Genomic DNA, 72,089 nt, shown 5'->3' on the forward strand with positions numbered 1-72,089 from the left:
AATGCTTCATTCAATAAATAGCTATTCTAAAATCTAATTCTACCAAACAAAACACAAACAGCTTTGCACAGGGTTGGACACTTGCAGGGGAATGCGTGTATGTATGTATGTATGTATATATGTATGTGTGTGTGTGTGTGTGTGTGTGTGTGTGTGTGTGTTAGTAGCAAGAGAGGAAGGAGGGAAAGCGATCGTGAGAGGGAGAGAAGCGGCTCTTTTTCCACAGAGAGCGCACGTATGGACGGCAGTCTGTAACGCACGTTGTCTGGTTTCAGATCGACAAATCAGTTTACTTTCTCACTCACGGCAGCACAAACACAGTAGTCCCGAGCGGGACAAACACAAAATAGTCTAGCGTGGTGAACACAACTAACAGGCAGCAAACAGGCAGCAGCGGAGCGTTAACTGCAGCATGACCGAAAGAAGCACAAACAGTTAGCCTCTGCTAGCCTCTCAGCTAACCCCGGCTCTCTGTTTAGATCCAAACGGAGCACCGAGTCCCGATTTGTTATTTAGGTTAAAGCGGAGAACAGGCAGCAAACAGGCAGCAGCGGAGCGTTAACTGCAGCATGACCGAAAGAAGCACAACCAGTTCGCCTCTGCTAGCCTCTCAGCTAACCCCGGCTCTCTGTTTAGATCCAAACGGAGCACCGAGTCCCGATTTGTTATTTAGGTTAAAGCGGAGAACAGGCAGCAAACAGGCAGCAGCGGAGCGTTAATTGCAGCATGACCGAAAGAAGCACAACCAGTTAGCCTCTGCTAGCCTCTCAGCTAACCCCGGCTCTCTGTTTAGATCCAAACGGAGCACCGAGTCCCGAATTGCTATTTAGGTTAAAGCGGAGAGAATCAGCGGGTCTGTCGGCCAGCTGAGTGAAGTGAAACCTGCGGAAAAAACACCGTGACCATCAAGGTAAAACAGGTCGGCGAAAACACGGCAGCTGGCTCTGAGTGGAGTGGCGGAGAGAACAGCAGAGATGACTCGGCGAAGACGCGCAGGGCAGAGCCGGTCCACGTTATCCCGAAGTAACTTCATTTCCTCTTTCTCGGGGGGAATTTGAGGACGCTGGTTGCAGCAGCGGTCTCTCTCGGGTCCAGGAATGTGTTCGGGTGAACACGGGCAAAGTCTCGTCTCGTCCGACGAGGGGAGTCTTCGATGAGGGGAAAACATGTTCGTGGGGTAGTCAAGCTAACTCACAGGGAAACAGGAGTTACCCCTAGCTCAGTGACATGGGAAAGACGTATATTTCGGGCGTGCTCGCTTATAAAGGGGTGGTGATGTCATGGCTGCGTCCTCAGGACGCTCCGCTGTGCAGGAGCGTCTCCGCCAATGAGGGACCGATGTTGACTGCTCCCTGCTGAAGTGTGAAAATCGCAAAGCATCCTTGGAAATGGAGTTTGCTCCACCCTCATGGCAGGTCCATTACAGTTTTAATACGGAGCTCCGGAACTCCAGCCTTCCTGAGTTTTTCCCTCATATAGGCTATAGTTTTTCTTAATCATTACTACAATATATGATTACATATGTAATAGTCTCCTCAGCCAAGTTAGAAAAAATATGTGCATGTATGAACAACAGCAATTGGAGAAGATGACAGTCAAAAAGTGATCATGTTAAATAATCATGATCTCAATATTGAACAAAAATGATTGTGATTATAATTTTTACCATAATCAAGCACCCCTAAAAACAGCAAATTGTGATTTACATACACACACACACACACACACACACAGAGTTTAAATATGTATGTGATAAATTGTAAATATGTATGAAATGAATTGTTTTCTGTAAGAAACTCTTACTTGAACATTTTTCAGTGTGCTCCTAAAGTTATATGTATGCTCCTAATTTCTTTCATTTAGGAGCACATGCGCTCCTTGAAAAGAAGTAAGGATTGAACACTGCTGTCACATGTGTGAAAGCACTAAGTAAGTGGAGTGTGGTGCAGTCCAAGGGCTTCTGTCACAGGCAGTAGATGTTTACTTTACCCATCCCCCCCCTCCCATTCTCTCTCTCTCCCTCACAGTTGGAAGGAAAGATTTCAAAGTGATCTTCTTGTGAAAAATCCTCATAAATCCCATAACTTTGGCCAAATCCTACATAAAAATATCATTTTTTTGTAGGAATTTTCGTCGCGAATCCATTGATACAGGTTTGGAAGTGGTCGGACTTACAGTTTAGACGCCAGATGCCCCAGTTTGGCACAAAGTCCATGCCCAGAATTTGCCTCCCCATTGGTTTACATTGTAAGGTGTAATGTCGCACTCCAACTTTCAGGGCTTACTAAATCTAAACCGTTCGAGTTATTACAAAGTTTTTAATAACTTTTGCTCAACACAGTGTGATAAGTCATGTATTAAAGTTTGAAGCCGATACCATTAACGCCCTAGGAGGAGATAGCGTTTATTCAAGGTCCAAAATTGGCAAAAAATCGTACTTTGAAATGGACATTGCAGATTTCCTGTTGGATTTAGGTCAGGGGTGTCAGCGTATGATTTGTAGGTCTTGATGAGACGAATAATTGAGTTTTGGTTCGATCTCTCTACGACATTCCTACGGGCCGTGGTGGCCGTTTTAGATACATAGGTGGCGCTAGAGAGCACATTTTGGCACTTTGGGGTTTAATTTTTACATTTTATCAAATTTTTCACCATTCCTGATGTGCGTGCCAAATTTGGTGAGTTTTTGAGCATGTTTAGGGGGTCAAATTTAGAGTTAAAGTGGCGTAATAATAAAGAATAATAATAATTAAAGCTGCAAGCAGCGTTGGACGGGCCTTCGCGCCCTTGCGCACAGCGGGCCGCGGCGCAGTCAGTTGAGCTTGTGGGAACCAAGAAAACGTTTGGAGATGATCAGTGTGAGAGTCTTTTTACACACAATACTAACCAGTGTCTCTCTGTGAGCCCACCCCTCTGTTCACAGACAATTATGAATTATGAAATCAAAATATTGTTAACCTTAATCAATAATTCAGGTACCAACTGTAGGATCTGCGAAAAACACAGTTAATTATTTGCTATAATTATCAATGATCAATAATAATTAATTATAACAATTAACAGAATTATTAATATGAACTAACAGATACGAAGCACCACCCCGAAACCGGGACCAATAACCGAGCAAAATAGTCTCATAAATGGGAGTTCACCTAGAATGTTAATATCTGAGAGATAATCATTCAAGGGTGAACAAAGAAGGGTTGAATTCGAGCTCTGACTCCTTCAATCAGCCACTTTTCACAATATGTTACCAATAATGACTAAAGAACTTCTCTTTGAAGATATAACAGTGTTTATTAAACTTAGCAAAATTAACAAAGTTAACAAATGCTTCATTCAATAAATAGCTATTCAAAAATCTAATTCTACCAAACAAAACACAAACAGCTTTGCACAGGGTTGGACACTTGCAAGTTGGACACTTTTGTCCGACGTTATCTGACCATCAGATGTGCAAAACGATGTCAGCAGGCAGCAGCGGAGCGTTAACTGCAGCATGACCGAAAGAAGCACAACCAGTTAGCCTCTGCTAGCCTCTCAGCTAACCCCGGCTATCTGTTTAGATCCAAACGGAGCACCGAGTCCCGATTTGTTATTTAGGTTAAAGCGGAGAACAGGCAGCAAACAGGCAGCAGCGGAGCGTTAACTGCAGCATGACCGAAAGAAGCACAACCAGTTCGCCTCTGCTAGCCTCTCAGCTAACCCTGGCTCTCTGTTTAGATCCAAACGGAGCACTGAGTCCCGATTTGTTATTTAGGTTAAAGCGGAGAACAGGCAGCAGCGGAGCGTTAACTGCAGCATGACCGAAAGAAGCACAACCAGTTCGCCTCTGCTAGCCTCTCAGCTAACCCCGACTCTCTGTTTAGATCCAAACGAAGCACCAACTCCCGATTTGTTATTTAAGTTAAAGCGCAGAGAATCAGCGGATCTGTCGGCCAGCTGAGTGAAGTGAAACCTGCGGAAAAAACACCGTGACCATCACGGTAAAACAGTCCGTAGAGAACTACCGTGTTCAGCTGCACAGATAGGAAATCCCTCGGCTGACAGGATGTACCACTCGATGAGGAAAAATATTTTACCCTCGCCTTTTTGGTTGGCAACAACGGTTGGCAACCAGCATATTGGGTGCATTACTGCCACCCTCTCCCTGAGTTTTTCCCTCATATCAGCTATAGTCTTTCTTGATCATTAGTACAATATATGATCACATATGTAATAGTCCCCTCAGCCAAGTTAGAAAAAATATGTGCATGTATGAACAACAGCAATTGGAGAAGATGACAGTCAAAAAGTAATCATGTTAAATAATCATGATCTTAATATTGAAAAAAAATGATCGTGATTATATTTTTTGCCATAATCAAGCACCCCTAAAAACAGCAAATTGTGATTTACATACACACGCACACACACACACACACACACACATACACACACACAGAGTTTAAATATGTATGTGATCAATTGTAAATATGTTATAATGAATTGTTTTCTTTAAGAAACTCTTACTTGCACATTTTTCAGTGTGCTCCTAAAGTTATATATATGCTCCTAATTTCTTTCATTTAGGAGCACATGTACTCCTTGAAAAGAAGTAGGGATTGAACACTGCTGTCAGATATGTGGAAACACTAAGTGGAGTGTGGCCAGTCCAAGGGCTTCTGTCACAGGCAGTAGATGTTTACTTTACCCATCCCCCCCTCCCATTCTCTCTCTCTCCCTCACAGCTGCAGAGAAGGATATTAGTGTACTCTACTTGTGAAAAATCCTCATAAATCCCATAACTTTGGCCAAATTCTACATAAAAATCACATTTTTTTGTAGGAATTTTCGTCGCGAATCCATTGATACAGGTTTGAAAGTGGTGGGACTTATAGTTTAGACGCCAGATGCCCCAGTTTGGCACAAAGTCCATGCCCAGAATTTGCCTCCCCATTGGTTTACATTGTAAGGTGTAATGTCGCACTCCAACTTTCAGGGCTTACTAAATCTAAACCGTTCGAGTTATTACAAAGTTTTTAATAACTTTTGCTCAACACAGTGTGATAAGTCATGTATTAAAGTTTGAAGCCGATACCATTAACGCCCTAGGAGGAGATAGCGTTTATTCAAGGTCCAAAATTGGCAAAAAATCGTACTTTGAAATGGACATTGCAGATTTCCTGTTGGATTTAGGTCAGGGGTGTCAGCGTATGATTTGTAGGTCTTGATGAGACGAATAATTGGGTTTTGGTTCGATCTCTCTACGACATTCCTACGGGCCGTGGTGGCCGTTTTAGATACATAGGTGGCGCTAGAGAGCACATTTTGGCACTTTGGGGTTTAATTTTTACATTTTATCAAATTTTTCACCATTCCTGATGTGCGTGCCAAATTTGGTGAGTTTTTGAGCATGTTTAGGGGGTCAAATTTAGAGTTAAAGTCGCGTAACAAGAAAGAAAGAATAATAATAATAATAATAAAGAAACAAACGCACGAAAAACAATAGGGTCTTCGCCCTTTGGGCTCAGGCCCTAATTAAAGCTGCAAGCAGCGTTGGACGGGCCTTCGCGCCCTTGCGCACGTCAAGCCGCGGCGCAGTCAGTTGAGCTTGTGGGAACCAAGAAAACGTTTGGAGATGATCAGTGTGAGAGTCTTTTTACACACAATACTAACCAGTGTCTCTCTGTGAGCCCACCCCTCCGTTCACAGACAATTATGAATTATGAAATCAAAATATTGTTAACCTTAATCAATAATTCAGGTACCAACTGTAGGATCTGCGAAGAACACAGTTAATTATTTGCTATAATTATCAATTATCAATAATAATTAATTATAACAATTAACAGAGTTATTAATATGAACTAACAGATACGAAGCACCACCCCGAAACCGGGACCAATAACCGAGCAAGGTAGTCTCATAAATGGGAGTTCACCTAGAATGTTCATATCTGAGAGATAATCATTCAAGGGTGAACAAAGAAGGGTTGAATTCGAGCTCTGACTCCTTCAATCAGCCACTTTTCACAATATGTTACCAATAATGACTAAATAACTTCTCTTTAAAGATATAACAGTGTTTATTAAACTTAGCAAAATTAACAAAGTTAACAAATGCTTCACTCAATAAATAGCTATTCTAAAATCTAATTCTACCAAACAAAACACAAACAGCTTTGCACGGGGTTGGACACCTGCAGGTTGGACACTTTTGTCCGACGTTATCTGACCATCAGATGTGCAAAACGATGTCGGTGCGTGTATCTGTGCGCGCGTGAGTGTGGTGTTAGTCACAAGAGACGGAGGAGGGAAAGCGATCGTGAGAGAGAGAGAGAAGCGGTTCTTTTTCCACAGAGAGCGCACGTACGGACGGCAGTCTGTAACGCACGTTGTCTGGTTTCAGATCGACAAATCAGTTTACTTTTTCACTCACGGCAGCACAAACACAGTAGTCCCGAGCGGGACAAACACAAAATAGTCTAGCGTGGTGAACACAACTAACAGGCAGCAAACAGGCAGCAGCGGAGCGTTAACTGCAGCATGACCGAAAGAAGCACAACCAGTTCGCCTCTGATAGCCTCTCAGCTAACCCTGGCTCTCTGTTTAGATCCAAACGGAGCACTGAGTCCCGATTTGTTATTTAGGTTAAAGCGGAGAACAGGCAGCAAACAGGCAGCAGCGGAGCGTTAACTGCAGCATGACCGAAAGAAGCACAACCAGTTCGCCTCTGCTAGCCTCTCAGCTAACCCTGGCTCTCTGTTTAGATCCAAACGGAGCACTGAGTCCCGATTTGTTATTTAGGTTAAAGCGGAGAACAGGCAGCAGCGGAGCGTTAATTGCAGCATGACCGAAAGAAGCACAACCAGTTCGCCTCTGCTAGCCTCTCAGCACCGAGTCCCGATTTGTTATTTAGGTTAAAGCGGACAGAATCAGCGGGTCTGTCGGCCAGCTGAGTGAAGTGAAACCTGCGGAAAAAACACCGTGACCATCACGGTAAAACAGTCCGTAGAGAACTACCGTGTTCAGCTGTACAGATAGGAGGGAGAGCGATCGTGAGAGAGAGAGAAGCGGTTCTTTTTCCACAGAGAGCGCACGTATGGACGGCAGTCTGTAACGCACGTTGTCTGGTTTAAGATCGACAAATCAGTTTACTTTCTCACTCACGGCAGCACAAACACAGTAGTCCCGAGCGGGACAAACACAAAATAGTCAAGCGTGGTGAACACAACTAACAGGCAGCAAACAGGCAGCAGCGGAGCGTTAACTGCAGCATGACCGAAAGAAGCACAACCAGTTAGCCTCTGCTAGCCTCTCAGCTAACCCCGGCTCTCTGTTTAGATCCAAACGGAGCACCGAGTCCCGAATTGCTATTTAGGTTAAAGCGGAGAGAATCAGCGGGTCTGTCGGCCAGCTCAGTGAAGTGTAACCTGCGGAAAAAACACCGTGACCATCAAGGTAAAACAGGTCGGCGAAAACACGGCAGCTGGCTCTGAGTGGAGTGGCGGAGAGAACAGCAGAGATGACTCGGCGAAGACGCGCAGGGCAGAGCCGGTCCACGTTATCCCGAAGTAACTTCATTTCCTCTTTCTCCGGGGGAATTTGAGGACGCTGGTTGCAGCAGCGGTCTCTCTCGGGTCCAGGAATGTGTTCGGGTGAACACGGGCAAAGTCTCGTCTCGTCCGACGAGGGGAGTCTTCGATGAGGGGAAAACATGTTCGTGGGGTAGTCAAGCTAACTCACAGGGGAACAGGAGTTGACCCTAGCTCAGTGACATGGGAAAGACGTATATTTCGGGCGTGCTCGCTTATAAAGGGGTGGTGATGTCATGGCTGCGTCCTCAGGACGCTCCGCTGTGCAGGAGCGTCTCCGCCAATGAGGGACCGATATTGACTGCTCCCTGCTGAGGTGTGAAAATCGCAAAGCATTCTTGGAAATGGAGTTTGCTCCACCCTCATGGCAGGTCCATTACAGTTTTAATACGGAGCTCCGGAGCTCCAGCCTTCCTGAGTTTTTCCCTCATATAGGCTATACTTTTTCTTAATCATTACTACAATATATGATTAGATGTGTAATAGTCTCCTCAGCCAAGTTAGAAAAAATATGTGCATGTATGAACAACAGCAATTGCAGAAGATGACAGGCAAAAAGTAATCATGTTAAATAATCATGATCTCAATATTGAACAAAAATGATTGTGATTATAATTTTTGCCATAAACAAGCACCCCTAAAAACAGCTAATTGTGATTTACATACACACACACACACGCACACACACACACACACACACACAGAGTTTAAATATGTATGTGATCAATTGTAAATATGTTACAATGAATTGTTTTCTGTAAGAAACTCTTACTTGCACATTTTTCAGTGTGCTCCTAAAGTTATATATATGCTCCTAATTTCTTTCATTTAGGAGCACATGTACTCCTTGAAAAGAAGTAAGGATTGAACACTGCTGTCACATGTGTGAAAGCACTAAGTAACTGGAGTGTGGTGCAGTCCAAGGGCTTCTGTCACAGGCAGTAGATGTTTACTTTACCCATCCCCCCCCCTCCCATTCTCTCTCTCTCCCTCACAGTTGGAAGGAAAGATTTCAAAGTGATCTTCTTGTGAAAAATCCTCATAAATCCCATAACTTTGGCCAAATCCTACATAAAAATATCCTTTTTTTTGTAGGAATTTTCGTCGCGAATCCATTGATACAGGTTTGAAAGTGGTGGGACTTATAGTTTAGACGCCAGATGCCCCAGTTTGGCACAAAGTCCATGCCCAGAATTTGCCTCCCCATTGGTTTACATTGTAAGGTGTAATGTCGCACTCCAACTTTCAGGGCTTACTAAATCTAAACCGTTCGAGTTATTACAAAGTTTTTAATAACTTTTGCTCAACACAGTGTGATAAGTCATGTATTCAAGTTTGAAGCCGATACCATTAACGCCCTAGAAGGAGATAGCGTTTATTCAAGGTCCAAAATTGGCAAAAAATCGTACTTTGAAATGGACATTGCGGATTTCCTGTTGGATTTAGGTCAGGGGTGTCAGCGTATGATTTGTAGGTCTTGCTGAGACGAATAATTGAGTTTTGGTTCGATCTCTCTACGACATTCCTACGGGCCGTGGTGGCCGTTTCAGATACATAGGTGGCGCTAGAGAGCACATTTTGGCACTTTGGGGTTTAATTTTTACATTTTATCAAATTTTTCACCATTCCTGATGTGCGTGCCAAATTTGGTGAGTTTTTGAGCATGTTTAGGGGGTCAAATTTAGAGTTAAAGTGGCGTAATAATAAAGAATAATAATAATAAGAAAGAAACAAACGGACGAAAAACAATAGGGTCTTCGCCCTTTGGGCTCAGGCCCTAATAAAGAAACAAACGCACGAAAAACAAGAGGGTCTTCGCCCTTTGGGCTCAGGCCCTAATTAAAGCTGCAAGCAGCGTTGGACGGGCCTTCGCACCGTCCTAACGTCAGAGCGCGATGCAGATGAGGGGGTTATGACAGGCATGTAGATGTTTTCAGACCTGGGCTGACAGGTCTGACTTCACCAACCCCCCCAGCCTTTTTTTTTTTTTTTTGTGATTCAATGTTGAACACCTTAATTGTTGACAGTAAATGACAGACAACATTTTGTTGGAACATGGCAATTTATTTTTATTATAAAGTGGTTTAAACAATAGTTCATCAAGAAAAATATTTAGCCAACTTTTCCATGTACAACTGATGTATTGAAGATAACACATTTGCAGCCCTGAATTTTGTCATGAAATAACAATCAAACAGTCAAAAACATAATAAAGTGGGGACACAAAGAGGAAGTGAGAGCATGGATAATAACAGTAACAATGACAATATGTGTGTTCTATATTTTTATAACTGTCCTGTTTGGCAGCTGAGGCGTGCAGAATGAAGAATCTGTGCCTTGGGGTGCCAGAACTGATTTGCTAATAGGTCATGCACAAAAAACATGAAAATTCATATTTAAAGTACTAAAGTTGAAATTCATGTTGTACATCATAATGACAAAAATACAAGTGTCTGAAATGAGTACAGCTCAGTTATTAAATATAAGTATAGCCTTTCCTGTTATGTTTATAGCAACATGTAGTTATTGGATCTGTGTATCTTATCGATGATGATGATGATGATGATGATGATGATGATGATGATGATGATGATGATGATGATTAGTAACACAGGAAAGATACAACCAACATGCAACATGAAGTTTGCCAGTTCCTTGTAAGATACATTTGTTCAATTGTTATTGACCAGTTCATTTTCAAATCACATAATAAAACTGTTGCATATTAACACACTAGGAATAAAGGTATCATGAATTGAAACATGCAAAAATATATATATTAACAGTTGTAAGACAGACCAACAGTTATCATGTGGCAAACAGAGACTAAGACATCTTCACAAACACCAGCTACAAAGTGCTTCATAGTCAAAGACATAAGTACAAAGTGCTTCACAGGCAAAATAAATTAATAATAAATAAATCTAAAATCTCCATTTCATGATTATTTTAACATAATACTCACAATACATAGTAATCCAAAATCTATCCACAATACTACACAATCTATAATGTGTACACACGATTGACCAGTAGGAGTAAGACAGACTCTACAGTAAATAAGACAGCAACCATAATGACAGCCAGTCACGCACCATGAACAACACACAAGTCAGTGTGTTCCTAAAACCCTACAGATAAGCACAACTACAACATGAATACGATAACACTTATGCTGGGACACTGCGATGTAGCACATTACCTCAGACAAAGTAACTTATTCCTGCTCTAAATTGAAATCTACGTCAAAATTGGCTACACACCCTCAAACTCATCAAACATAATCAAACTGTCTATGTCATCTAACTGCCCCTGATCATCTTTAACACCAAAACTACACAGAATACCTTCATGATCACTGAAGTACGCTGGCATCACTGCACATTCCACATTATACTGTGTTGTTTTAACATATACATGATCAATCAATGTCCCCTTCTCTGTAGTTTCTTGTGTTACATGCTGCTTAAATCCTTTTAAACTCAGGAATGTACAAATTGATGAGTCTTGTAAAATGTTTTCATTAAAGTCTCCCATTAGCACAATTGTTTTACTGATTGGATTTAACCAGTCAAGTAACTTCTCCACATTGTGTTTAAATAGAGATCTTGGATAAGATGGTGGACGATAAAGTACTGCCATCAATATGTTTAAATTGATACACAGGCATACCAAACACTCCAGATTTAAGTCTGGTACCTGCAGAATATGACAGTCCAAATTGTCTAAACAGTACAAACCAACTCCACCATGTTGTAGATTTTGCAGCTCTGACAATTTGGGGTTATTGCTGCTGTAACACAAACTTCGAGGACGACTGTGGAAAGTGTACCCACACATTTGCACACTGTTTAATGAGGTTTGTGCAGTGAGCCACGTTTCTGTGACAGCAATACAGTGAGGCTGCAAATGCTGCGTGCAGGACACCAAATCTGAAAGGTGGCGATTTAAACTCTGAACGTTCATTAAATACACAGAGAAACTTTGTGCATTTATTGAAGGCTTAGGTTGTTCAATTAAAAATGGAGGCATGCTATCCATGGCCTCCTTTATGGTGTCCTTGCAGTAAATGGCCTTCTCTGTAAAATCCCTGATGATCAGTCCAGACAAAGCCCTAACACGACTCAGAGCTACATACGCCTGCCCAGGTGCAAACACCTTCTTCAAAGATACAACAGCTTCATCTACAGTTAAGCCCTGAACTTTGTGTACAGTACACGCCCACGCTAATTTCAGAGGAAACTGTAAACGCACACAACCCCGTTTAGTGGCCTTCTCCTTCTCTGGTTCAATAGCAGTAGAATTCCTGCATTCTACTGCTGAATGGGCATGTGTCTTCCTCCTCTGTAAGCCAATTTTATCATCATCAAAGGTAACATAAATTTTTAGAGGAAATGTTTTATCTTTACCAAAATCCATGTCAGTGACAGTGCCACATGCTCCATTCACCAGACCGTCTTCAACATCCACGTTCTTACATAACATAACACGCGCATTCTTGGCCAAATACAACGTTTGTTCTAAACATGTGTCCAAAGCATTATTTTGGGTACCACGTTCCAATTTCCCTGTTTTCTTGTTTGTTATGAAATCTTTAGCCTCAATTTTGATGTAATCGGGACACATGGCAAACAACTTATTGAAATTGTGTTCATTTACTTGCATATTTGTGGGGAAAATATGCAAGGCCGAGCTGTCTTCCCCTGTCTCACGTGATTTCAGCATCTCAACGTCGCTCTCTAACATGGGGGTTTTTTTGGAACGCACTCGCAACCTGTTCAATAACTCTGCAAATGAGCTATCCTTCTGCCTAACTATAGTTTTCAGCTCCACTACACTGAAATGGCACCACAAGCCCACACCAACCTGACTGTTATGCAGGGGCTTCCCTTTAACAGGAGGCAACTGATAAAAATCACCAACAGCTATCACACTAACATTACCAAATGGGGAAAAGTCACCAGTGTGCTTAAGCTGCCTCAACCTGCCATGAACATATGTCAACAGATTGTGATCAACCATACTTATTTCATCAATGATTAAAATTTGGAGTTGACTAAATTTTGCTCTTAAAGAGTTTAGTTTATCTTCACCCAAAGGGGTATAAGGTAAACTAGAGTGTGTGCCAATACTGAGTGTGTGATGGATTGTAGCTGCGTTTAAAGAGTATGCAGCTATGCCTGTTGAAGCAGTTAACAAAACACAAATATCGTCTGGTTGATGACAAAGTGTTGACAACAGCCTCCCTGCCTCATACTGAATAGCTCTAATTAAGTGACTTTTCCCCGTTCCTGCGCCACCTGTCACAAAGACATGCATAGGCTCTGGGTTTTTATTCATCACCTTCTGCAAACACCACTGTCTGACCTTATTAAAAACAGCCATCTGTGTCTCATTCAGAGACCTAACCAAAGCTAACCCCTCACTTCTAGGCATAATTTTCCTGGGTCTCTCTAAATGTGCTAATTGTTTGTTATTAACGGCCAAGTCTGGAACATTTTCCATTGCTTCCATTAACTGTTCATCCTTTTTTTCACCTCTCTGTTGCTGTCTCATTTCGTCTACACATTCAAGGCGTTCCACTTCCTGTTCAGGACACAGCTCCCCCCAAACATCTTCATCAACTCCGTTTTGCTCGACAATTTCCTGAGCTCTTTCCAAATCAGGACAATCTACTTCAAACTTTGCCCTGTTCTCGTCAACCACAGTCTTAACCGAATGCACAGAACCATCACTAAATGTCACATCGCCACCGTTATAGAACTGACTAAACATTTCAAAGCCTTCAGGTTTTAAGTCTGAGTCAGCTCTATAAGGAAGGAACAATTGCATCAGACTCTGAAAATGGTCCTCCTCTCGTTTCTCTAAATCAAAACGCATATAACGAACAACTGCGAACTGAGAGCGTGTTCTCCTCAAGATGAAGCCTAAACCACTTTTCAGTTCAATCATGTCTTTAGACTTCTCGTTTTTGGAGAGAACACGATACTCAGACGCAAATGTAGCCATGCACATGTTATCAAAGACATCATTGTCAGGCCTGTTCCTATACCTGTCCACTATGCCAGGCATCCACATGTCCTCTGTCTTAAGCTCAGTACAAACTGTTTTCTGTTTCAAAACACTGAGGGGTAAACTCATCTTCACTATGTTGTTCCCAGTTGGCACAAACACAACCTTTCTGGAACACTCCTTCAGATGCATGTTGGTTAGCCTATACACCGCCTCCTGAGCACAGACGTCCCTATTGTGTAAATATACACTGCCCAGCTTTTTTAATGCTTCTTTAGCAGAGAGATTTCCTTGTTTTGTTGCTTCTTTTTGGGCGTTACTCAATAATAGGCCAATTTCTCTCTCTGCTTTAGTAATATAAGATATGATATAGATGACGACTGCATAGGCGTCGGTGACAAAGCTAATGTCCAAATTTGCATTCCAGCACTTCAACAACTGCTTACTATACTGGTTTACCCAAACTTCGTTCACCCCTCTCCTATAAACCACCGTGCTCTTTTTTTCCAATCTTCGATAAGCTTCTTCAAAGATGCCCTGATTGATGCCTAGAGTCTGAAACAAATGCTCTACACTGACAAAACTCACTTCTTCTTCCTGAGCTTTCTTAACAGCTGTCTTAACATTTTGCAAAATATACTGTGCCCTCTCTTTTGGCATCAAATCATCATCAAAACACTTACAGACAGGATGGTTCTTTGAACCAGGATCATTCATGGTCTCCTTCACCTTATGATCACATTTGCAGTCTTTTGTCTCCATTTTACAAACAAACGTCCTAGATGAAACAGGTTTTGGGAAATTAAACCGACATGTTGTTTTCTTTTTCCTGCATGATTTAGAATGTCGTTTCGAGTGTGATTGAACTGATGACACAATGTCCAATAATGTATCATCATCTGAGGGTAACTCGCATGTAACATATTTATCTATGAACTCAACGACCTCCTCATCTGTGTTTTTATCAATTTGGGGAGCACCCTCAATCCAAAACAGACAGTGTACATGAGGAGAACCACGCTGCTGAAATTCTACCCTATAAAAGTGATCAATGATTTTGCCAATTGGTTGGGAAGGAGACATGAGAACCTCGTTCAAAAAACAATGCCATCTGTAGTCAAACATCCTCGCAGCTGTGACCGGGTTACGACGCAACAACTCACACCTGTCTGCCCACTCCAAATCCTCTACAGTCTGTGTCCTACCTTCCTGTTTTAGAATAGTGGTCAAAAGATTCTGCCAGCGCAGATCCGCAGAGGAAAACGAGCAAAACCATGTCGGGATCCCCAACTGACGTACGCATGCTAAGATGTCTTTCTGAACTGACTGCCAAAAAGCTGGAGTTCCTCTAATTGGCTTAAGAAACCTATAACCCTCATCGCACTTTAACAACTTCTTCAGAGACTCCTCGTCCATCAACATTTCTGGACTAATCCTTTGCGACTTCTGTCCACCTTTACCCTTGCACAACGCAACAGAAACACTCGATGACACACGATCTATCTCTGACATGTATTGGGCAAAGAAAATGTATTCTACATTACGTGCAAAACGACCATCCGCATGCATAATCCTGTTATTAAAGTAACGAGACAGAGTTAGGCGATATGAGCGGCTGTCATGGAAAGTCTTACTACCAAGAGGAAACAACACAGGGAAACATTTAGCCTCATTCGTGTGGTCAGAAAGCACCCTAACCGGACTATTCCCCTCTGCAGGCGCAATGTTTACAATGTCATCAAAATACTGGTCTAATGCTTCCTGACCAATATCTATAGGCATAAGACAAGTGTCCTGAAACATGCAGTGCTGCTGTCTGTCATGTAACAATTCATCCTGTATTATCTCTGATGTTTCCTCCACACCATCAACTACAACCTGTTCTGTGACCTCACCACCTGCCTGAGCTGTCACCTCACCACTTCTAACAACCAGATCTTCCTGACATGATGCTACCTTTTCTACAACAGCTTCATCCTCACTACCTGGCTGATCCTCCTCATTCTCCCCATCTTTTTGCCTACAAAACTCGTTTACCCACTCTTCGTTAAACTCAATATCATTGTAATAAATATTAGTTCTCTTTAAATACTCTAGGGCCTGTCTTACACGTGAAGTATCTACAAACTGATACTCGTAATGTCCTTTAAACGTCAATTTGCGCTTTAATTTCACCTGTAGCAGAGACCCTTCCATGCTACAACGTGGCAACACATTAGTCGTCTGCACTATGTTGGCTGGAACACATGTAACCGGACCATGTACTCCATTCTGTCCTCCTTTAGGCAATGCCAACATTTTCATAAACGGAATGTGCAGAGCTATCAGGTGTTGTTCTAAACTATTCAAACATGCCAGTTCAGGTGGAATTGGATCAAGAATCAAAGTATTAACCCAACATTCAGCTGGTATCTGACCTTTACTTATCTTATTGTGACAGGTATAACAAATCCAAAGCTGACCTCTGGATGAAACTAACTGACATGGCACAACACAGTCATCTGAACATCTATGCAGAAACTTCTCACTAATGCACATTTCTGCAATGCCAGCTGTTGCTGAACTTCTAGTATACACTTCCCTATCACAACTCAGCAATTGAGATCTAAACATCAAGCGATGACAAACACAACACACAAAATGTGGCCCATCTCTGACTTTCTCTAAAAACTGATGCATAACAAAACCAAAATCTTCTGACTTCTCTGTCTTCTGCTTCCTACTAAACACAACACTGGCAATAACTTGCTGCTTAAACGTAGAATTGTCATGATACCTTCTTCTCCTCACTTCTTTACTCCTTACTTTAACCTTCTCCCTATGCTTGATATTGTCTCTATAGTTCACCATACTGTATACTTTACTCTGAGCTTTAACAGTCTCTTTATGCTGGAAGTTGTCTCTATATTTCAAAATACTCCTGGCTTTAACACTCTCCTTATGCTGGAGGTTGTCTCTATATTTCAGAATACTCCTGGCTTTAACACTGTCCTTATGTTGGAAGTTGTCTCTATATTTCAAAATACTCCTGGCTTTGACATTCTCTCTATGCTGGAGGCTGTCTCTATATTTCACCATACTGTTTAATTTCCTCCTCGCTTTAACACTCTCCCTATGTGGTATATTTTCATGATACTTTGTTACACTCCATAATTTTGCCCTTTCCCTAAACAACACATTTTCGTGATACATCTTTCTACTCCTTAACTGACGTTTCTCCCTTATCACCATGTTCAATTTCTCCTGTGTCTTTTTCTTCTGACTCATATACTTTGACCTCAAAGACTTACTACTTGAGTTTCCCTCAGTAGCATCACTCACAACATCAGCACTATCTATACCTTTATCAGAAACTACACATTCTAACTTACATCCTACTGCTGCCTTGTCACAGTCAACAATATCCTTCATTCTAGACCTAATGCTGTAACCTGTCACTTCATTAAGTTTACAGTAACCGTAACAAGTCTGTAGTCCTGGCTTACAAACACAAACAACATTCTCAAAATGCTTGCCCATAATGTTCTCTAAATAAATGCACTCTGCAGACAAAAAGTCATTGTTGCTGCTGTACTTAAGCCAACGCCCACCATAAAAAGTACACACACTAACTCCTAACCAATCTGCTGTAACCTGTATTTCCACCTCTGTGGCCCAAGTGTTAACGGTTCTCATCCTGGACTGCTTAATGTACTCTAACACAGAGGAATACTCACTCCTCAAAATACTCTGGTATTGAACTGCATTCCTCTCCAGCTCTTTACATACTGCAAGTCTAATCTTACGATGGTACTTCTGAGAACCACTCACAGCCTGAGAGATGGCTCTAAAGAAGCAGTTACCATCAGCCACAACCTTTTCATTCCTACATGGGATACCTGTCAACCCAACTTCTTTGGACACTGGACCAGTGACCTTCACATAGTCAACATTTAATTTTGTACACAAAACCTGACAAACATCTACACTAAGAGGACAGAAGACCAGCTCCTCATTCCTCACAGCACTAATAAATTCAACATCTGAGTTAATTTCACTAACATCAAACCTCTTTGATTTCTTTTCCATGCAGTTGTGAGAAGAAATCTTGCGTTTTCTGCCATAAATACTTGTTGGTTCTTCCTCTGAATTGCTGCTAACCTCAACGGCTAAAGTCTGGACAGAAATGTTAGACACTGATACACTTGCAGTTACGCTAGGCTCTGGTGTTGGCACTGTACTCATATCAATGCTACAACTCTCCACAGAAAAAACAGACGGAACTGTACTTACACCACCACTAACACTAACACCACACAACTCGTACAGCTTCTGACTTGTGCTGACACTGTCTGCCAAACAACAGATGTAGAGATGCAATTCATCAAGACATCCAAAATGCAAAACCACACTTGTACCATTGCAGTGTAACAAGCCTAAGTTACTGCGTGAGTGACTGTCGACCACAGCGAAGTGACCATTCTCACAGATGATGGCAGAAGTGTTACCACACAGTGTCAAAAGACATGTTGTGTACTGACTGAAGATCCTCTCCAGTCCATTACGTAGACTGACAAACACACCAAAGTCAACTAATTCACCTTCAGTCACACCTACTTCACCCATCACCACATCGCCAAAAGTAAAACTACACACCTGTCCATCAATTTCTAACTGCTGTGGCAAATCTGGAACAGATAAAAGACCTGACTGATGCATAAAGATGCCATGGTCACGCAAACTGCTGTACAACTCATCACCTACAACCAATGCACTATCCAGATCATTCCTCTCCCACATAAACACACTGCTCACCATGTGTTTGGCTAAGCTGACCAAAGCTATAGCCATACACTGCAATCCTCTGTATTTAAACTGCTCATCTCCTTGGTGAAATGAGCCCCTTACAACCTTTACTAGCTTAATTCCTCTGCTATTCTTAGCCACCATTGCCACAACATTGCTTTTGGAACCACACTGAGCTGCTTTAACATCAGAAACAGAAAAACAAGGAGAAAAACTAGACTTAGCTTTGCTGATCTTCTGTGGCATTCTTGCTCCCTCCTCGATGGTGAACGTCATCGGCATGGCAGGGCAAGTTGCAGCAACCTCCTCCTCCCCCACCACCTCTGGCAACGCACCAGCACACAATGGCACCGCAGACCCCCTCAAGAACTCCTGGGCTACTGCCTCTACCTGAGAAATGTAAAGACCAGGTTTTACTAAGAAACAGAATAGGTGAAGAAAAGTTGATGACGTTTGTCATTAATAACAAGTCTCACATTTAAACAAAGACAAACCTGCTGCACTGCTGGGCTGGGCATGGAGGCAGACTCAATCACACGTGCAGGTGAAGGTGTTGCCAAGACCTGTAAAGAAAAGCAAAGGACAAAATGTCAATAACACAATGCACTCATTAAACTTGCATATATACAAGGATACACCAAAAACAGTATTAAAGAAAAAACAAAACAAAAAACACCACACCAACCTGTCGCTTTCCTCCTCTGCTCCTCGTGGCAACACTTCTCAGCTGACGCTTCACAGGGGAAGCCTACAGGAAAAAAAAACAGGACTTTAAAACAGCTGACTCCATGTTTAGCTCTTGGCAGTATATACACATATAATTTGTAGAGCAGTTACCTGGCCAGCTGCAGGAGCAGCAATGCAGTCAGAGGCAGAAGAAGGCGAAACCTTCTCCATGGCATCCAACATGGCACCGCTGAACCACACAGGGTTGGACGGGATGACAGACTGTCGCACCGTAGGTGTTCCAGCCTTTAAAATACAAAGAGAAAAAGAAGAATTGCTTAGATGTTTCTCAACCAAACAGAACTGTGAAAAAATGTCCAGCCACACAATGAGTTAGCACAGCAAACTACCTTGCACTCCCGTCCAACAACTGTCCACTCCCAGGGGTCGCTGTGACGAGGCACGGGGACGTGTCCCGTCACAACCAGCCTGGGGGAAACCCTGGTACGCGGTGACGTCCGGGGAGACACCGTTGGCTCAGGTGGAGGGGGTACCAGCTGGCGGACCGCAGCGTCCCACAGCAGCTCCACCATGACCGGCATGCCATCGGTGTCGCTGAGGTGCACCTGAAAAACAGTCAAACAGCAGACTTTAATCACATGTGTTTATCTGACATGTGGGAAAACAAAACTCTTCCATGTTACATTTCACAACAACAAAGCATGCTGTACTTACACCGTCGTGGCACCACAGCTCCAACCGATGCAGAGGGAGGTGCTCTGCCACAGACACATATGGGAGACCTGACAGAGAAGTGAAACATGATTACTTCTTCTAATCTTTACAATTGTATTAACCATTTGTGTTAAATTTTACAGTATATTAATTACAACTGCAGATGACCAAAACTTAACATACCCATGCGTGCTGTGACACGGTGGTACTCCTGACGCAGCAGGTCCTGCAGGCCCGGATCAGTGTTGATGCGTGGAGGGAAGTCCAGCACAAACACCTACAGAGAAAGTAAATTACAATTATGCGCTTAACAGATGTGCCACTTAAGGTCCAAGAAATAATGACAGTAACTTTTCACAAAACTATACACACCTTGGGCCAGAGGTTGCAGACAGTGGTCAGGAGAGCACCAAAGTCCAACGCTGCCTCACCAATGGTCCTGCTGGCAGTGAGGTTGTTGCTCGGGGCACACACACAGACCGCGTCCGGGGTCCACGGGAGGGAAGCATGCATCACCTCTGTCCTCAGGTCAGCTGCCGCTCCACCTGGAACAGAGAGAAAAGAAAAAGACAGAGATCCCTGTGGCATACTTACAAATCCGTCCACGATGGCCCGCAGGTGAGAGTCTCCAACGACGAACACCATCTGCAACAGAGACAGTGCGTTAGAACAAATACACCAACCATGACTCCATGCACTCATCACTGTCTTCTAAATAACAAAGACAAATACCTGCTGGTCCGAACGCTGTGCTGGAGTGACAAACTTGATGGGACGGTGGGTCAGCTCCGAAGTTCGCCATCTCCGCACACGATGACGGTAACCAGTACCGCGCCCTGTTAGAATGTTGATCATGGTAAAGAATGTCAACCCATGCCTAACAATTTGATACATTTCATTGAAACACTTCAAAAATACATTATACATACGAGCAACAAACTCGGGGATGGGTGGCCCAGGGGTCCAGGACTGCCGCTCCGCAATCCTCCGCTTGGCTGCCTGAGCACGACGGTGGGACTTCGCACGAGGCATCTGCAATGACAAATTACTTTTTCTTAAACCTTAACACAGAAAGCATTGCAGCCTGTGCCAATGGTACTCACCAGGCAGAGGACACCAAACAGTTTTACTTTAGAATTTACACACAAAATTGATTCAACTTACCTTGGCAGTGAGATGGGCAACTTTTATTTAAAAAAAAACTGTTAGTGTGAGTGTGCGCGTGTGAGTGTATGTAGTTCTGTGTGTGTGTAATCTGTAAATGTGTGACAAATATCAATAGGTTATGTGTGTCTTTATAAATTAAATAACTATATGTATAAATGTTGTAGATCAGAGAATCACAGATAAAGTGCAAATATCGCTTGTGACAGCTGACAAACCAGCAGAGCACCAGATCACACAGGCAAGAGTTGGATATCTGTAAATATAAGAATAAACATCGTTTTATTTAAGCCATGCTGGTATGTAGAAAAATTATGAAATAATGTGTTAAAAAAAGATAAAATATTGAATATCCACATATAAACTCCATATCATTATACAATGTTTTAATAATGAATTTATTCCCAAAAACATGATCAACAAATTTTGCAAAGCAGTCTTTCAGTCACAACCTAACACAGAAGCTAGTTGGCAGCAGGCTACCAAAACCAACCTTTAGCCTCTATAATGCTACTATAAGATTTAGAATAACATGTTCATGCTATATCAATGCGTTCAGTTCACTAAAATGAACCACACCTGTGATCTCTTATGAACAGTCTTATTAAGAATTAGTTGTAATTAAATATCCATCAAACAGTCAGATTACGGTTTTAGGCCTGTTTATGCCAGCCAACATTGGCATTCTCACTAATAACAACAGGGTGTAAATGCACCGTGCTAAACAAGCTACCGCCATGGTCTGCCCCACCCCCTCGTCCAAATACGGTCACTTCCGACTCCAACAATCCAAAGTGGCAACGGCCAAACCAAGATGGCGACTGCCAAAGCGCAACTCGAAGCTTCACAATGGCACTTCCAACGGCCTACATGGCCGCAGCCAAGCCGTACTACTGGCGGTTTGTCTGTACACGACTTTACAAATAATTCGAATGACCACAAATTATGATAATCCATAAAAAACCATAAATCACTGCTTTTTGTATTTCATCGAATTATTTTAGCATCAGCCACGTGTCTAAAGACTACATTTTATCAGAGGAAACTAAGCCGTGTGTGAAATTTTGCCCGCGCCTGCATCCACCCTCACCACACAGAGTCACAAACATGGCAACGGCCAAATCCAAGATGACGATTGCCAAAACGCTACACTCGAGGCTTCACAAAAGCAGTTCCAACGGCCACAATGGCCGCAGCCGCGCCGTAATACTAACGTTTGGTCTGTATACGATTTTAGCATACAATTCACATGGTCACAGATTATGTAATCCATGAAATCCATCAATGACTCTTTTTAACATCACATTATCTACACTGCTTTCTGTTTATTTATGGAATAATTTAAGAGAATTATTCCATAAAGACTACATTTTATTAGAGGAAACGAAGCTGTGTGTAAAGTTGTGCCCGCGCCTGCATCCACCCTCACCACAGAGTCACAAACGTGGCAACGGCCAAATCCAAGATGGCGATCGCCAAAACGCTACACTCGAGGCTTCACAAAAGCAGTTCCAACATCCACAATGGCGGCAGCCACGCCGTACTACTAACGTTTGTTCTTATACGACTTTAGCATACAATTCACATGGTCACAGATTACGTAATCCATGAAAATCCGTCAATAACTCTTTTTAACATCTCACATTAGTACACTGCTTTTGTTTTTTAAGAAAATTTAAGCAAATTAACCACGTGTCTAAACACTGCATTTTTCCAGAGAAAAGTACGCTGTGTGTAAAATTTCGCCCGCGCCTCAACCAACCACACCACACCACACAAGGTCAACAAACAATAGTCACATTACAAATTTACTGTAGAGTAGTGAATACCACAGAGAAGACAACAGTTCTTACCTCGACAACGTGACCAAGTGTGGCCTGTACCACTCAAGCCGGCTGTTTTATGAGCTTGTGCGACACGTCATCAAACCATCACCACGCCCACACACATTACTAGCGCAAACAGTGCAAAAACCACGTACATAAAATGGCGTCTTCTCGAACTTCCTAAAGGTTGACTCACATTTGTACCTAAAATTAGATGTGTGCAACGTTAAAAAAATTACTCGTAGACTATGCGACTCCTAATTGCAAACAAATCAGTATATGAATTCTAAACGGATTTAAGTTAAAACACAGGCACAAAAAGTGGCGACGCTTGTAAGGTCAGCGGAGCGTTAACTGCAGCATGACCGAAAGAAGCACAAAGAGTTAGCCTCTGCTAGCCTCTCAGCTAACCCCGACTCTCTGTTTAGATCCAAACGGAGCACCGACTCCCGATTTGTTGTTTAGGTTAAAGCGGAGAGAATCAGCGGGTCTGTCGGCCAGCTGAGTGAAGTGAAACCTGCGGAAAAAACACCGTGACCATCACGGTAAAACAGTCCGTAGAGAACTACCTTGTTCAGCTGCACAGATAGGAAATCCCTCGGCTGACAGGATGTACCACTCGGTGAGGAAAAATATTTTACCCACGCCTTTTTGGTTGGCAACAACGGTTGGAAACCAGCATATTGGGTGCATTACTGCCACCCTCTTCCTGAGTTTTTCCCTCATATCAGCTATAGTCTTTCTTGATCATTAGTACAATATATGATCACATATGTAATAGTCCCCTCAGCCAAGTCAGAAAAAATATGTGCATGTATGAACAACAGCAATTGGAGAAGATGACAGTCAATAAGTAATCATGTTAAATAATCATGATCTCAATATTGAAAAAAAATGATCGTGATTATATTTTTTGCCATAATCAAGCACCCCTAAAAACAGCAAATTGTGATTTACATACACACGCACACACACACACACACACACATACACACACACACAGTTTAAATATGTATGTGATCAATTTTAAATATGTTATAATGAATTGTTTTCTTTAAGAAACTCTTACTTGCACATTTTTCAGTGTGCTCCTAAAGTTATATATATGCTCCTAATTTCTTTCATTTAGGAGCACATGTACTCCTTGAAAAGAAGTAGGGATTGAACACTGCTGTCAGATATGTGGAAACACTAAGTAAGTGGAGTGTGGCCAGTCCAAGGGCTTCTGTCACAGGCAGTAGATGTTTACTTTACCCATCCCCCCCCTCCCATTCTCTCTCTCTCCCTCACAGTTGGAAGGAAAGATTTCAAAGTGATCTTCTTGTGAAAAATCCTCATAAATCCCATAACTTTGGCCAAATCCTACATAAAAATATCATTTTTTTGTAGGAATTTTCGTCGCGAATCCATTGATACAGGTTTGAAAGTGGTGGGACTTATAGTTTAGACGCCAGATGCCCCAGTTTGGCACAAAGTCCATGCCCAGAATTTGCCTCCCCATTGGTTTACATTGTAAGGTGTAATGTCGCACTCCAACTTTCAGGGCTTACTAAATCTAAACCGTTCGAGTTATTACAAAGTTTTTAATAACTTTTGCTCAACACAGTGTGATAAGTCATGTATTAAAGTTTGAAGCCGATACCATTAACGCCCTAGGAGGAGATAGCGTTTATTCAAGGTCCAAAATTGGCAAAAATTCATATTTTGAAATGGACATTGCGGACTTCCTGTTGGATTTAGGTCAGGGGTGTCAGCGTATGATTTGTAGGTCTTGATGAGACGAATAATTGAGTTTTGGTTCGATCTCTCTACGACATTCCTACGGGCCGTGGCGGCCGTTTTAGATACATAGGTGGCGCTAGAGAGCACATTTTGGCACTTTGGGGTTTAATTTTTACATTTTATCAAATTTTTCACCATTCCTGATGTGCGTGCCAAATTTGGTGAGTTTTTGAGCATGTTTAGGGGGTCAAATTTAGAGTTAAAGTGGCGTAACAAGAAAGAATAATAATAATTAAAGCTGCAAGCAGCGTTGGACGGGCCTTCGCGCCCTTGCGCACAGCGAGCCGCGGCGCAGTCAGTTGAGCTTGTGGGAACCAAGAAAACGTTTGGAGATGATTAGTGTGAGAGTCTTTTGACACACAATACTAACCAGTGTCTCTCTGTGAGCCCACCCCTCTGTTCACAGACAATTATGAATTATGAAATCAAAATATTGTTAACCTTAATCAATAATTCAGGTACCAACTGTAGGGTCTGCGAAGAACACAGTTAATTATTTGCTATAATTATCAATCATCAATAATAATTAATTATAACAATTAACAGAATTATTAATATGAACTAACAGATACGAAGCACCACCCCGAAACCGGGACCAGTAACCGAGCAAGGTAGTCTCATAAATGGGAGTTCTCCTAGAATGTTAATATCTGAGAGATAATCATTCAAGGGTGAACAAAGAAGGGTTGAATTCGAGCTCTGACTCCTTCAATCAGCCACTTTTCACAATATGTTACCAATAATGACTAAAGAACTTCTCTTTACAGATATAACAGTGTTTATGAAACTTAGCAAAATTAACAAAGTTAACAAATGCTTCACTCAATAAATAGCTATTCTAAAATCTAATTCTACCAAACAAAACACAAACAGCTTTGCACAGGGTTGGACACTTGCAGGGGAATGCGTGTATGTATGTATGTATATATATGTGTGTGTGTGTGTGTGTGTTAATAGCAAGAGAGGAAGGAGGGAAAGCGATCGTGAGAGAGAGAGAAGCGGTTCTTTTTCCACAGAGAGCGCACGTATGGACGGCAGTCTGTAACGCACGTTGTCTGGTTTAAGATCGACAAATCAGTTTACTTTCTCACTCACGGCAGCACAAACACAGTAGTCCCGAGCGGGACAAACACAAAATAGTCTAGCGTGGTGAACACAACTAACAGGCAGCAGCGGAGCGTTAACTGCAGCATGACCGAAAGAAGCACAACCAGTTCGCCTCTGCTAGCCTCTCAGCTAACCCCGGCTCTCTGTTTAGATCCAAACGGAGCACCGAGTCCCGAATTGCTATTTAGGTTAAAGCGGAGAGAATCAGCGGGTCTGTCGGCCAGCTGAGTGAAGTGAAACCTGCGGAAAAAACACCGTGACCATCACGGTAAAACAGGTCGGCGAAAACATGGCAGCTGGCTCTGAGTGGAGTGGCGGAGAGAACAGCAGACACGACTCGGCGAAGACGCGCGGGGCAGAGCCGGTCCACGTTATCCCGAAGTAACTTCATTTCCTCTTTCTCGGGGGAATTTGAGGACGCTGGTTGCAGCAGCGGTCTCTCTCGGGTCCAGGAATGTGTTCGGGTGAACACGGGCAAAGTCTCGTCTCGTCCGACGAGGGGAGTCTTCGATGAGGGGAAAACATGTTCGTGGGGTAGTCAAGCTAACTCACAGGGGAACAGAAGTTACCCCTAGCTCAGTGACATGGGAAAGACGTGTAGTTTGGGCGTGCTCGCTTATAAAGGGGTGGTGATGTCATGGCTGCGTCCTCAGGACGCTCCGCTGTGCAGGAGCGTCTCCGCCAATGAGGGACCGATGTTGACTGCTCCCTGCTGAAGTGTGAAAATCGCAAAGCATTCTTGGAAATGGAGTTTGCTCCACCCTCATGGCAGGTCCATTACAGTTTTAATACGGAGCTCCGGAACTCCAGCCTTCCTGAGTTTTTCCCTCATATAGGCTATAGTTTTTCTTAATCATTACTACAATATATGATTACATATGTAATAGTCTCCTCAGCCAAGTTAGAAAAAGTATGTGCATGTATGAACAACAGCAATTGGAGAAGATGACAGTCAAAAAGTAATCATGTTAAATAATCATGATCTCAATATTGAACAAAAATGATTGTGATTATAATTTTTGCCATAATCAAGCACCCCTAAAAACAGCAAATTGTGAATTACATACACATACACACACACACACACACACACACACACACACACACAGTTTAAATATGTATGTGATAAATTGTAAATATGTATGTAATGAATTGTTTTCTTTAAGAAACTCTTACTTGAACATTTTTCAGTGTGCTCCTAAAGTTATATGTATGCTCCTAATTTCTGTCATTTAGGAGCACATGTACTCCTTGAAAAGAAGTAAGGATTGAACACTGCTGTCACTGCTGCAGTCCAAGGGCTTCTGTCACAGGCAGTAGATGTTTACTTTACCCATCCCCCCCCTCCCATTCTCTCTCTCTCCCTCACAGCTGCAGAGAAGATTTTAGTGTACTCTACTTGTGAAATATGCTCATAAATCCCATAACTTTGGCCAAATCCTACATAAAAATATCATTTTTTTGTAGGAATTTTCGTCGCGAATCCATTGATACAGGTTTGAAAGTGGTCGGACTTATAGTTTAGACGCCAGATGCCCCAGTTTGGCACAAAGGCCATGCCCAGAATTTGCCTCCCCATTGGTTTACATTGTAAAGTGTAATGTCGCACTCCAACTTTCAGGGCTTACTAAATCTAAACCGTTCGAGTTATTACAAAGTTTTTAATAACTTTTGCTCAACACAGTGTGATAAGTCATGTATTCAAGTTTGAAGCCGATACCATTAACGCCCTAGGAGGAGATAGCGTTTATTCAAGGTCCAAAATTGGCAAAAAAATCATACTTTGAAATGGACATTGCAGATTTCCTGTTGGATTTAGGTCAGGGGTGTCAGCGTATGATTTGTAGGTCTTGATGAGACGAATAATTGGGTTTTGGTTCGATCTCTCTACGACATTCCTACGGGCCGTGGCGGCCGTTTTAGATACATAGGTGGCGCTAGAGAGCACATTTTGGCACTTTGGGGTTTAATTTTTACATTTTATCAAATTTTTCACCATTCCTGATGTGCGTGCCAAATTTGGTGAGTTTTTGAGCATGTTTAGGGGGTCAAATTTAGAGTTAAAGTGGCGTAATAATAAAGAATAATAATAATAATAATAATAATAATAAGAAACAAACAAACACACGAAAAACAAGAGGGTCTTCGCCCTTTGGGCTCAGGCCCTAATAATAATAATAATAATAATAAGAAACAAACAAACACACGAAAAACAAGAGGGTCTTCGCCCTTTGGGCTCAGGCCCTAATAAGAAACAAACAAACACACGAAAAACAAGAGGGTCTTCGCCCTTTGGGCTCAGGCCCTAATTAAAGCTGCAAGCAGCGTTGAACGGGCCTTCGCGCCCATGCGCACATCGGCCGCGGCGCACTCAGCTGAGCTTCTGGGAACCAAGAAAACGTTTGGAGATGATCAGTGTGAGAGTCTTTTGACACACAATACTAACCACTTTCTCTCCGTGAGCGCACCCCTCTGTTTATCACAGGTAATTATAGATTATGAAATCAAAATATTGTTAACCTTAATCAATAATTCAGGCACCAACTGTAGGATCTGCAAGGAACACAGTTGATTATTTGCTATAATTATCAATTATCAATAATAAATAATTATAACAATTAACAGATTTATTAATATGAACTAACAAATACGAAGCACCATCCCGAAACCAGGACTAATAACCGAACAGGGTAATCTCATAAATGGGAGTTCACCTAGAATGTTAATATCTGAGAGATATCAACATTCAAGGGTAAAAAGAACGGTTAAATTCGAGCTCTGACTCCTTCAATCAGCCACTTTTCACAATATGTTACCAATAATGACAAAAGAACTTCTCTTTAAAGATATAACAGTGTTTATGAAACTTAGCAAAATTAACAAAGTTAACAAATGCTTCATTCAATAAATAGCTATTCTAAAATCTAATTCTACCAAACAAAACACAAACAGCTTTGCACAGGGTTGGACACTTGCAGGGGAATGCGTGTATGTATGTATGTATGTATATATGTATGTGTGTGTGTGTGTGTGTGTGTGTGTGTGTGTGTGTGTGTGTGTGTGTGTGTGTGTGTTAGTAGCAAGAGAGGAAGGAGGGAAAGCGATCGTGAGAGGGAGAGAAGCGGCTCTTTTTCCACAGAGAGCGCACGTATGGACGGCAGTCTGTAACGCACGTTGTCTGGTTTCAGATCGACAAATCAGTTTACTTTCTCACTCACGGCAGCACAAACACAGTAGTCCCGAGCGGGACAAACACAAAATAGTCTAGCGTGGTGAACACAACTAACAGGCAGCAAACAGGCAGCAGCGGAGCGTTAACTGCAGCATGACCGAAAGAAGCACAACCAGTTAGCCTCTGCTAGCCTCTCAGCTAACCCCGGCTCTCTGTTTAGATCCAAACGGAGCACCGAGTCCCGATTTGTTATTTAGGTTAAAGCGGAGAACAGGCAGCAAACAGGCAGCAGCGGAGCGTTAACTGCAGCATGACCGAAAGAAGCACAACCAGTTCGCCTCTGCTAGCCTCTCAGCTAACCCCGGCTCTCTGTTTAGATCCAAACGGAGCACCGAGTCCCGATTTGTTATTTAGGTTAAAGCGGAGAACAGGCAGCAAACAGGCAGCAGCGGAGCGTTAATTGCAGCATGACCGAAAGAAGCACAACCAGTTAGCCTCTGCTAGCCTCTCAGCTAACCCCGGCTCTCTGTTTAGATCCAAACGGAGCACCGAGTCCCGAATTGCTATTTAGGTTAAAGCGGAGAGAATCAGCGGGTCTGTCGGCCAGCTGAGTGAAGTGAAACCTGCGGAAAAAACACCGTGACCATCAAGGTAAAACAGGTCGGCGAAAACACGGCAGCTGGCTCTGAGTGGAGTGGCGGAGAGAACAGCAGAGATGACTCGGCGAAGACGCGCAGGGCAGAGCCGGTCCACGTTATCCCGAAGTAACTTCATTTCCTCTTTCTCGGGGGGAATTTGAGGACGCTGGTTGCAGCAGCGGTCTCTCTCGGGTCCAGGAATGTGTTCGGGTGAACACGGGCAAAGTCTCGTCTCGTCCGACGAGGGGAGTCTTCGATGAGGGGAAAACATGTTCGTGGGGTAGTCAAGCTAACTCACAGGGAAACAGGAGTTACCCCTAGCTCAGTGACATGGGAAAGACGTATATTTCGGGCGTGCTCGCTTATAAAGGGGTGGTGATGTCATGGCTGCGTCCTCAGGACGCTCCGCTGTGCAGGAGCGTCTCCGCCAATGAGGGACCGATGTTGACTGCTCCCTGCTGAAGTGTGAAAATCGCAAAGCATCCTTGGAAATGGAGTTTGCTCCACCCTCATGGCAGGTCCATTACAGTTTTAATACGGAGCTCCGGAACTCCAGCCTTCCTGAGTTTTTCCCTCATATAGGCTATAGTTTTTCTTAATCATTACTACAATATATGATTACATATGTAATAGTCTCCTCAGCCAAGTTAGAAAAAATATGTGCATGTATGAACAACAGCAATTGGAGAAGATGACAGTCAAAAAGTGATCATGTTAAATAATCATGATCTCAATATTGAACAAAAATGATTGTGATTATAATTTTTACCATAATCAAGCACCCCTAAAAACAGCAAATTGTGATTTACATACACACACACACACACACACACACACAGAGTTTAAATATGTATGTGATAAATTGTAAATATGTATGAAATGAATTGTTTTCTGTAAGAAACTCTTACTTGAACATTTTTCAGTGTGCTCCTAAAGTTATATGTATGCTCCTAATTTCTTTCATTTAGGAGCACATGCGCTCCTTGAAAAGAAGTAAGGATTGAACACTGCTGTCACATGTGTGAAAGCACTAAGTAAGTGGAGTGTGGTGCAGTCCAAGGGCTTCTGTCACAGGCAGTAGATGTTTACTTTACCCATCCCCCCCCTCCCATTCTCTCTCTCTCCCTCACAGTTGGAAGGAAAGATTTCAAAGTGATCTTCTTGTGAAAAATCCTCATAAATCCCATAACTTTGGCCAAATCCTACATAAAAATATCATTTTTTTGTAGGAATTTTCGTCGCGAATCCATTGATACAGGTTTGGAAGTGGTCGGACTTACAGTTTAGACGCCAGATGCCCCAGTTTGGCACAAAGTCCATGCCCAGAATTTGCCTCCCCATTGGTTTACATTGTAAGGTGTAATGTCGCACTCCAACTTTCAGGGCTTACTAAATCTAAACCGTTCGAGTTATTACAAAGTTTTTAATAACTTTTGCTCAACACAGTGTGATAAGTCATGTATTAAAGTTTGAAGCCGATACCATTAACGCCCTAGGAGGAGATAGCGTTTATTCAAGGTCCAAAATTGGCAAAAAATCGTACTTTGAAATGGACATTGCAGATTTCCTGTTGGATTTAGGTCAGGGGTGTCAGCGTATGATTTGTAGGTCTTGATGAGACGAATAATTGAGTTTTGGTTCGATCTCTCTACGACATTCCTACGGGCCGTGGCGGCCGTTTTAGATACATAGGTGGCGCTAGAGAGCACATTTTGGCACTTTGGGGTTTAATTTTTACATTTTATCAAATTTTTCACCATTCCTGATGTGCGTGCCAAATTTGGTGAGTTTTTGAGCATGTTTAGGGGGTCAAATTTAGAGTTAAAGTGGCGTAACAAGAAAGAAAGAATAATAATAATAATAATAATAATTAAAGCTGCAAGCAGCGTTGGACGGGCCTTCGCGCCCTTGCGCATGGCGGGCGGCGGCGCAGTCAGCTAAGCTTCTGGGAACCAAGAAAACGTTTGGAGATGATCAGTGTGAGAGTCTTTTGACACATAATACTAACCAGTGTCTCTCTGTGAGCCCACCCCTCTGCTCACAGACAATTATGGATTATGAAATCAAAATATTGTTAACCTTAATCAATAATTCAGGCACCAACTGTAGGATCTGCAAGGAACACAGTTGATTATTTGCTATAATTATCAATTATCAATAATAAATAATTATAACAAATAACAGAATTATTAATATGAACTAACAAATACGAAGCACCATCCCGAAACCGGGACCAATAACCGAACAAGGTAATCTCATAAATGGGAGTTCACCTAGAATGTTAATATCTGAGAGATAATCATTCAAGGGTGAACAAAGAAGGGTTGAATTCGAGCTCTGACTCCTTCAATCAGCCACTTTTCACAATATGTTACCAATAATGACAAAAGAACTTGTCTTTAAAGATATAACAGTGTTAATGAAACTCAGCAAAATTAACAAAGTTAACAAATGCTTCATTCAATAAATAGCTATTCTAAAATCTAATTCTACCAAACAAAACACAAACAGCTTTGCACAGGGTTGGACACTTGCAGGTTGGACACTTTTGTCCGACGTTATCTGACCATCAGATGTGCAAAACGATGTCGGTGCGTGTATCTGTGCGCGCGTGAGTGTAGTGTTAGTCACAAGAGGGAGTAGGGAAAACGATCGTGAGAGAGAGAGAAGCGGTTCTTTTTCCACAGAGAGCGCAAGTACGGACAGCAGTCTGTAACGCACGTTGTCTGGTTTCAGATCGACAAATCAGTTTACTTTCTCACTCACGGCAGCACAAACACAGTAGTCCCGAGCGGGACAAACACAAAATAGTCTAGCGTGGTGAACACAACTAACAGGCAGCAAACAGGCAGCAGCGGAGCGTTAACTGCAGCATGACCGAAAGAAGCACAACCAGTTCGCCTCTGCTAGCCTCTCAGCTAACCCTGGCTCTCTGTTTAGATCCAAACGGAGCACTGAGTCCCGATTTGTTATTTAGGTTAAAGCGGAGAACAGGCAGCAGCGGAGCGTTAACTGCAGCATGACCGAAAGAAGCACAACCAGTTCGCCTCTGCTAGCCTCTCAGCTAACCCCGACTCTCTGTTTAGATCCAAACGAAGCACCAACTCCCGATTTGTTATTTAAGTTAAAGCGCAGAGAATCAGCGGATCTGTCGGCCAGCTGAGTGAAGTGAAACCTGCGGAAAAAACACCGTGACCATCACGGTAAAACAGTCCGTAGAGAACTACCGTGTTCAGCTGCACAGATAGGAAATCCCTCGGCTGACAGGATGTACCACTCGATGAGGAAAAATATTTTACCCTCGCCTTTTTGGTTGGCAACAACGGTTGGCAACCAGCATATTGGGTGCATTACTGCCACCCTCTCCCTGAGTTTTTCCCTCATATCAGCTATAGTCTTTCTTGATCATTAGTACAATATATGATCACATATGTAATAGTCCCCTCAGCCAAGTTAGAAAAAATATGTGCATGTATGAACAACAGCAATTGGAGAAGATGACAGTCAAAAAGTAATCATGTTAAATAATCATGATCTCAATATTGAAAAAAAATGATCGTGATTATATTTTTTGCCATAATCAAGCACCCCTAAAAACAGCAAATTGTGATTTACATACACACGCACACACACACACACACACACACAGTTTAAATATGTATGTGATAAATTGTAAATATGTATGTAATGAATTGTTTTCTTTAAGAAACTCTTACTTGAACATTTTTCAGTGTGCTCCTAAAGTTATATGTATGCTCCTAATTTCTGTCATTTAGGAGCACATGTACTCCTTGAAAAAAAGTAAGGATTGAACACTGCTGTCACTGCTGCAGTCCAAGGGCTTCTGTCACAGGCAGTAGATGTTTACTTTACCCATCCCCCCCCTCCCATTCTCTCTCTCTCCCTCACAGCTGCAGAGAAGATTTTAGTGTACTCTACTTGTGAAATATGCTCATAAATCCCATAACTTTGGCCAAATCCTACATAAAAATATCATTTTTTTGTAGGAATTTTCGTCGCGAATCCATTGATACAGGTTTGAAAGTGGTGGGACTTATAGTTTAGACGCCAGATGCCCCAGTTTGGCACAAAGTCCATGCCCAGAATTTGCCTCCCCATTGGTTTACATTGTAAGGTGTAATGTCGCACTCCAACTTTCAGGGCTTACTAAATCTAAACCGTTCGAGTTATTACAAAGTTTTTAATAACTTTTGCTCAACACAGTGTGATAAGTCATGTATTCAAGTTTGAAGCCGATACCATTAACGCCCTAAGAGGAGATAGCGTTTATTCAAGGTCCAAAATTGGCAAAAAATCATACTTTGAAATGGACATTGCGGATTTCCTGTTGGATTTAGGTCAGGGGTGTCAGCGTATGATTTGTAGGTCTTGATGAGACGAATAATTGGGTTTTGGTTCGATCTCTCTACGACATTCCTACGGGCCGTGGCGGCCGTTTTAGATACATAGGTGGCGCTAGAGAGCACATTTTGGAACTTTGGGGTTTAATTTTTACATTTTATCAAATTTTTCACCATTCCTGATGTGCGTGCCAAATTTGGTGAGTTTTTGAGCATGTTTAGGGGGTCAAATTTAGAGTTAAAGTGGCGTAACAAGAAAGAAAGAATAATAATAATAATAATAAAGAAACAAACGCACGAAAAACAAGAGGGTCTTCGCCCTTTGGGCTCAGGCCCTAATAATAATAAAGAAATAAACACACGAAAAACAAGAGGGTCTTCGCCCTTTGGGCTCAGGCCCTAATTAAAGCTGCAAGCAGCGTTGAACGGGCCTTCGCGCCCATGCGCACATCGGCCGCGGCGCACTCAGCTGAGCTTCTGGGAACCAAGAAAACGTTTGGAGATGATCAGTGTGAGAGTCTTTTGACACACAATACTAACCACTTTCTCTCCGTGAGCGCACCCCTCTGTTTATCACAGGTAATTATAGATTATGAAATCAAAATATTGTTAACCTTAATCAATAATTCAGGCACCAACTGTAGGATCTGCAAGGAACACAGTTGATTATTTGCTATAATTATCAATTATCAATAATAAATAATTATAACAATTAACAGATTTATTAATATGAACTAACAAATACGAAGCACCATCCCGAAACCAGGACTAATAACCGAACAGGGTAATCTCATATATGGGAGTTCACCTAGAATGTTAATATCTGAGAGATATCAACATTCAAGGGTAAAAAGAACGGTTAAATTCGAGCTCTGACTCCTTCAATCAGCCACTTTTCACAATATGTTACCAATAATGACAAAAGAACTTTTCTTTAAAGATATAACAGTGTTTATGAAACTTAGCAAAATTAACAAAGTTAACAAATGCTTCATTCAATAAATAGCTATTCTAAAATCTAATTCTACCAAACAAAACACAAACAGCTTTGCACAGGGTTGGACACTTGCAGGGGAATGCGTGTATGTATGTATGTATGTATATATGTATGTGTGTGTGTGTGTGTGTGTGTGTGTGTGTGTGTGTGTGTGTTAGTAGCAAGAGAGGAAGGAGGGAAAGCGATCGTGAGAGGGAGAGAAGCGGCTCTTTTTCCACAGAGAGCGCACGTATGGACGGCAGTCTGTAACGCACGTTGTCTGGTTTCAGATCGACAAATCAGTTTACTTTCTCACTCACGGCAGCACAAACACAGTAGTCCCGAGCGGGACAAACACAAAATAGTCTAGCGTGGTGAACACAACTAACAGGCAGCAAACAGGCAGCAGCGGAGCGTTAACTGCAGCATGACCGAAAGAAGCACAACCAGTTAGCCTCTGCTAGCCTCTCAGCTAACCCCGGCTCTCTGTTTAGATCCAAACGGAGCACCGAGTCCCGATTTGTTATTTAGGTTAAAGCGGAGAACAGGCAGCAAACAGGCAGCAGCGGAGCGTTAACTGCAGCATGACCGAAAGAAGCACAACCAGTTCGCCTCTGCTAGCCTCTCAGCTAACCCCGGCTCTCTGTTTAGATCCAAACGGAGCACCGAGTCCCGATTTGTTATTTAGGTTAAAGCGGAGAACAGGCAGCAAACAGGCAGCAGCGGAGCGTTAACTGCAGCATGACCGAAAGAAGCACAACCAGTTAGCCTCTGCTAGCCTCTCAGCTAACCCCGGCTCTCTGTTTAGATCCAAACGGAGCACCGAGTCCCGAATTGCTATTTAGGTTAAAGCGGAGAGAATCAGCGGGTCTGTCGGCCAGCTGAGTGAAGTGAAACCTGCGGAAAAAACACCGTGACCATCAAGGTAAAACAGGTCGGCGAAAACACGGCAGCTGGCTCTGAGTGGAGTGGCGGAGAGAACAGCAGAGATGACTCGGCGAAGACGCGCAGGGCAGAGCCGGTCCACGTTATCCCGAAGTAACTTCATTTCCTCTTTCTCGGGGGAATTTGAGGACGCTGGTTGCAGCAGCGGTCTCTCTCGGGTCCAGGAATGTGTTCGGGTGAACACGGGCAAAGTCTCGTCTCGTCCGACGAGGGGAGCCTTCGATGAGGGGAAAACATGTTCGTGGGGTAGTTAAGCTAACTCACAGGGGAACAGGAGTTACCCCTAGCTCAGTGACATGGGAAAGACGTGTAGTTTGGGCGTGCTCGCTTATAAAGGGGTGGTGATGTCATGGCTGAGTCCTCAGGACGCTCCGCTGTGCAGGAGCGTCTCCGCCAATGAGGGACCGATGTTGACTGCTCCCTGCTGAAGTGTGAAAATCGCAAAGCATCCTTGGAAATGGAGTTTGCTACACCCTCATGGCAGGTCCATTACAGTTTTAATACGGAGCTCCGGAACTCCAGCCTTCCTGAGTTTTTCCCTCATATAGGCTATAGTTTTTCTTAATCATTACTACAATATATGATTACATATGTAATAGTCTCCTCAGCCAAGTTAGAAAAAGTATGTGCATGTATGAACAACAGCAATTGGAGAAGATGACAGTCAAAAAGTAATCATGTTAAATAATCATGATCTCAATATTGAACAAAAATGATTGTGATTATAATTTTTGCCATAATCAAGCACCCCTAAAAACAGCAAATTGTGATTTACATACACATACACACACACACACACACACACACACACACACACACACACACACACACACACAGTTTAAATATGTATGTGATCAATTGTAAATATGTATGTAATGAATTGTTTTCTTTAAGAAACTCTTACTTGAACATTTTTCAGTGTGCTCCTAAAGTTATATGTATGCTCCTAATTTCTGTCATTTAGGAGCACATGTACTCCTTGAAAAGAAGTAATGATTGAACACTGCTGTCAGATATATAGAAGCATTAACTAAGTGGAGTGTGGTACAGTCCAAGGGCTTCTGTCACAGGCAGTAGATGTTTACTTTACCCATCCCCCCCCTCCCATTCTCTCTCTCTCCCTCACAGTTGGAAGGAAAGATTTCAAAGTGATCTTCTTGTGGAAAATCCTCATAAATCCCATAACTTTGGCCAAATCCTACATAAAAATATCATTTTTTTGTAGGAATTTTTGTCGCGAATCCATTGATACAGGTTTGAAAGTGGTGGGACTCATAGTTTAGACGCCAGATGCCCCAGTTTGGCACAAAGTCCATGCCCAGAATTTGCCTCCCCATTGGTTTACATTGTAAGGTGTAATGTCGCACTCCAACTTTCAGGGCTTACTAAATCTAAACCGTTCGAGTTATTACAAAGTTTTTAATAACTTTTGCTCTACACAGTGTGATAAGTCATGTATTAAAGTTTGAAGCCGATACCATTAACGCCCTAGGAGGAGATAGCGTTTATTCAAGGTCCAAAATTGGCAAAAAATCATACTTTGAAATGGACATTGCAGATTTCCTGTTGGATTTAGGTCAGGGGTGTCAGCGTATGATTTGTAGGTCTTGATGAGACGAATAATTGGGTTTTGGTTCGATCTCTCTACGACATTCCTACGGGCCGTGGTGGCCGTTTTAGATACATAGGTGGCGCTCTCGAGCACATTTTGGCACTTTGGGGTTTAATTTTTACATTTTATCAAATTTTTCACCATTCCTGATGTGCATGCCAAATTTGGTGAGTTTTTGAGCATGTTTAGGGGGTCAAATTTAGAGTTAAAGTGGCGTAATAATAAAGAATAATAATAAATATGATTACATATGTAATAGTCTCCTCAGCCAAGTTAGAAAAAGTATGTGCATGTATGAACAACAGCAATTGGAGAAGATGACAGTCAAAAAGTAATCATGTTAAATAATCATGATCTCAATATTGAACAAAAATGATTGTGATTATAATTTTTGCCATAATCAAGCACCCCTAAAAACAGCAAATTGTGATTTACATACACATACACACACACACACACACACACACACACACAGTTTAAATATGTATGTGATAAATTGTAAATATGTATGTAATGAATTGTTTTCTTTAAGAAACTCTTACTTGAACATTTTTCAGTGTGCTCCTAAAGTTATATGTATGCTCCTAATTTCTGTCATTTAGGAGCACATGTACTCCTTGAAAAAAAGTAAGGATTGAACACTGCTGTCACTGCTGCAGTCCAAGGGCTTCTGTCACAGGCAGTAGATGTTTACTTTACCCATCCCCCCCCTCCCATTCTCTCTCTCTCCCTCACAGCTGCAGAGAAGATTTTAGTGTACTCTACTTGTGAAATATGCTCATAAATCCCATAACTTTGGCCAAATCCTACATAAAAATCACATTTTTTTGTAGGAATTTTCGTCGCGAATCCATTGATACAGGTTTGAAAGTGGTGGGACTTATAGTTTAGACGCCAGATGCCCCAGTTTGGCACAAAGTCCATGCCCAGAATTTGCCTCCCCATTGGTTTACATTGTAAGGTGTAATGTCGCACTCCAACTTTCAGGGCTTACTAAATCTAAACCGTTCGAGTTATTACAAAGTTTTTAATAACTTTTGCTCAACACAGTGTGATAAGTCATGTATTCAAGTTTGAAGCCGATACCATTAACGCCCTAAGAGGAGATAGCGTTTATTCAAGGTCCAAAATTGGCAAAAAATCATACTTTGAAATGGACATTGCGGATTTCCTGTTGGATTTAGGTCAGGGGTGTCAGCGTATGATTTGTAGGTCTTGATGAGACGAATAATTGGGTTTTGGTTCGATCTCTCTACGACATTCCTACGGGCCGTGGCGGCCGTTTTAGATACATAGGTGGCGCTAGAGAGCACATTTTGGAACTTTGGGGTTTAATTTTTACATTTTATCAAATTTTTCACCATTCCTGATGTGCGTGCCAAATTTGGTGAGTTTTTGAGCATGTTTAGGGGGTCAAATTTAGAGTTAAAGTGGCGTAACAAGAAAGAAAGAATAATAATAATAATTAAAGCTGCAAGCAGCGTTGAACGGGCCTTCGCGCCCATGCGCACATCGGCCGCGGCGCAGTCAGCTGAGCTTCTGGGAACCAAGAAAACGTTTGGAGATGATCAGTGTGAGAGTCTTTTGACACACAATACTAACCACTTTCTCTCTGTGAGCGCACCCCTCTGTTTATCACAGGTAATTATAGATTATGAAATCAAAATATTGTTAACCTTAATCAATAATTCAGGCACCAACTGTAGGATCTGCAAGGAACACAGTTGATTATTTGCTATAATTATCAATTATCAATAATAATTAATTATAACAATTAACAGAATTATTAATATGAACTAACAAATACGAAGCACCATCCCGAAACTGGTACTAATAACCGAACAGGGTAATCTCATAAATGGGAGTTCACCTAGAATGTTAATATCTGCGAGATATCAACATTCAAGGGTGAACAAAGAAGGGTTGAATTCGAGCTCTGACTCCTTCAATCAGCCACTTTTCACAATATGTTACCAATAATGACTAAAGAACTTCTCTTTAAAGATATAACAGTGTTTATTAAACTTAGCAAAATTAACAAAGTTAACAAATGCTTCATTCAATAAATAGCTATTCTAAAATCTAATTCTACCAAACAAAACACAAACAGCTTTGCACAGGGTTGGACACTTGCAGGTTGGACACTTTTGTCCGACGTTATCTGACCATCAGATGTGCAAAACGATGTCGGTGCGTGTATCTGTGCGCGCGTGAGTATGGTGTTAGTCACAAGAGAGGGAGGAGGGAAAGCGATCGTGAGAGAGAGAGAAGCGGTTCTTTTTCCACAGAGAGCGCACGTATGGACGGCAGTCTGTAACGCACGTTGTCTGGTTTAAGATCGACAAATCAGTTTACTTTCTCACTCACGGCAGCACAAACACAGTAGTCCCGAGCGGGACAAACACAAAATAGTCAAGCGTGGTGAACACAACTAACAGGCAGCAAACAGGCAGCAGCGGAGCGTTAACTGCAGCATGACCGAAAGAAGCACAACCAGTTCGCCTCTGCTAGCCTCTCAGCTAACCCTGGCTCTCTGTTTAGATCCAAACGGAGCACCGAGTCCCGATTTGTTATTTAGGTTAAAGCGGAGAACAGGCAGCAGCGGAGCGTTAATTGCAGCATGACCGAAAGAAGCACAACCAGTTAGCCTCTGCTAGCCTCTCAGCTAACCCCGGGTCTCTGTTTAGATCCAAACGGAGCACGGAGTCCCGAATTGCTATTTAGGTTAAAGCGGAGAGAATCAGCGGGTCTGTCGGCCAGCTGAGTGAAGTGAAACCTGCGGAAAAAACACCGTGACCATCAAGGTAAAACAGGTCGGCGAAAACACGGCAGCTGGCTCTGAGTGGAGTGGCGGAGAGAACAGCAGAGACAACTCGGCGAAGACGCGCAGGGTAGAGCCGGTCCACGTTATCCCGAAGTAACTTCATTTCCTCTTTCTCGGGGGAATTTGAGGACGATGGTTGCAGCAGCGGTCTCTCTCGGGTCCAGGAATGTGTTCGGGTGAACACGGGCAAAGTCTCGTCTCGTCCGACGAGGGGAGTCTTCGATGAGGGGAAAACATGTTCGTGGGGTAGTCAAGCTAACTCACACGGGAACAGGAGTTACCCCTAGCTCAGTGACATGGGAAAGACGTGTAGTTTGGGCGTGCTCGCTTATAAAGGGGTGGTGATGTCATGGCTGCGTCCTCAGGACGCTCCGCTGTGCAGGAGCGTCTCCGCCAATGAGGGACCGATGTTGACTGCTCCCTGCTGAAGTGTGAAAATCGAAAAGCATCCTTGGAAATGGAGTTTGCTCCACCCTCATGGCAGGTCCATTACAGTTTTAATACGGAGCTCCGGAACTCCAGCCTTCCTGAGTTTTTCCCTCATATAGGCTATAGTTTTTCTTAATCATTACTACAATATATGATTACATATGTAATAGTCTCCTCAGCTAAGTTAGAAAAAATATGTGCATGTATGAACAACAGCAATTGGAGAAGATGACAGTCAAAAAGTAATCATGTTAAATAATCATGATCTCAATATTGAACAAAAATGATTGTGATTATAATTTTTGCCATAATCAAGCACCCCTAAAAACAGCAAATTGTGATTTACACACACACACACACAGAGTTTAAATATGTATGTGATCAATTGTAAATATGTATGTAATGAATTGTTTTCTTTAAGAAACTCTTACTTGAACATTTTTCAGTGTGCTCCTAAAGTTATATGTATGCTCCTAATTTCTTTCATTTAGGAGCACATGCGCTCCTTGAAAAGAAGTAAGGATTGAACACTGCTGTCACATGTGTGAAAGCACTAAGTAAGTGGAGTGTGGTGCAGTCCAAGGGCTTCTGTCACAGGCAGTAGATGTTTACTTTACCCATCCCCCCCCTCCCATTCTCTCTCTCTCCCTCACAGTTGGAAGGAAAGATTTCAAAGTGATCTTCTTGTGAAAAATCCTCATAAATCCCATAACTTTGGCCAAATCCTACATAAAAATATCATTTTTTTGTAGGAATTTTCGTCGCGAATCCATTGATACAGGTTTGAAAGTGGTGGGACTTATAGTTTAGACGCCAGATGCCCCAGTTTGGCACAAAGTCCATGCCCAGAATTTGCCTCCCCATTGGTTTACATTGTAAGGTGTAATGTCGCACTCCAACTTTCAGGGCTTACTAAATCTAAACCGTTCGAGTTATTACAAAGTTTTTAATAACTTTTGCTCAACACAGTGTGATAAGTCATGTATTCAAGTTTGAAGCCGATACCATTAACGCCCTAAGAGGAGATAGCGTTTATTCAAGGTCCAAAATTGGCAAAAAATCATACTTTGAAATGGACATTGCGGATTTCCTGTTGGATTTAGGTCAGGGGTGTCAGCGTATGATTTGTAGGTCTTGATGAGACGAATAATTGGGTTTTGGTTCGATCTCTCTACGACATTCCTACGGGCCGTGGCGGCCGTTTTAGATACATAGGTGGCGCTAGAGAGCACATTTTGGAACTTTGGGGTTTAATTTTTACATTTTATCAAATTTTTCACCATTCCTGATGTGCGTGCCAAATTTGGTGAGTTTTTGAGCATGTTTAGGGGGTCAAATTTAGAGTTAAAGTGGCGTAACAAGAAAGAAAGAATAATAATAATAATAATAAAGAAACAAACGCACGAAAAACAATAGGGTCTTCGCCCTTTGGGCTCAGGCCCTAATAATAAAGAAACAAACGCACGAAAAACAAGAGGGTCTTCGCCCTTTGGGCTCAGGCCCTAATTAAAGCTGCAAGCAGCGTTGAACGGGCCTTCGCGCCCATGCGCACATCGGCCGCGGCGCAGTCAGCTGAGCTTCTGGGAACCAAGAAAACGTTTGGAGATGATCAGTGTGAGAGTCTTTTGACACACAATACTAACCACTTTCTCTCCGTGAGCGCACCCCTCTGTTTATCACAGGTAATTATAGATTATGAAATCAAAATATTGTTAACCTTAATCAATAATTCAGGCACCAACTGTAGGATCTGCAAGGAACACAGTTGATTATTTGCTATAATTATCAATTATCAATAATAAATAATTATAACAATTAACAGATTTATTAATATGAACTAACAAATACGAAGCACCATCCCGAAACCAGGACTAATAACCGAACAGGGTAATCTCATAAATGGGAGTTCACCTAGAATGTTAATATCTGAGAGATATCAACATTCAAGGGTAAAAAGAACGGTTAAATTCGAGCTCTGACTCCTTCAATCAGCCACTTTTCACAATATGTTACCAATAATGACAAAAGAACTTCTCTTTAAAGATATAACAGTGTTTATGAAACTTAGCAAAATTAACAAAGTTAACAAATGCTTCATGCAATAAATAGCTATTCTAAAATCTAATTCTACCAAACAAAACACAAACAGCTTTGCACAGGGTTGGACACTTGCAGGGGAATGCGTGTATGTATGTATGTATGTATATATGTATGTGTGTGTGTGTGTGTGTGTGTGTGTGTGTGTGTGTGTGTGTGTGTGTTAGTAGCAAGAGAGGAAGGAGGGAAAGCGATCGTGAGAGGGAGAGAAGCGGCTCTTTTTCCACAGAGAGCGCACGTATGGACGGCAGTCTGTAACGCACGTTGTCTGGTTTCAGATCGACAAATCAGTTTACTTTCTCACTCACGGCAGCACAAACACAGTAGTCCCGAGCGGGACAAACACAAAATAGTCTAGCGTGGTGAACACAACTAACAGGCAGCAAACAGGCAGCAGCGGAGCGTTAACTGCAGCATGACCGAAAGAAGCACAACCAGTTAGCCTCTGCTAGCCTCTCAGCTAACCCCGGCTCTCTGTTTAGATCCAAACGGAGCACCGAGTCCCGATTTGTTATTTAGGTTAAAGCGGAGAACAGGCAGCAAACAGGCAGCAGCGGAGCGTTAACTGCAGCATGACCGAAAGAAGCACAACCAGTTCGCCTCTGCTAGTCTCTCAGCTAACCCCGGCTCTCTGTTTAGATCCAAACGGAGCACCGAGTCCCGATTTGTTATTTAGGTTAAAGCGGAGAACAGGCAGCAAACAGGCAGCAGCGGAGCGTTAATTGCAGCATGACCGAAAGAAGCACAACCAGTTAGCCTCTGCTAGCCTCTCAGCTAACCCCGGCTCTCTGTTTAGATCCAAACGGAGCACCGAGTCCCGAATTGCTATTTAGGTTAAAGCGGAGAGAATCAGCGGGTCTGTCGGCCAGCTGAGTGAAGTGAAACCTGCGGAAAAAACACCGTGACCATCAAGGTAAAACAGGTCGGCGAAAACACGGCAGCTGGCTCTGAGTGGAGTGGCGGAGAGAACAGCAGAGATGACTCGGCGAAGACGCGCAGGGCAGAGCCGGTCCACGTTATCCCGAAGTAACTTCATTTCCTCTTTCTCGGGGGGAATTTGAGGACGCTGGTTGCAGCAGCGGTCTCTCTCGGGTCCAGGAATGTGTTCGGGTGAACACGGGCAAAGTCTCGTCTCGTCCGACGAGGGGAGTCTTCGATGAGGGGAAAACATGTTCGTGGGGTAGTCAAGCTAACTCACAGGGAAACAGGAGTTACCCCTAGCTCAGTGACATGGGAAAGACGTATATTTCGGGCGTGCTCGCTTATAAAGGGGTGGTGATGTCATGGCTGCGTCCTCAGGACGCTCCGCTGTGCAGGAGCGTCTCCGCCAATGAGGGACCGATGTTGACTGCTCCCTGCTGAAGTGTGAAAATCGCAAAGCATCCTTGGAAATGGAGTTTGCTCCACCCTCATGGCAGGTCCATTACAGTTTTAATACGGAGCTCCGGAACTCCAGCCTTCCTGAGTTTTTCCCTCATATAGGCTATAGTTTTTCTTAATCATTACTACAATATATGATTACATATGTAATAGTCTCCTCAGCCAAGTTAGAAAAAATATGTGCATGTATGAACAACAGCAATTGGAGAAGATGACAGTCAAAAAGTGATCATGTTAAATAATCATGATCTCAATATTGAACAAAAATGATTGTGATTATAATTTTTACCATAATCAAGCACCCCTAAAAACAGCAAATTGTGATTTACATACACACACACACACACACACACAGAGTTTAAATATGTATGTGATAAATTGTAAATATGTATGAAATGAATTGTTTTCTGTAAGAAACTCTTACTTGAACATTTTTCAGTGTGCTCCTAAAGTTATATGTATGCTCCTAATTTCTTTCATTTAGGAGCACATGCGCTCCTTGAAAAGAAGTAAGGATTGAACACTGCTGTCACATGTGTGAAAGCACTAAGTAAGTGGAGTGTGGTGCAGTCCAAGGGCTTCTGTCACAGGCAGTAGATGTTTACTTTACCCATCCCCCCCCTCCCATTCTCTCTCTCTCCCTCACAGTTGGAAGGAAAGATTTCAAAGTGATCTTCTTGTGAAAAATCCTCATAAATCCCATAACTTTGGCCAAATCCTACATAAAAATATCATTTTTTTGTAGGAATTTTCGTCGCGAATCCATTGATACAGGTTTGGAAGTGGTCGGACTTACAGTTTAGACGCCAGATGCCCCAGTTTGGCACAAAGTCCATGCCCAGAATTTGCCTCCCCATTGGTTTACATTGTAAGGTGTAATGTCGCACTCCAACTTTCAGGGCTTACTAAATCTAAACCGTTCGAGTTATTACAAAGTTTTTAATAACTTTTGCTCAACACAGTGTGATAAGTCATGTATTAAAGTTTGAAGCCGATACCATTAACGCCCTAGGAGGAGATAGCGTTTATTCAAGGTCCAAAATTGGCAAAAAATCGTACTTTGAAATGGACATTGCAGATTTCCTGTTGGATTTAGGTCAGGGGTGTCAGCGTATGATTTGTAGGTCTTGATGAGACGAATAATTGAGTTTTGGTTCGATCTCTCTACGACATTCCTACGGGCCGTGGCGGCCGTTTTAGATACATAGGTGGCGCTAGAGAGCACATTTTGGCACTTTGGGGTTTAATTTTTACATTTTATCAAATTTTTCACCATTCCTGATGTGCGTGCCAAATTTGGTGAGTTTTTGAGCATGTTTAGGGGGTCAAATTTAGAGTTAAAGTGGCGTAACAAGAAAGAAAGAATAATAATAATAATAATAATAATAATAAAGAAATAAACACACGAAAAACAAGAGGGTCTTCGCCCTTTGGGCTCAGGCCCTAATTAAAGCTGCAAGCAGCGTTGAACGGGCCTTCGCGCCCTTGCGCACGTCGGGCCGCGGCGCAGTCAGTTGAGCTTGTGGGAACCAAGAAAACGTTTGGAGATGATCAGTGTGAGAGTCTTTTGACACACAATACTAACTACTTTCTCTCCGTGAGCGCACCCCTCTGTTTATCACAGATAATTATGGCTTATGAAATTAAAATATTGTTAACCTTAATCAATAATTCAGGCACCAACTGTAGCATGTATGAGGAACACAGTTGATTATTTGCCATAATTATCAATTATCTAAGATAAATTAACTAATTATAATAATTAATAGAATTATTAACGAGCACGCCCAAACTACACGTCTTTCCCATGTCACTGAGCTAGGGGTAACTCCTGTTCCCCTGTGAGTTAGCTTGACTTCCCCACGAACATGTTTTCCCCTCATCGAAGACTCCCCTCGTCGGACGAGACGAGACTTTGCCCGTGTTCACCCGAACACATTCCTGGACCCGAGAGAGACCGCTGCTGCAACCAGCGTCCTCAAATTCCCCCGAGAAAGAGGAAATGAAGTTACTTCGGGATAACGTGGACCGGCTCTGCCCTGCGCTTCTTCGCCGAGTCGTCTCTGCTGTTCTATCCGCCACTCCACTCAGAGCCAGCTGCCGTGTTTTCGACGACGTGCGAGAACGGCACCGTCTGCCTCCGAGCCAAGAACAAAGATGGACATTAAGACGGACTACACACACACACAACCTGCGCACTTTCTGAAGCGACCAAGTAAGAGGCATAAGTCTGGGCATAGGCAGTGTTAGTTGTGTGTTCTTTTCAGCATCAGTTGCTGTTGTTTAGCATTTAGCCTTTTTAGCTTTATCGCTATTGTTCTTGTTGTGTGAGTTGACGGACCGCCGAGTCCATTTTTCTCTGCTTTACTCTGAGGAGTATTTTAAGTTTGCTGCCTGTTAGTTGTGTTCACCACGCTAGACTATTTTGTGTTTTAAAGGGGTGGTGATGTCATGGCTGCGTCCTCAGGACGCTCCGCTGTGCAGGAGCGTCTCCGCCAATGAGGGACCGATGTTGACTGCTCCCTGCTGAAGTGTGAAAATCGCAAAGCATCCTTGGAAATGGAGTTTGCTCCACCCTCATGGCAGGTCCATTACAGTTTTAATACGGAGCTCCGGAACTCCAGCCTTCCTGAGTTTTTCCCTCATATAGGCTATAGTTTTTCTTAATCATTACTACAATATATGATTACATATGTAATAGTCTCCTCAGCCAAGTTAGAAAAAATATGTGCATGTATGAACAACAGCAATTGGAGAAGATGACAGTCAAAAAGTAATCATGTTAAATAATCATGATCTCAATATTGAACAAAAATGATTGTGATTATAATTTTTGCCATAATCAAGCACCCCTAAAAACAGCAAATTGTGATTTACGTACACACATACACACACACAAAGTTTAAATATGTATGTGATAAATTGTAAATGTGTATGTAATGAATTGTTTTCTTTAAGAAACTCTTACTTGAACATTTTTCAGTGTGCTCCTAAAGTTATATGTATGCTCCTAATTTCTGTCATTTAGGAGCACATGTACTCCTTGAAAAAAAGTAATGATTGAACACTGCTGTCACTGCTGCAGTCCAAGGGCTTCTGTCACAGGCAGTAGATGTTTACTTTACCCATCCCCCCCCTCCCATTCTCTCTCTCTCCCTCACAGCTGCAGAGAAGATTTTAGTGTACTCTACTTGTGAAATATGCTCATAAATCCCATAACTTTGGCCAAATCCTTCATAAAAATATCATTTTTTTGTAGGAATTTTCGTCGCGAATCCATTGATACAGGTTTGAAAGTGGTGGGACTTATAGTTTAGACGCCAGATGCCCCAGTTTGGCACAAAGTCCATGCCCAGAATTTGCCTCCCCATTGGTTTACATTGTAAGGTGTAATGTCGCACTCCAACTTTCAGGGCTTACTAAATCTAAACCGTTCGAGTTATTACAAAGTTTTTAATAACTTTTGCTCAACACAGTGTGATAAGTCATGTATTAAAGTTTGAAGCCGATACCATTAACGCCCTAGGAGGAGATAGCGTTTATTCAAGGTCCAAAATTGGCAAAAATTCGTATTTTGAAATTGACATTGCAGATTTCCTGTTGGATTTAGATCAGGGGTGTCAGCGTATGATTTGTAGGTCTTGATGAGACGAATAATTGAGTTTTGGTTCGATCTCTCTACGACATGCCTACGAGCCGTGGCGGCCGTTTTAGATACATAGGTGGCGCTAGAGAGCACATTTTGGCACTTTGGGTGTTAATTTTTACATTATATCAAATTTTTCACCATTCCTGATGTGCGTGCCAAATTTGGTGAGTTTTTGAGCATGTTTAGGGGGTCAAATTTAGAGTTAAAGTGGCGTAATAATAAAGAATAATAATAATTAAAGCTGCAAGCAGCGTTGGACGGGCCTTCGCGCCCTTGCGCACGTCGGGCCGCGGCGCAGTCAGTTGAGCTTGTGGGAACCAAGAAAACGTTTGGAGATGATCAGTGTGAGAGTCTTTTGACACACAATACTAACTACTTTCTCTCCGTGAGCGCACGCCTCTGTTTATCACAGATAATTGTGGCTTATGAAATTAAAATATTGTTAACCTTAATCAATAATTCAGGCACCAACTGTAGCATGTATGAGGAACACAGTTGATTATTTGCCATAATTATCAATTATCTAAGATAATTAACTAATTATAATAATTAATAGAATTATTAATATGAACTAACAAGCACGGAGCACCACCCGGAAACCAGGACCAATAACCGAACAAGGTAATCTCATAAATGGGATTTCACCTAGAATGCTAATATCTGCGAGATATCAACATTCAAGGGTGAACAAAGAAGGGTTGAATTCAAGCTCTGACTCCTTTAATCAGCCACTTCTCACAATATGTTACACACAATAATGACAAAAGAACTTCTCTTTAAAGATATAACATTGTTTATTAAACGTAGCAAAATTAACAAAGTTAACATATACTTCATTCAATAAACAGCTATTCTAAAATCTAATTCTACCAAACAAAACACAAACAGCTTTGCACAGAGTTGGACACTTGCAGGGGAATGCGTGTGTGTGTGTGTGTGTGTTAGTAGCAAGAGAGGAAGGAGGGAAAGCGATCGTGAGAGGGAGAGAAGCGGCTCTTTTGACCACAGAGAGCGCACGTACGGACGGCAGTCTGTAACGTACGTTGTCTGGTTTCTGATCTCACGGTGGCACAAAAGTAGCAGTTGTCCCGACCGGGAAAAACACAAAATAGTCTAGCGTGGTGAACACAACTAACAGGCAGCGAACTTAAAATACTCCTCACAGTAAAGCAGAGAAAAATGGACTCGGCGGTCCGTCAACTCACACAACAAGAACAACAGCAATAAAGCTAAAAAGGCTAAATGCTAAACAACAGCAACTGATGCTGAAAAGAACACACAACTAACACTGCCTATGCCCAGACTTATGCCTCTTACTTGGTCGCTTCAGAAAGTGCGCAGGTTGTGTGTGTGTGTAGTCCGTCTTAATGTCCATCTTTGTTCTTGGCTCGGAGGCAGACGGTGCCGTTCTCGCACGTCGTCGAAAACAAGGCAGCTGGCTCTGAGTGGAGTGGCGGAGAGAACAGCAGAGACAACTCGGCGAAGACGCGCAGGGCAGAGCCGGTCCACGTTATCGCGAAGTAACTTCATTTCCTCTTTCTCGGGGGAATTTGAGGACGCTGGTTGCAGCAGCGGTCTCTCTCGGGTCCAGGAATGTGTTCGGGTGAACACGGGCAAAGTCTCGTCTCGTCCGACGAGGGGAGTCTTCGATGAGGGGAAAACATGTTCGTGGGGTAGTCAAGCTAACTCACAGGGGAACAGGAGTTACCCCTAGCTCAGTGACATGGGAAAGACGTGTAGTTTGGGCGTGCTCGCTTATAAAGGGGTGGTGATGTCATGGCTGCGTCCTCAGGACGCTCCGCTGTGCAGGAGAGTCTCCGCCAATGAGGGACCGATGTTGACTGCTCCCTGCTGAGGTGTGAAAATCGCAAAGCATCCTTGGAAATGGAGTTTGCTCCACCCTCATGGCAGGTCCATTACAGTTTTAATACGGAGCTCCGGAACTCCAGCCTTCCTGAGTTTTTCCCTCATATAGGCTATAGTTTTTCTTAATCATTACTACAATATATGATTACATATGTAATAGTCTCCTCAGCCAAGTTAGAAAAAGTATGTGCATGTATGAACAACAGCAATTGGAGAAGATGACAGTCAAAAAGTAATCATGTTAAATAATCATGATCTCAATATTGAACAAAAATGATTGTGATTATAATTTTTGCCATAATCAAGCACCCCTAAAAACAGCAAATTGTGATTTACATACACATACACACACACACACACACACACACACACACACACACACACACAGTTTAAATATGTATGTGATAAATTGTAAATATGTATGTAATGAATTGTTTTATTTAAGAAACTCTTACTTGAACATTTTTCAGTGTGCTCCTAAAGTTATATGTATGCTCCTAATTTCTGTCATTTAGGAGCACATGTACTCCTTGAAAAGAAGTAAGGATTGAACACTGCTGTCACTGCTGCAGTCCAAGGGCTTCTGTCACAGACAGTAGATGTTTACTTTACCCATCCCCCCCCTCCCATTCTCTCTCTCTCCCTCACAGCTGCAGAGAAGATTTTAGTGTACTCTACTTGTGAAATATGCTCATAAATCCCATAACTTTGGCCAAATCCTACATAAAAATATCATTTTTTTGTAGGAATTTTCGTCGCGAATCCATTGATACAGGTTTGAAAGTGGTGGGACTTATAGTTTAGACGCCAGATGCCCCAGTTTGGCACAAAGTCCATGCCCAGAATTTGCCTCCCCATTGGTTTACATTGTAAGGTGTAATGTCGCACTCCAACTTTCAGGGCTTACTAAATCTAAACCGTTCGAGTTATTACAAAGTTTTTAATAACTTTTGCTCAACACAGTGTGATAAGTCATGTATTAAAGTTTGAAGCCGATACCATTAACGCCCTAGGAGGAGATAGCGTTTATTCAAGGTCCAAAATTGGCAAAAAATCATACTTTGAAATGGACATTGCAGATTTCCTGTTGGATTTAGGTCAGGGGTGTCAGCGTATGATTTGTAGGTCTTGATGAGACGAATAATTGGGTTTTGGTTCGATCTCTCTACGACATTCCTATGGGCCGTGGTGGCCGTTTTAGATACATAGGTGGCGCTAGAGAGCACATTTTGGCACTTTGGGGTTTAATTTTTACATTTTATCAAATTTTTCACCATTCCTGATGTGCGTGCCAAATTTGGTGAGTTTTTGAGCATGTTTAGGGGGTCAAATTTAGAGTTAAAGTGGCGTAATAATAAAGAATAATAATAATAATAATTAAAGCTGCAAGCAGCGTTGAACGGGCCTTCGCGCCCATGCGCACATCGGCCGCGGCGCAGTCAGCTGAGCTTCTGGGAACCAAGAAAACGTTTGGAGATGATCAGTGTGCTGTGCAGGAGCGTCTCCGCCAATGAGGGACCGATGTTGACTGCTCCCTGCTGAAGTGTGAAAATCGCAAAGCATCCTTGGAAATGGAGTTTGCTCCACCCTCATGGCAGGTCCATTACAGTTTTAATACGGAGCTCCGGAACTCCAGCCTTCCTGAGTTTTTCCCTCATATAGGCTATAGTTTTTCTTAATCATTACTACAATATATGATTACATATGTAATAGTCTCCTCAGCCAAGTTAGAAAAAATATGTGCATGTATGAACAACAGCAATTGGAGAAGATGACAGTCAAAAAGTGATCATGTTAAATAATCATGATCTCAATATTGAACAAAAATGATTGTGATTATAATTTTTACCATAATCAAGCACCCCTAAAAACAGCAAATTGTGATTTACATACACACACACACACACACACACAGAGTTTAAATATGTATGTGATAAATTGTAAATATGTATGAAATGAATTGTTTTCTGTAAGAAACTCTTACTTGAACATTTTTCAGTGTGCTCCTAAAGTTATATGTATGCTCCTAATTTCTTTCATTTAGGAGCACATGCGCTCCTTGAAAAGAAGTAAGGATTGAACACTGCTGTCACATGTGTGAAAGCACTAAGTAAGTGGAGTGTGGTGCAGTCCAAGGGCTTCTGTCACAGGCAGTAGATGTTTACTTTACCCATCCCCCCCCTCCCATTCTCTCTCTCTCCCTCACAGTTGGAAGGAAAGATTTCAAAGTGATCTTCTTGTGAAAAATCCTCATAAATCCCATAACTTTGGCCAAATCCTACATAAAAATATCATTTTTTTGTAGGAATTTTCGTCGCGAATCCATTGATACAGGTTTGAAAGTGGTGGGACTTATAGTTTAGACGCCAGATGCCCCAGTTTGGCACAAAGTCCATGCCCAGAATTTGCCTCCCCATTGGTTTACATTGTAAGGTGTAATGTCGCACTCCAACTTTCAGGGCTTACTAAATCTAAACCGTTCGAGTTATTACAAAGTTTTTAATAACTTTTGCTCAACACAGTGTGATAAGTCATGTATTAAAGTTTGAAGCCGATACCATTAACGCCCTAGGAGGAGATAGCGTTTATTCAAGGTCCAAAATTGGCAAAAAATCATACTTTGAAATGGACATTGCAGATTTCCTGTTGGATTTAGGTCAGGGGTGTCAGCGTATGATTTGTAGGTCTTGATGAGACGAATAATTGAGTTTTGGTTCGATCTCTCTACGACATTCCTACGGGCCGTGGCGGCCGTTTTAGATACATAGGTGGCGCTAGAGAGCACATTTTGGCACTTTGGGGTTTATTTTTTACATTTCATCAAATTTTTCACCATTCCTGATGTGCGTGCCAAATTTGGTGAGTTTTTGAGCATGTTTAGGGGGTCAAATTTAGAGTTAAAGTGGCGTAACAAGAAAGAATAATAATAATAATAATAATAAGAAAGAAACAAACACACGAAAAACAAGAGGGTCTTCGCCCTTTGGGCTCAGGCCCTAATAATAATTAAAGCTGCAAGCAGCGTTGGACGGGCCTTCGCGCCCTTGCGCACGTCGGGCCGCGGCGCAGTCAGTTGAGCTTGTGGGAACCAAGAAAGCGTTTGGAGATGATCAGTGTGAGAGTCTTTTGACACACAATACTAACCAGCGTCTCTCTGTGAGCCCACCCCTCTGTTCACAGACAATTATGGATTATGAAATCAAAATATTGTTAACCTTAATCAATAATTCAGGTACCAATTGTAGGATCTGCGAAGAACACAGTTAATTATTTGCTATAATTATCAATGATCAATAATAATTAATTATAACAATTAACAGAATTATCAATATGAACTAACAGATACGAAGCATCACCCCGAAACCGGGACCAATAACCGAGCAAGGTAGTCTCATAAATGGGAGTTCACCTAGAATGTTAATATCTGAGAGATAATCATTCAAGGGTGAACAAAGAAGGGTTGAATTCGAGCTCTGACTCCTTCAATCAGCCACTTTTCACAATATGTTACACACAATAATGACTAAAGAACTTCTCTTTAAAGATATAACAGTGTTTATTAAACTTAGCAAAATTAACAAAGTTAACAAATGCTTCATTCAATAAATAGGCCTAGTTATTCTAAAATCTAATTCTGCCAAACAAAACACAAACAGCTTTGCACAGGGTTGGACACTTGCAGGTTGGACACTTTTGTCCGACGTTATCTGACCATCAGATGTGCAAAACGATGTCGGTGCGTGTATGTGTGCGCACGTGAGTATGGTGTTAGTCACAAGAGAGGGAGGAGGGAAAGCGATCGTGATAGAGAGAGAAGCGGTTCTTTTTCCACAGAGAGCGCACGTATGGACGGCAGTCTGTAACGCACGTTGTCTGGTTTCAGATCGACAAATCAGTTTACTTTCTCACTCACGGCAGCACAAACACAGTAGTCCCGAGCGGGACAAACACAAAATAGTCAAGCGTGGTGAACACAACTAACAGGCAGCAAACAGGCAGCAGCGGAGCGTTAACTGCAGCATGACCGGAAGAAGCACAACCAGTTAGCCTCTGCTAGCCTTTCAGCTAACCCCGGCTCTCTGTTTAGATCCAAACGGAGCACCGAGTCCCGAATTGCTATTTAGGTTAAAGCGGAGAGAATCAGCGGGTCTGTCGGCCAGCTGAGTGAAGTGAAACCTGCGGAAAAAACACCGTGACCATCAAGGTAAAACAGGTCGGCGAAAACACGGCAGCTGGTTCTGAGTGGAATGGCGGAGAGAACAGCAGAGACAACTCTGCGAAGACGCGCAGGGCAGAGCCGGTCCACGTTATCCCGAAGTAACTTCATTTCCTCTTTCTCGGGGGAATTTGAGGACGCTGGTTGCAGCAGCGGTCTCTCTTGGGTCCAGGAATGTGTTCGGGTTAACACGGGAAAAGTCTCGTCTCGTCCGACGAGGGGAGTCTTCGATGAGGGGAAAACATGTTCGTGGGGTAGTCAAGCTAACTCACAGGGGAACAGGAGTTACCCCTAGCTCAGTGACATGGGAAAGACGTGTAGTTTGGGCGTGCTCGCTTATAAAGGGGTGGTGATGTCATGGCTGCGTCCTCAGGACGCTCCGCTGTGCAGGAGCGTCTCCGCCAATGAGGGACCGATGTTGACTGCTCCCTGCTGAAGTGTGAAAATCGCAAAGCATCCTTGGAAATGGAGTTTGCTCCACCCTCATGGCAGGTCCATTACAGTTTTAATACGGAGCTCCGGAACTCCAGCCTTCCTGAGTTTTTCCCTCATATAGGCTATAGTTTTTCTTAATCATTACTACAATATATGATTACATATGTAATAGTCTCCTCAGCCAAGTTAGAAAAAGTATGTGCATGTATGAACAACAGCAATTGGAGAAGATGACAGTCAAAAAGTAATCATGTTAAATAATCATGATCTCAATATTGAACAAAAATGATTGTGATTATAATTTTTGCCATAATCAAGCACCCCTAAAAACAGCAAATTGTGATTTACATACACATACACACACACACACACACACACACACACACACACAGTTTAAATATGTATGTGATAAATTGTAAATATGTATGTAATGAATTGTTTTCTTTAAGAAACTCTTACTTGAACATTTTTCAGTGTGCTCCTAAAGTTATATGTATGCTCCTAATTTCTGTCATTTAGGAGCACATGTACTCCTTGAAAAAAAGTAAGGATTGAACACTGCTGTCACTGCTGCAGTCCAAGGGCTTCTGTCACAGGCAGTAGATGTTTACTTTACCCATCCCCCCCCTCCCATTCTCTCTCTCTCCCTCACAGCTGCAGAGAAGATTTTAGTGTACTCTACTTGTGAAATATGCTCATAAATCCCATAACTTTGGCCAAATCCTACATAAAAATATCATTTTTTTGTAGGAATTTTCGTCGCGAATCCATTGATACAGGTTTGAAAGTGGTGGGACTCATAGTTTAGACGCCAGATGCCCCAGTTTGGCACAAAGTCCATGCCCAGAATTTGCCTCCCCATTGGTTTACATTGTAAGGTGTAATGTCGCACTCCAACTTTCAGGGCTTACTAAATCTAAACCGTTCGAGTTATTACAAAGTTTTTAATAACTTTTGCTCAACACAGTGTGATAAGTCATGTATTAAAGTTTGAAGCCGATACCATTAACGCCCTAGGAGGAGATAGCGTTTATTCAAGGTCCAAAATTGGCAAAAAATCATACTTTGAAATGGACATTGCAGATTTCCTGTTGGATTTAGGTCAGGGGTGTCAGCGTATGATTTGTAGGTCTTGATGAGACGAATAATTGGGTTTTGGTTCGATCTCTCTACGACATTCCTACGGGCCGTGGCGGCCGTTTTAGATACATAGGTGGCGCTAGAGAGCACATTTTGGCACTTTGGGGTTTAACTTTTACATTTTATCAAATTTTTCACCATTCCTGATGTGCGTGCCAAATTTGGTGAGTTTTTGAGCATGTTTAGGGGGTCAAATTTAGAGTTAAAGTGGCGTAACAAGAAAGAATTAAAGCTGCAAGCAGCGTTGAACGGGCCTTCGCGCCCTTGCGCACGTCGGGCCGCGGCGCAGTCAGTTGAGCTTGTGGGAACCAAGAAAACGTTTGGAGATGATCAGTGTGAGAGTCTTTTGACACACAATACTAACTACTTTCTCTCCGTGAGCGCACCCCTCTGTTTATCACAGATAATTATGGCTTATGAAATTAAAATATTGTTAACCTTAATCAATAATTCAGGCACCAACTGTAGCATATATGAGGAACACAGTTGATTATTTGCCATAATTATCAATTATCTAAGATAAATTAACTAATTATAATAATTAATAGAATTATTAATATGAACTAACAAGCACGGAGCACCACCCGGAAACCAGGACCAATAACCGAACAAGGTAATCTCATAAATGGGATTTCACCTAGAATGTTAATATCTGCGAGATATCAACATTCAAGGGTGAACAAAGAAGGGTTGAATTCAAGCTCTGACTCCTTCAATCAGCCACTTCTCACAATATGTTACACACAATAATGACAAAAGAACTTCTCTTTAAAGATATAACATTGTTTATTAAACTTAGCAAAATTAACAAAGTTAACAAATACTTCATTCAATAAACAGCTATTCTAAAATCTAATTCTACCAAACAAAACACAAACAGCTTTGCACAGAGTTGGACACTTGCAGGGGAATGCGTGTATGTATGTATGTGTGTGTGTGTGTGTGTGTGTGTGTGTGTGTGTGTGTGTGTGTGTGTGTTAGTAGCAAGAGAGGAAGGAGGGAAAGCGATCGTGAGAGGGAGAGAAGCGGCTCTTTTGTCCACAGAGAGCGCACGTACGGACGGCAGTCTGTAACGTACGTTGTCTGGTTTCTGATCGACAAATCAGTTTACTTTCTCACTCACGGTGGCACAGAAGTAGCAGTTGTCCCGACCGGGAAAAACACAAAATAGTCTAGCGTGGTGAACACAACTAACAGGAAGCAAACTTAAAATACTCCTCAGAGTAAAGCAGAGAAAAATGGACTCGGCGGTCCGTCAACTCACACAACAAGAACAATAGCGATAAAGCTAAAAAGGCTAAATGCTAAACAACAGCAACTGATGCTGAAAAGAACACACAACTAACACTGCCTATGCCCAGACTTATGCCTCTTACTTGGTCGCTTCAGAAAGTGCGCAGGTTGTGTGTGTGTGTAGTCCGTCTTAATGTCCATCTTTGTTCTTGGCTCGGAGGCAGACGGTGCCGTTCTCGCACGTCGTCGAAAACAAGGCAGCTGGCTCTGAGTGGAGTGGCGGATAGAACAGCAGAGACGACTCGGCGAAGACGCGCAGGGCAGAGCCGGTCCACGTTATCCCGAAGTAACTTCATTTCCTCTTTCTCGGGGGAATTTGAGGACGCTGGTTGCAGCAGCGGTCTCTCTCGGGTCCAGGAATGTGTTCGGGTGAACACGGGCAAAGTCTCGTCTCGTCCGACGAGGGGAGTCTTCGATGAGGGGAAAACATGTTCGTGGGGTAGTCAAGCTAACTCACAGGGAAACAGGAGTTACCCCTAGCTCAGTGACATGGGAAAGACGTGTAGTTTGGGCGTGCTCGCTTATAAAGGGGTGGTGATGTCATGGCTGCGTCCTCAGGACGCTCCGCTGTGCAGGAGCGTCTCCGCCAATGAGGGACCGATGTTGACTGCTCCCTGCTGAGGTGTGAAAATCGCAAAGCATCCTTGGAAATGGAGTTTGCTCCACCCTCATGGCAGGTCCATTACAGTTTTAATACGGAGCTCCGGAACTCCAGCCTTCCTGAGTTTTTCCCTCATATAGGCTATAGTTTTTCTTAATCATTACTACAATATATGATTACATATGTAATAGTCTCCTCAGCCAAGTTAGAAAAAATATGTGCATGTATGAACAACAGCAATTGGAGAAGATGACAGTCAAAAAGTAATCATGTTAAATAATCATGATCTCAATATTGAACAAAAATGATTGTGATTATAATTTTTGCCATAATCAAGCACCCCTAAAAACAGCAAATTGTGATTTACGTACACACATACACACACACAAAGTTTAAATATGTATGTGATAAATTGTAAATATGTATGTAATGAATTGTTTTCTTTAAGAAACTCTTACTTGAACATTTTTCAGTGTGCTCCTAAAGTTATATGTATGCTCCTAATTTCTGTCATTTAGGAGCACATGTACTCCTTGAAAAAAAGTAATGATTGAACACTGCTGTCACTGCTGCAGTCCAAGGGCTTCTGTCACAGGCAGTAGATGTTTACTTTACCCATCCCCCCCCCTCCCATTCTCTCTCTCTCCCTCACAGTTGGAAGGAAAGATTTCAAAGTGATCTTCTTGTGAAAAATCCTCATAAATCCCATAAATTTGGCCAAATCCTACATAAAAATATCATTTTTTTGTAGGAATTTTCGTCGCGAATCCATTGATACAGGTTTGAAAGTGGTGGGACTTATAGTTTAGACGCCAGATGCCCCAGTTTGGCACAAAGTCCATGCCCAGAATTTGCCTCCCCATTGGTTTACATTGTAAGGTGTAATGTCGCACTCCAACTTTCAGGGCTTACTAAATCTAAACCGTTCGAGTTATTACAAAGTTTTTAATAACTTTTGCTCAACACAGTGTGATAAGTCATGTATTCAAGTTTGAAGCCGATACCATTAACGCCCTAGGAGGAGATAGCGTTTATTCAAGGTCCAAAATTGGCAAAAAATCATACTTTGAAATTGACATTGCAGATTTCCTGTTGGATTTAGGTCAGGGGTGTCAGCGTATGATTTGTAGGTCTTGATGAGACGAATAATTGGGTTTTGGTTCGATCTCTCTACGACATTCCTACGGGCCGTGGTGGCCGTTTTAGATACATAGGTGGCGCTAGAGAGCACATTTTGGCACTTTGGGGTTTAATTTTTACATTTTATCAAATTTTTCACCATTCCTGATGTGCGTGCCAAATTTGGTGAGTTTTTGAGCATGTTTAGGGGGTCAAATTTAGAGTTAAAGTGGCGTAATAATAAAGAATAATAATAATAATAATAATAATAATAATAATTAAAGCTGCAAGCAGCGTTGAACGGGCCTTCGCGCCCTTGCGCACGTCGGGCCGCGGCGCAGTCAGTTGAGCTTGTGGGAACCAAGAAAACGTTTGGAGATGATCAGTGTGAGAGTCTTTTGACACACAATACTAACTACTTTCTCTCCGTGAGCGCACCCCTCTGTTTATCACAGATAATTATGGCTTATGAAATTAAAATATTGTTAACCTTAATCAATAATTCAGGCACCAACTGTAGCATATATGAGGAACACAGTTGATTATTTGCCATAATTATCAATTATCTAAGATAAATTAACTAATTATAATAATTAATAGAATTATTAATATGAACTAACAAGCACGGAGCACCACCCGGAAACCAGGACCAATAACCGAACAAGGTAATCTCATAAATGGGATTTCACCTAGAATGTTAATATCTGCGAGATATCAACATTCAAGGGTGAACAAAGAAGGGTTGAATTCAAGCTCTGACTCCTTCAATCAGCCACTTCTCACAATATGTTACACACAATAATGACAAAAGAACTTCTCTTTAAAGATATAACATTGTTTATTAAACTTAGCAAAATTAACAAAGTTAACAAATACTTCATTCAATAAACAGCTATTCTAAAATCTAATTCTACCAAACAAAACACAAACAGCTTTGCACAGAGTTGGACACTTGCAGGGGAATGCGTGTATGTATGTATGTGTGTGTGTGTGTGTGTGTGTGTGTGTGTGTGTGTGTATGTGTGTGTGTGTGTGTGTTAGTAGCAAGAGAGGAAGGAGGGAAAGCGATCGTGAGAGGGAGAGAAGCGGCTCTTTTGTCCACAGAGAGCGCACGTACGGACGGCAGTCTGTAACGTACGTTGTCTGGTTTCTGATCGACAAATCAGTTTACTTTCTCACTCACGGTGGCACAGAAGTAGCAGTTGTCCCGACCGGGAAAAACACAAAATAGTCTAGCGTGGTGAACACAACTAACAGGAAGCAAACTTAAAATACTCCTCAGAGTAAAGCAGAGAAAAATGGACTCGGCGGTCCGTCAACTCACACAACAAGAACAATAGCGATAAAGCTAAAAAGGCTAAATGCTAAACAACAGCAACTGATGCTGAAAAGAACACACAACTAACACTGCCTATGCCCAGACTTATGCCTCTTACTTGGTCGCTTCAGAAAGTGCGCAGGTTGTGTGTGTGTGTAGTCCGTCTTAATGTCCATCTTTGTTCTTGGCTCGGAGGCAGACGGTGCCGTTCTCGCACGTCGTCGAAAACAAGGCAGCTGGCTCTGAGTGGAGTGGCGGATAGAACAGCAGAGACGACTCGGCGAAGACGCGCAGGGCAGAGCCGGTCCACGTTATCCCGAAGTAACTTCATTTCCTCTTTCTCGGGGGAATTTGAGGACGCTGGTTGCAGCAGCGGTCTCTCTCGGGTCCAGGAATGTGTTCGGGTGAACACGGGCAAAGTCTCGTCTCGTCCGACGAGGGGAGTCTTCGATGAGGGGAAAACATGTTCGTGGGGTAGTCAAGCTAACTCACAGGGAAACAGGAGTTACCCCTAGCTCAGTGACATGGGAAAGACGTGTAGTTTGGGCGTGCTCGCTTATAAAGGGGTGGTGATGTCATGGCTGCGTCCTCAGGACGCTCCGCTGTGCAGGAGCGTCTCCGCCAATGAGGGACCGATGTTGACTGCTCCCTGCTGAGGTGTGAAAATCGCAAAGCATCCTTGGAAATGGAGTTTGCTCCACCCTCATGGCAGGTCCATTACAGTTTTAATACGGAGCTCCGGAACTCCAGCCTTCCTGAGTTTTTCCCTCATATAGGCTATAGTTTTTCTTAATCATTACTACAATATATGATTACATATGTAATAGTCTCCTCAGCCAAGTTAGAAAAAATATGTGCATGTATGAACAACAGCAATTGGAGAAGATGACAGTCAAAAAGTAATCATGTTAAATAATCATGATCTCAATATTGAACAAAAATGATTGTGATTATAATTTTTGCCATAATCAAGCACCCCTAAAAACAGCAAATTGTGATTTACGTACACACATACACACACACAAAGTTTAAATATGTATGTGATAAATTGTAAATATGTATGTAATGAATTGTTTTCTTTAAGAAACTCTTACTTGAACATTTTTCAGTGTGCTCCTAAAGTTATATGTATGCTCCTAATTTCTGTCATTTAGGAGCACATGTACTCCTTGAAAAAAAGTAATGATTGAACACTGCTGTCACTGCTGCAGTCCAAGGGCTTCTGTCACAGGCAGTAGATGTTTACTTTACCCATCCCCCCCCCTCCCATTCTCTCTCTCTCCCTCACAGTTGGAAGGAAAGATTTCAAAGTGATCTTCTTGTGAAAAATCCTCATAAATCCCATAAATTTGGCCAAATCCTACATAAAAATATCATTTTTTTGTAGGAATTTTCGTCGCGAATCCATTGATACAGGTTTGAAAGTGGTGGGACTTATAGTTTAGACGCCAGATGCCCCAGTTTGGCACAAAGTCCATGCCCAGAATTTGCCTCCCCATTGGTTTACATTGTAAGGTGTAATGTCGCACTCCAACTTTCAGGGCTTACTAAATCTAAACCGTTCGAGTTATTACAAAGTTTTTAATAACTTTTGCTCAACACAGTGTGATAAGTCATGTATTCAAGTTTGAAGCCGATACCATTAACGCCCTAGGAGGAGATAGCGTTTATTCAAGGTCCAAAATTGGCAAAAAATCATACTTTGAAATTGACATTGCAGATTTCCTGTTGGATTTAGGTCAGGGGTGTCAGCGTATGATTTGTAGGTCTTGATGAGACGAATAATTGGGTTTTGGTTCGATCTCTCTACGACATTCCTACGGGCCGTGGTGGCCGTTTTAGATACATAGGTGGCGCTAGAGAGCACATTTTGGCACTTTGGGGTTTAATTTTTACATTTTATCAAATTTTTCACCATTCCTGATGTGCGTGCCAAATTTGGTGAGTTTTTGAGCATGTTTAGGGGGTCAAATTTAGAGTTAAAGTGGCGTAATAATAAAGAATAATAATAATTAAAGCTGCAAGCAGCGTTGGACGGGCCTTCGCGCCCTTGCGCACGTCGGGCCGCGGCGCAGTCAGTTGAGCTTGTGGGAACCAAGAAAACGTTTGGAGATGATCAGTGTGAGAGTCTTTTTACACACAATGCTAACCAGTGTCTCTCTGTGAGCGCACCCCTCTGTTCACAGACAATTATGAATTATGAAATCAAAATATTGTTAACCTTAATCAGTAATTCAGGTACCAACTATAGGATCTGCGAAGAACACAGTTAATTATTTGCTATAATTATCAATAATAATTAATTATAACAATTAACAGAATTATTAATATGAACTAACAGATACGAAGCACCACCCCGAAACCGGGACCAATAACCGAGCAAGGTAGTCTCATAAATGGGAGTTCACCTAGAATGTTAATATCTGAGAGATAATTATTCAAGGGTGAACAAAGAAGGGTTGAATTCGAGCTCTGACTCCTTCAATCAGCCACTTTTCACAATATGTTACCAATAATGACTAAAGAACTTCTCTTTAAAGACATAACAGTGTTTATTAAACTTAGCAAAATTAACAAAGTTAACAAATGCTTCATTCAATAAATAGCTATTCTAAAATCTAATTCTACCAAACAAAACACAAACAGCTTTGCACAGGGTTGGACACTTGCAGGTTGGACACTTTTGTCCGACGTTATCTGACCATCAGATGTGCAAAACGATGTCGGTGCGTGTATCTGTGCGCGCGTGAGTATGGTGTTAGTCACAAGAGAGGGAGGAGGGAAAGCGATCGTGAGAGAGAGAGAAGCGGTTCTTTTTCCACAGAGAGCGCACGTACGGACGGCAGTCTGTAACGCACGTTGTCTGTTTTAAGATCGACAAATCAGTTTACTTTCTCACTCACGGCAGCACAAACACAGTAGTCCCGAGCGGGACAAACACAAAATAGTCAAGCGTGGTGAACACAACTAACAGGCAGCAAACAGGCAGCAGCGGAGCGTTAACTGCAGCATGACCGAAAGAAGCACAACCAGTTAGCCTCTGCTAGCCTCTCAGCTAACCCCGGCTCTCTGTTTAGATCCAAACGGAGCACCGAGTCCCGAATTGCTATTTAGGTTAAAGCGGAGAGAATCGGCGGGTCTGTCGGCCAGCTGAGTGAAGTGAAACCTGCGGAAAAAACACTGTGACCATCAAGGTAAAACAGGTCGGCGAAAACACGGCAGCTGGCTCTGAGTGGAGTGGCGGAGAGAACAGCAGAGATGACTCGGCGAAGACGCGCAGGGCAGAGCCGGTCCACGTTATCCCGAAGTAACTTCATTTCCTCTTTCTCGGGGGAATTTGAGGACGCTGGTTGCAGCAGCGGTCTCTCTCGGGTCCAGGAATGTGTTCGGGTGAACACGGGCAAAGTCTCGTCTCGTCCGACGAGGGGAGTCTTCGATGAGGGGAAAACATGTTCGTGGGGTAGTCAAGCTAACTCACAGGGAAACAGGAGTTACCCCCAGCTCAGTGACATGGGAAAGACGTATATTTCGGGCGTGCTCGCTTATAAAGGGGTGGTGATGTCATGGCTGCGTCCTCAGGACGCTCCGCTGTGCAGGAGCGTCTCCGCCAATGAGGGACCGATGTTGACTGCTCCCTGCTGAAGTGTGAAAATCGCAAAGCATCCTTGGAAATGGAGTTTGCTCCACCCTCATGGCAGGTCCATTACAGTTTTAATACGGAGCTCCGGAACTCCAGCCTTCCTGAGTTTTTCCCTCATATAGGCTATAGTTTTTCTTAATCATTACTACAATATATGATTACATATGTAATAGTCTCCTCAGCCAAGTTAGAAAAAATATGTGCATGTATGAACAACAGCAATTGGAGAAGATGACAGTCAAAAAGTGATCATGTTAAATAATCATGATCTCAATATTGAACAAAAATGATTGTGATTATAATTTTTACCATAATCAAGCACCCCTAAAAACAGCAAATTGTGATTTACATACACACACACACACACACACACACAGAGTTTAAATATGTATGTGATAAATTGTAAATATGTATGAAATGAATTGTTTTCTGTAAGAAACTCTTACTTGAACATTTTTCAGTGTGCTCCTAAAGTTATATGTATGCTCCTAATTTCTTTCATTTAGGAGCACATGCGCTCCTTGAAAAGAAGTAAGGATTGAACACTGCTGTCACATGTGTGAAAGCACTAAGTAAGTGGAGTGTGGTGCAGTCCAAGGGCTTCTGTCACAGGCAGTAGATGTTTACTTTACCCATCCCCCCCCTCCCATTCTCTCTCTCTCCCTCACAGTTGGAAGGAAAGATTTCAAAGTGATCTTCTTGTGAAAAATCCTCATAAATCCCATAACTTTGGCCAAATCCTACATAAAAATATCATTTTTTTGTAGGAATTTTCGTCGCGAATCCATTGATACAGGTTTGAAAGTGGTGGGACTTATAGTTTAGACGCCAGATGCCCCAGTTTGGCACAAAGTCCATGCCCAGAATTTGCCTCCCCATTGGTTTACATTGTAAGGTGTAATGTCGCACTCCAACTTTCAGGGCTTACTAAATCTAAACCGTTCGAGTTATTACAAAGTTTTTAATAACTTTTGCTCAACACAGTGTGATAAGTCATGTATTAAAGTTTGAAGCCGATACCATTAACGCCCTAGGAGGAGATAGCGTTTATTCAAGGTCCAAAATTGGCAAAAAATCATACTTTGAAATGGACATTGCAGATTTCCTGTTGGATTTAGGTCAGGGGTGTCAGCGTATGATTTGTAGGTCTTGATGAGACGAATAATTGAGTTTTGGTTCGATCTCTCTACGACATTCCTACGGGCCGTGGCGGCCGTTTTAGATACATAGGTGGCGCTAGAGAGCACATTTTGGCACTTTGGGGTTTATTTTTTACATTTCATCAAATTTTTCACCATTCCTGATGTGCGTGCCAAATTTGGTGAGTTTTTGAGCATGTTTAGGGGGTCAAATTTAGAGTTAAAGTGGCGTAACAAGAAAGAATAATAATAATAATAATAATAAGAAAGAAACAAACACACGAAAAACAAGAGGGTCTTCGCCCTTTGGGCTCAGGCCCTAATTAAAGCTGCAAGCAGCGTTGGACGGGCCTTCGCGCCCTTGCGCACGGCGGGCGGCGGCGCAGTCAGCTAAGCTTCTGGGAACCAAGAAAACGTTTGGAGATGATCAGTGTGAGAGTCTTTTGACACATAATACTAACCAGTGTCTCTCTGTGAGCCCACCCCTCTGCTCACAGACAATTATGGATTATGAAATCAAAATATTGTTAACCTTAATCAATAATTCAGGCACCAACTGTAGGATCTGCAAGGAACACAGTTGATTATTTGCTATAATTATCAATTATCAATAATAAATAATTATAACAAATAACAGAATTATTAATATGAACTAACAAATACGAAGCACCATCCCGAAACCGGGACCAATAACCGAACAAGGTAATCTCATAAATGGGAGTTCACCTAGAATGTTAATATCTGAGAGATAATCATTCAAGGGTGAACAAAGAAGGGTTGAATTCGAGCTCTGACTCCTTCAATCAGCCACTTTTCACAATATGTTACCAATAATGACAAAAGAACTTGTCTTTAAAGATATAACAGTGTTAATGAAACTCAGCAAAATTAACAAAGTTAACAAATGCTTCATTCAATAAATAGCTATTCTAAAATCTAATTCTACCAAACAAAACACAAACAGCTTTGCACAGGGTTGGACACTTGCAGGTTGGACACTTTTGTCCGACGTTATCTGACCATCAGATGTGCAAAACGATGTCGGTGCGTGTATCTGTGCGCGCGTGAGTGTAGTGTTAGTCACAAGAGGGAGTAGGGAAAACGATCGTGAGAGAGAGAGAAGCGGTTCTTTTTCCACAGAGAGCGCAAGTACGGACAGCAGTCTGTAACGCACGTTGTCTGGTTTCAGATCGACAAATCAGTTTACTTTCTCACTCACGGCAGCACAAACACAGTAGTCCCGAGCGGGACAAACACAAAATAGTCTAGCGTGGTGAACACAACTAACAGGCAGCAAACAGGCAGCAGCGGAGCGTTAACTGCAGCATGACCGAAAGAAGCACAACCAGTTCGCCTCTGCTAGCCTCTCAGCTAACCCTGGCTCTCTGTTTAGATCCAAACGGAGCACTGAGTCCCGATTTGTTATTTAGGTTAAAGCGGAGAACAGGCAGCAGCGGAGCGTTAACTGCAGCATGACCGAAAGAAGCACAACCAGTTCGCCTCTGCTAGCCTCTCAGCTAACCCCGACTCTCTGTTTAGATCCAAACGAAGCACCAACTCCCGATTTGTTATTTAAGTTAAAGCGCAGAGAATCAGCGGATCTGTCGGCCAGCTGAGTGAAGTGAAACCTGCGGAAAAAACACCGTGACCATCACGGTAAAACAGTCCGTAGAGAACTACCGTGTTCAGCTGCACAGATAGGAAATCCCTCGGCTGACAGGATGTACCACTCGATGAGGAAAAATATTTTACCCTCGCCTTTTTGGTTGGCAACAACGGTTGGCAACCAGCATATTGGGTGCATTACTGCCACCCTCTCCCTGAGTTTTTCCCTCATATCAGCTATAGTCTTTCTTGATCATTAGTACAATATATGATCACATATGTAATAGTCCCCTCAGCCAAGTTAGAAAAAATATGTGCATGTATGAACAACAGCAATTGGAGAAGATGACAGTCAAAAAGTAATCATGTTAAATAATCATGATCTCAATATTGAAAAAAAATGATCGTGATTATATTTTTTGCCATAATCAAGCACCCCTAAAAACAGCAAATTGTGATTTACATACACACGCACACACACACACACACACACACACACACACACAGTTTAAATATGTATGTGATAAATTGTAAATATGTATGTAATGAATTGTTTTCTTTAAGAAACTCTTACTTGAACATTTTTCAGTGTGCTCCTAAAGTTATATGTATGCTCCTAATTTCTGTCATTTAGGAGCACATGTACTCCTTGAAAAAAAGTAAGGATTGAACACTGCTGTCACTGCTGCAGTCCAAGGGCTTCTGTCACAGGCAGTAGATGTTTACTTTACCCATCCCCCCCCTCCCATTCTCTCTCTCTCCCTCACAGCTGCAGAGAAGATTTTAGTGTACTCTACTTGTGAAATATGCTCATAAATCCCATAACTTTGGCCAAATCCTACATAAAAATATCATTTTTTTGTAGGAATTTTCGTCGCGAATCCATTGATACAGGTTTGAAAGTGGTGGGACTTATAGTTTAGACGCCAGATGCCCCAGTTTGGCACAAAGTCCATGCCCAGAATTTGCCTCCCCATTGGTTTACATTGTAAGGTGTAATGTCGCACTCCAACTTTCAGGGCTTACTAAATCTAAACCGTTCGAGTTATTACAAAGTTTTTAATAACTTTTGCTCAACACAGTGTGATAAGTCATGTATTCAAGTTTGAAGCCGATACCATTAACGCCCTAAGAGGAGATAGCGTTTATTCAAGGTCCAAAATTGGCAAAAAATCATACTTTGAAATGGACATTGCGGATTTCCTGTTGGATTTAGGTCAGGGGTGTCAGCGTATGATTTGTAGGTCTTGATGAGACGAATAATTGGGTTTTGGTTCGATCTCTCTACGACATTCCTACGGGCCGTGGCGGCCGTTTTAGATACATAGGTGGCGCTAGAGAGCACATTTTGGAACTTTGGGGTTTAATTTTTACATTTTATCAAATTTTTCACCATTCCTGATGTGCGTGCCAAATTTGGTGAGTTTTTGAGCATGTTTAGGGGGTCAAATTTAGAGTTAAAGTGGCGTAACAAGAAAGAAAGAATAATAATAATAATTAAAGCTGCAAGCAGCGTTGAACGGGCCTTCGCGCCCATGCGCACATCGGCCGCGGCGCACTCAGCTGAGCTTCTGGGAACCAAGAAAACGTTTGGAGATGATCAGTGTGAGAGTCTTTTGACACACAATACTAACCACTTTCTCTCCGTGAGCGCACCCCTCTGTTTATCACAGGTAATTATAGATTATGAAATCAAAATATTGTTAACCTTAATCAATAATTCAGGCACCAACTGTAGGATCTGCAAGGAACACAGTTGATTATTTGCTATAATTATCAATTATCAATAATAAATAATTATAACAATTAACAGATTTATTAATATGAACTAACAAATACGAAGCACCATCCCGAAACCAGGACTAATAACCGAACAGGGTAATCTCATAAATGGGAGTTCACCTAGAATGTTAATATCTGAGAGATATCAACATTCAAGGGTAAAAAGAACGGTTAAATTCGAGCTCTGACTCCTTCAATCAGCCACTTTTCACAATATGTTACCAATAATGACAAAAGAACTTCTCTTTAAAGATATAACAGTGTTTATGAAACTTAGCAAAATTAACAAAGTTAACAAATGCTTCATTCAATAAATAGCTATTCTAAAATCTAATTCTACCAAACAAAACACAAACAGCTTTGCACAGGGTTGGACACTTGCAGGGGAATGCGTGTATGTATGTATGTATGTATATATGTATGTGTGTGTGTGTGTGTGTGTGTGTGTGTGTGTGTGTGTGTGTGTGTGTTAGTAGCAAGAGAGGAAGGAGGGAAAGCGATCGTGAGAGGGAGAGAAGCGGCTCTTTTTCCACAGAGAGCGCACGTATGGACGGCAGTCTGTAACGCACGTTGTCTGGTTTCAGATCGACAAATCAGTTTACTTTCTCACTCACGGCAGCACAAACACAGTAGTCCCGAGCGGGACAAACACAAAATAGTCTAGCGTGGTGAACACAACTAACAGGCAGCAAACAGGCAGCAGCGGAGCGTTAACTGCAGCATGACCGAAAGAAGCACAACCAGTTAGCCTCTGCTAGCCTCTCAGCTAACCCCGGCTCTCTGTTTAGATCCAAACGGAGCACCGAGTCCCGATTTGTTATTTAGGTTAAAGCGGAGAACAGGCAGCAAACAGGCAGCAGCGGAGCGTTAACTGCAGCATGACCGAAAGAAGCACAACCAGTTCGCCTCTGCTAGCCTCTCAGCTAACCCCGGCTCTCTGTTTAGATCCAAACGGAGCACCGAGTCCCGATTTGTTATTTAGGTTAAAGCGGAGAACAGGCAGCAAACAGGCAGCAGCGGAGCGTTAATTGCAGCATGACCGAAAGAAGCACAACCAGTTAGCCTCTGCTAGCCTCTCAGCTAACCCCGGCTCTCTGTTTAGATCCAAACGGAGCACCGAGTCCCGAATTGCTATTTAGGTTAAAGCGGAGAGAATCAGCGGGTCTGTCGGCCAGCTGAGTGAAGTGAAACCTGCGGAAAAAACACCGTGACCATCAAGGTAAAACAGGTCGGCGAAAACACGGCAGCTGGCTCTGAGTGGAGTGGCGGAGAGAACAGCAGAGATGACTCGGCGAAGACGCGCAGGGCAGAGCCGGTCCACGTTATCCCGAAGTAACTTCATTTCCTCTTTCTCGGGGGGAATTTGAGGACGCTGGTTGCAGCAGCGGTCTCTCTCGGGTCCAGGAATGTGTTCGGGTGAACACGGGCAAAGTCTCGTCTCGTCCGACGAGGGGAGTCTTCGATGAGGGGAAAACATGTTCGTGGGGTAGTCAAGCTAACTCACAGGGAAACAGGAGTTACCCCTAGCTCAGTGACATGGGAAAGACGTATATTTCGGGCGTGCTCGCTTATAAAGGGGTGGTGATGTCATGGCTGCGTCCTCAGGACGCTCCGCTGTGCAGGAGCGTCTCCGCCAATGAGGGACCGATGTTGACTGCTCCCTGCTGAAGTGTGAAAATCGCAAAGCATCCTTGGAAATGGAGTTTGCTCCACCCTCATGGCAGGTCCATTACAGTTTTAATACGGAGCTCCGGAACTCCAGCCTTCCTGAGTTTTTCCCTCATATAGGCTATAGTTTTTCTTAATCATTACTACAATATATGATTACATATGTAATAGTCTCCTCAGCCAAGTTAGAAAAAATATGTGCATGTATGAACAACAGCAATTGGAGAAGATGACAGTCAAAAAGTGATCATGTTAAATAATCATGATCTCAATATTGAACAAAAATGATTGTGATTATAATTTTTACCATAATCAAGCACCCCTAAAAACAGCAAATTGTGATTTACATACACACACACACACACACACACACAGAGTTTAAATATGTATGTGATAAATTGTAAATATGTATGAAATGAATTGTTTTCTGTAAGAAACTCTTACTTGAACATTTTTCAGTGTGCTCCTAAAGTTATATGTATGCTCCTAATTTCTTTCATTTAGGAGCACATGCGCTCCTTGAAAAGAAGTAAGGATTGAACACTGCTGTCACATGTGTGAAAGCACTAAGTAAGTGGAGTGTGGTGCAGTCCAAGGGCTTCTGTCACAGGCAGTAGATGTTTACTTTACCCATCCCCCCCCTCCCATTCTCTCTCTCTCCCTCACAGTTGGAAGGAAAGATTTCAAAGTGATCTTCTTGTGAAAAATCCTCATAAATCCCATAACTTTGGCCAAATCCTACATAAAAATATCATTTTTTTGTAGGAATTTTCGTCGCGAATCCATTGATACAGGTTTGGAAGTGGTCGGACTTACAGTTTAGACGCCAGATGCCCCAGTTTGGCACAAAGTCCATGCCCAGAATTTGCCTCCCCATTGGTTTACATTGTAAGGTGTAATGTCGCACTCCAACTTTCAGGGCTTACTAAATCTAAACCGTTCGAGTTATTACAAAGTTTTTAATAACTTTTGCTCAACACAGTGTGATAAGTCATGTATTAAAGTTTGAAGCCGATACCATTAACGCCCTAGGAGGAGATAGCGTTTATTCAAGGTCCAAAATTGGCAAAAAATCGTACTTTGAAATGGACATTGCAGATTTCCTGTTGGATTTAGGTCAGGGGTGTCAGCGTATGATTTGTAGGTCTTGATGAGACGAATAATTGAGTTTTGGTTCGATCTCTCTACGACATTCCTACGGGCCGTGGCGGCCGTTTTAGATACATAGGTGGCGCTAGAGAGCACATTTTGGCACTTTGGGGTTTAATTTTTACATTTTATCAAATTTTTCACCATTCCTGATGTGCGTGCCAAATTTGGTGAGTTTTTGAGCATGTTTAGGGGGTCAAATTTAGAGTTAAAGTGGCGTAACAAGAAAGAAAGAATAATAATAATAATAATAATAATAATAATAAAGAAATAAACACACGAAAAACAAGAGGGTCTTCGCCCTTTGGGCTCAGGCCCTAATTAAAGCTGCAAGCAGCGTTGGACGGGCCTTCGCGCCCTTGCGCACAGCGGGCCGCGGCGCAGTCAGTTGAGCTTGTGGGAACCAAGAAAACGTTTGGAGATGATCAGTGTGAGAGTCTTTTTACACACAATACTAACCAGTGTCTCTCTGTGAGCCCACCCCTCTGTTCACAGACAATTATGAATTATGAAATCAAAATATTGTTAACCTTAATCAATAATTCAGGTACCAACTGTAGGATCTGCGAAAAACACAGTTAATTATTTGCTATAATTATCAATGATCAATAATAATTAATTATAACAATTAACAGAATTATTAATATGAACTAACAGATACGAAGCACCACCCCGAAACCGGGACCAATAACCGAGCAAAATAGTCTCATAAATGGGAGTTCACCTAGAATGTTAATATCTGAGAGATAATCATTCAAGGGTGAACAAAGAAGGGTTGAATTCGAGCTCTGACTCCTTCAATCAGCCACTTTTCACAATATGTTACCAATAATGACTAAAGAACTTCTCTTTGAAGATATAACAGTGTTTATTAAACTTAGCAAAATTAACAAAGTTAACAAATGCTTCATTCAATAAATAGCTATTCAAAAATCTAATTCTACCAAACAAAACACAAACAGCTTTGCACAGGGTTGGACACTTGCAAGTTGGACACTTTTGTCCGACGTTATCTGACCATCAGATGTGCAAAACGATGTCAGCAGGCAGCAGCGGAGCGTTAACTGCAGCATGACCGAAAGAAGCACAACCAGTTAGCCTCTGCTAGCCTCTCAGCTAACCCCGGCTATCTGTTTAGATCCAAACGGAGCACCGAGTCCCGATTTGTTATTTAGGTTAAAGCGGAGAACAGGCAGCAAACAGGCAGCAGCGGAGCGTTAACTGCAGCATGACCGAAAGAAGCACAACCAGTTCGCCTCTGCTAGCCTCTCAGCTAACCCTGGCTCTCTGTTTAGATCCAAACGGAGCACTGAGTCCCGATTTGTTATTTAGGTTAAAGCGGAGAACAGGCAGCAGCGGAGCGTTAACTGCAGCATGACCGA

The 72,089-nt window shown here is 42.3% G+C and overlaps 1 protein-coding gene across 4 annotated transcripts; it reads right to left on the reverse strand.

Moving 5' to 3' along the window:
* Positions 1–10,272: 10,272 nt before the first annotated feature.
* On the reverse strand, positions 10,273–22,920 carry LOC137189889 (uncharacterized). Of its 4 annotated transcripts, XM_067600005.1 has the most exons (11): positions 22,792–22,920; positions 20,704–21,194; positions 20,507–20,610; positions 20,147–20,419; positions 19,958–20,051; positions 19,775–19,842; positions 19,450–19,665; positions 19,211–19,345; positions 19,059–19,121; positions 18,868–18,936; positions 10,273–18,763 (listed from the first exon to the last, which is right to left on the reverse strand). In XM_067600005.1, exons 2-11 carry the CDS (start codon positions 20,804–20,806, stop codon positions 10,832–10,834), a joined length of 9,057 nt encoding a protein of 3,018 aa, XP_067456106.1. In that variant the 5' UTR covers positions 20,807–21,194; positions 22,792–22,920; the 3' UTR covers positions 10,273–10,831. The 4 variants fall into 4 exon arrangements, with proteins under 4 accessions (XP_067456106.1, XP_067456114.1, XP_067456121.1 ...); XM_067600013.1 differs by lacking the exon at positions 19,211–19,345; XM_067600020.1 differs by lacking the exons at positions 19,059–19,121; positions 19,211–19,345.
* Between the last annotated feature and the right edge of the window lie 49,169 nt (positions 22,921–72,089).

The sequence above is a fragment of the Thunnus thynnus genome, chromosome 2, assembly GCF_963924715.1.
Source record: "Thunnus thynnus chromosome 2, fThuThy2.1, whole genome shotgun sequence".
Classification (NCBI taxonomy): Eukaryota; Metazoa; Chordata; class Actinopteri; order Scombriformes; family Scombridae; genus Thunnus; species Thunnus thynnus.

Coding starts and splice junctions, on each gene's coding strand:
- LOC137189889 (XM_067600005.1), bottom strand. CDS start 20,806: ATGCCTCGTGCGAAGTCCCACCGTCGTGCTCAGGCAGCCAAGCGGAGG. Junction 19,843..19,957: donor CCGTGTCACAGCACGCATGG/GTATGTTAAGTT, acceptor CTTCTCTGTCAG/GTCTCCCATATGTGTCTGTG. Junction 19,122..19,210: donor CTGCTCCTGCAGCTGGCCAG/GTAACTGCTCTA, acceptor TTTTTCCTGTAG/GCTTCCCCTGTGAAGCGTCA.